At 46.1% G+C, this 71177-nt stretch overlaps 4 protein-coding genes across 5 annotated transcripts in view; 2 read left to right on the top strand and 2 right to left on the bottom strand.

Moving 5' to 3' along the window:
- The window catches only part of LOC118787154 (osteopetrosis-associated transmembrane protein 1-like), a 4932-nt gene extending 4177 nt beyond the window's left edge, over window positions 1-755 (bottom strand). For both annotated transcript variants that reach the window (XM_036542613.1, XM_036542614.1), the window contains exon 1: window positions 313-755. In XM_036542613.1, the coding sequence (XP_036398506.1) occupies window positions 313-693 (381 nt within the window). In that variant the 5' untranslated portion in view covers window positions 694-755. The remainder of the gene's footprint in view (window positions 1-312) is intronic.
- Window positions 756-1647: 892 nt separating this feature from the next.
- On the bottom strand, window positions 1648-7419 carry LOC118786815 (sorting nexin-3-like). Its single transcript, XM_036542150.1, has 4 exons — window positions 7191-7419; window positions 4917-5012; window positions 3828-3952; window positions 1648-2631 (listed from the first exon to the last, which is right to left on the bottom strand). Exons 1-4 carry the CDS (start codon window positions 7350-7352, stop codon window positions 2526-2528), a joined length of 489 nt encoding a protein of 162 aa, XP_036398043.1. The 5' UTR covers window positions 7353-7419; the 3' UTR covers window positions 1648-2525.
- Window positions 7420-9659: 2240 nt separating this feature from the next.
- afg1la (AFG1 like ATPase a) lies at window positions 9660-18831 on the top strand. Its single transcript, XM_036542161.1, has 13 exons — window positions 9660-9690; window positions 11164-11384; window positions 11861-11912; window positions 12548-12604; window positions 13239-13369; window positions 13787-13886; window positions 14137-14195; window positions 14598-14680; window positions 15318-15388; window positions 15575-15675; window positions 16113-16253; window positions 17046-17159; window positions 17596-18831. The coding sequence occupies exons 1-13, from the start codon at window positions 9660-9662 to the stop codon at window positions 17722-17724; spliced, it is 1290 nt and encodes a 429-aa protein (XP_036398054.1). The 3' UTR covers window positions 17725-18831.
- A 3580-nt stretch (window positions 18832-22411) lies between these two features.
- foxo3a (forkhead box O3A) lies at window positions 22412-50818 on the top strand. Its single transcript, XM_036542500.1, has 3 exons — window positions 22412-23993; window positions 46810-48106; window positions 48993-50818. The coding sequence occupies exons 1-2, from the start codon at window positions 23394-23396 to the stop codon at window positions 48085-48087; spliced, it is 1878 nt and encodes a 625-aa protein (XP_036398393.1). The 5' UTR covers window positions 22412-23393; the 3' UTR covers window positions 48088-48106; window positions 48993-50818.
- The last annotated feature ends 20359 nt before the right edge of the window (window positions 50819-71177 follow it).

Below are 71177 nucleotides of genomic sequence, written 5' to 3'. Positions count from 1 at the left end.
AGCAGAAGTTTGCACATAGATCACAAGACATATCATATGACTGACGGGTAGTCCGCCAGCAAGCCCAATTAACGTCGATGCGTTAGCCATCAAGCTAGCTACAGTAACTACAGACTGGAGTTAACTTGGAATATCTGACAATACACTGGAGCGTCCAAAAAGCGACAGAGAGAAAACTACCCAACGTTATACAACCAATAATCTGAATTAACATCACCTTTAACAGTCATAAGATGTCGACTTCATTTGCTTGCTAACGTTGCACACTCCTGCCACGCTGCCTAGAGCCTATCATTTTGAATGGTTTCATACCTGTTCGGATGATATGTTGGAATAGATGTCCTGCAAGTTGTTGAACTCGACGTGACAGTTCTGACAGATCTTGACAGGGCGCGCGGACGGGACGAGGCAGTTCACGTACGATACATATCGCTGGCCGAAGATGTGGAGCAGCTCTCGGCAGTAATCGCCGACTTCCAGATCTTCAGGGAAAGCCGACAGCAGCAGGCTGGGGAAGTACGAGCTCTGCGCCTGGCGCGGCAAGGAATGCAAAACATTGCTTTCGCTCCCTGGGACGCCGTTTCCGCTCACCTCTGGCTCCGGAGACGCGACGTTAGGCCCAGAGGTGGAAGCATGACCAGTATCCAAAATCGTAAGAGTTAAAAGAAATCCGGGGATACTTAATAACATCATTGTTTTCTCTCTGCCTCTGGTCTGCTGCCCTTCGCTCAGGCGACAGTGTGGTTTAGTAACTGCGCTTCCTGTTTTCTCCCACAAGATCATGTGACGATCGAGCCCCTGGCGTGTTCACAGGCATCAGTTGAGGCAAGGCGCTGCGCAGAAGCAAATGTGCTCTGACGTAAACAACCGCGCACAAGTAGACTTCTCCATGTTTTCAGGCGGCTCATTTCTGCGCTAGCAGTGCGTGGTATTTGCGCAGCGTCGTAAGGAAATTCAAACTGTGTGAACTCAGTGTGATTTGAGGGCATGGCAGCCGCAGTGAAAATTCTTAACCACAAACAAGGATAAGCATGTGTTGTCTGGGATGTCTGACCATGGTGGCTTTAAAGCTGACACACAAATGCTTGTCAATGATTGGCTCAAAAGTGTAAACTGCAGAGACCAATCAGAAAAGAGTGTGTGATGTGCGCCAAGAGAAAAGCGACACAAATTTTGTCTGAGCGCACCGGATTTGACAGCGGTAGATAGGATGGCCATGCAGCAAGTATACTGGATATTTCAACACTGAGTTTTTTAATTCTTGGTATAACGAACACTGCATTCATTCTATGTGTCTAGTGATGCAGTATGTCCACTTCATCTGAAAGCTTAATAGTTGACAGGTACTCCCTATATGTTAGCAAAGCTAAACAGCATCTACTGTAGAAACATCGTATTATAGGCTTAGTGGGGTGTATGAACGGATGCGAGTGTGTGGGACCTCCCCCATCAGCTGGATGGACTTGCATGTACAGTTGGAGAAGCAGCTGTCCCAAAGTCGTAGATTGTTTGTGTTAAGGGTGGTTATCAGTGAATTTGTACAAATGTTATTTTCACATCTCTTTAGTATGTTGTTGCTATTCTTTTTTTCTTCTTATTATTATTGGCTGTCTATATGTATGTTATCTGGTATCTGGTTGCATGATACGTGACAGTTGGGCATCATCTGCATAGCAATGAATACTTGCTCCATGTCTGCATAATCCAATATATTAAGACAGATAACTGCAAAAAGCCATTTCAAACACAGCATATTACACCATGGAAGTATTACATGTCAAGACTCAATATAATAACATATGACAAACAAGATAAAATGAATATATATTTACATACATGTCATCATTCACCACACATTTCGCTCTGTATATACAGTCAGAAGCAAATGCCTTTTTCACATTAGAGACACTGATCTGCCATCAGTCTGCCTGAGGGAAAACAAAACGCCGCCAGCCTTCTGTCATGCATACAAGTTTGTTCCACTTTTTTTATTTGAAAAACCTTTAAAGAAAACAAAATGGCACAACAGTGTACAAATTCTCTAAAAATGACATAGAAATTCTCTTATTGCCTCAGTGTTTCCTCAATAGAAATTCATTTACAGGCTTCAAGTGCTGGTAGATTGCACACACAAATACACACCTTTAAGTGAACAACAGCTGTGAGGACAGCCAAATGGGAGAATGAGTGAGACGCTTGTGTGTGTGTCATTTAAGCATGGTAGTGTAATTTGAGATTTGTTCAAAGTTTGTATCTTCAAACATGTATAGAAAAATGCTTTACTGGTAAAGACAACATACTGTAGCACACCGAGCTTGTGCCATTTCAAGATTATATGTTGTTAGCAATACTGTGACTGTTTCAGAGTTCACTCTAATTAAGAGTTAAAATAGAAGCACTGTGTATTCATAAAACAGAAAAATAAAGAACTCTGATCTGTGTTTCAAGTGTGAAGCTTAAAATAGGTCACTCTGTACTTTGGGATACACATACTCAGGACATAATCAAAACAACTTTCACAGAATTCAGGCTTGTCTAACTTTGGAGGGTGTGTAATTTTTGTCCACAGTTTCATCTTGCAAGAACATGTGCAGACAGCGTTCGTTTTGGGCCAAGGGATGTCCTGCCACTCTGGAAGAGAAGAACCACAGTAAGCCAATGCCGCGAGACTGATGACATCACAATCAAACCCAAAATCTACTGACATCACAATCAATGAGCCACCTTCAGAAGGCCAGTGACATCACAATCAATGAGCCACCTTCAGAAGACCAGTGACATTACCATCAATGAGCCACCTTCAGAAGGCCAGTGACATTACAATCAATGAGCCACCTTCAGAAGGCCAGTGACATCACAATCAATGAGCCACCTTCAGAAGACCAGTGATATCACAATAAATCAGCGAAACACCACACTATCTCTGACATCACAGTCAGGCAATACCACAGGACCACTATCATCACAATTCGTCAACAAACCCAAGCAAGACCACTGAGGTCATAATAAGTCACCAACACACAATGATATCACACAAAATGATATGCAAGACACTTCCCGTAGCATTTCTGGTTAGCAATCAAAACACCAGCAGCTCACTGACAGTTAAACAGTTATGTCTAAAAAATCTTTGTGGCATGCTGCGATCCACTTCCAGAGAGAGCAGGGCTATTTTTGAAAAGAGAGCTACTCCATACACTTGATTTCCACCTGCCAGTTTGCCCTATCTGCTCTCTTAAATCAGAGGTAATGTCACAATAACAGCTCATTCCTATCAAGAGTCCCCTCCCAATGATGGGGGCAATCAACAATTTGCTGGTAGCTGCCAATCCCTGCATCTCTTTCTGTAGAATGAGCAGCACACTTTCTGAGTAAATGGCACTTTAGGTTCAGGCCCACTTTAGGTTCAGGTTAACAGAGCCCAACACTCAGCATCTTACATAAGACTGCTCAATTATATCATTCCTGCAGGAAAAGGAGTGTCGTGTTTGGTCATAACTACACCAGGAGCACATAACATACTGCATGTAAATGTATAGTATATTAAAGGATACAGTCCATAACAGCTACTGAATCTTCTGGTTTTATTTGGCCACACTTCTTGTGCTGTCTTTAATGGAGGTTGTCTGAATCACTTTCAAAGCACTTACACTGGGACTAAAGCCTTTACATGCCATGGACGTTAAATGTTTTTGGACATTCATCTACTTGATGGAAGTCATTATTGGGAGTTAGAAACATCAGTGTAACAGGATCATCAAGACTGATGCAGTGAAGGTGCACTAGCCTTGCTTTAAACGCAATGTCCTGCAGGTGGCGCAACGCACTTGTTTATGAACTGCTCCAGGCCTTGCCGCCGCTCTTCGATGAAGGAATCCTCGAATATCCCGTCGTCTCCACGGAAAGGAAGCTGGCGGAGCAAGGCCTTCCCAGGGAGAGGGGGAACTACGACCTGGGGGGGGGGGGGGGGGGGGGGGCACAAATCTCAGTCCTTATGACACTCAGATGTGCTTGAGGCCCAGCTCCCAGGTAGTGACCCCTGAATCCCCACTGCTGAACTTTTTTTGACGTACTGAAAGTTCTTTTTGTGGTGCCTTGTGCAACTGTGTTCACAGAACAGCCTCCCTCAGAGTATTCATACAAACACCTATCTCCACACAAGCAACCTAAACCTGGGTGCCCTGTATCAGCTGACTTTTTCAAAAAATATTTAACTGACATATCAAATAAAAACTTCGACCTAAAGTCTCATAACCCACAGAAATTCGACTGTGTCATATTCAGTCTGCAGCAGAAACAGCAGCCGTTTATGAACTCCCCACATAACTTTGGCTTAATAGTATTTTCCCAGATTTTACTGACAGTGCACAAGGTAACACAACACTTTTTTAACATGACAAAAAAATTAAACAATGAAGATTCAGGGTGCAATACCTGAAATATTTCAGTCCACATGTGTATTTTACTACAGTCATACAAAGACACATCTATTCACATCTATTTTATCTCAGACTCACCATGGTCTAATATTTCTTATTTATGTAGTATAATGGTAATTTTGTAATTTTTTAAACTTCCTTCAGGAACATTTAATGGGAGCAATCAGTTACTAGTTAAACAATACACAATCTCCTACAATTCACCTACGCAATTTTTTTTTTTAGTTTCCTCAGGAAATTCCAGTTCATGAATAGTTTCTCTGATTAATTAGGAAATGTTCATTTCAAACTGTAAACAAGCTTTAACTATCTGAAATTGAAGCCCAGGGAAAGCATTTGGTTGGATGTACACAGAGAACACCAAGTCGATTGTTTATATCCGTTTGGCACGTCCAACCAAACACATTCCTTGGATTGCGTTTTCTCAGTGATTACATCCGCACTCACGAGATGGCGACCACGGCGTCCCACACTCACTTTGCTCTCCCTCTCCAGCTCGCTCCTCAGCCACTCAAAGTCGCTGTACCGCCGGATGACCCGCGACTCCTTCAGCTTGAAGACGGGGAGGTTGGTCTGAAACGCACACAGAGGCGGCTTTGAGAAGGGGCGGGCCCGGGGACAGGACAGAGGGCAGCAGGAGACAAATGCACCCCGCGCTTAATCGATTGCTCTAGGGCTCTGAGTTCCAGCAGAGGGCGGCTATTTCACTCAACAAAGGCAACAAACTAGGACAGTTACTCAACAAGTTTTTTTTTTCCCCCCCTTCATCCCACTTAGAGCATTCTGGAAACTGAGAAATCAGAACTGCTGAGACTGGCAGAATTGTGAGGATTTCAGTGACTCAGTGCTCCAAGGAATGCCGAGATGTTCCAAGGAAGCGATCGTCACGGTGAGCTCTGCGGAACACGGCACTGAGAATCGCTGTGATGTCATTCATCTGCGAGTGGTACCGCCGTGTGTGTCAGGAGCCAGGCGCTGAAGGGTGTGTCCGTGAGGGCAGTGTGCCAGGGGGACTCCATCCTGGCAGCCTCATCCTGTCCCTTTGGGCAGGAGTCACCCCCCCCCCCCCCCCCCCGAACACACACACCCTGCACACACGAGCTTAGCAGGCGGCCACTAAGGCACGTGTTGTTGCGGATGGGAAGTGAAGTCCACAGTTTGTGGAGCGCAGTTGTGTGCACTCTGGACTTCAGCTCCCATGAGCACCTCTGTGGAGCACTGAGAAGCATGTCCCCACTGAACCCCAACCCCCCCCAGGATGCCTGTCTCAGCACTGACAGGAAACTTCTGGAGACAAATCAGCAAAAACACATACCTTCCTACAGCATACTGCAATATCTCGGCCACAGTGATCACCTCAAAAAATTAAACTTCTAGTTCTGTAAAAATTAACACTTTTTTCCTTTCATCCTTACAAAAAAAAAAAAAAATCGGGAAAAGAGGGGTCAATGACACAGCTGATAAGATCCACCCCTGTCTGTCCATAGCTCCATTAATGAGCTATTTTGCAAGACAGAACTGGAAGCAGGCTATGAAACTGGAAAAGAGAGTGTGTGTGTGTGTGTGTGTGTGTGTGTGTGTGTGTGGGCGAGGGGGGCCTCTTTCGTTTTAGAGAAAAGGAAAACAACCTTGGCTTTGGAAAGCAGTTCTGGTTCTTCATTTAATGGCTTACTGTAACCACAATGAAAGCTTTATTCCCCCAAGAAGTTCACCTAATGTTCCATGTGTTTGCTCCACACTACTTTTATGTTTTCAGTAGATATGCTATGTTCTTTCAAGGGCAACTTACACTGCATACATTTTTACAAATTATTTACTTTAACTGCCAGATATTCAGAGAACCAGTTGAGCTCAGGAGCTGAACTCAGGGCAACCCTGGCAGTTCCCCACCTGGGATTTGTATCAGTAAGCTTCTGGTTACAAGTCCAGTTACACAATCACAATGTCACATTATGACATGATGGTACTGTTTGATTGACAGATGGTACAGTAATTGGTTATGACGGCAACTATGCGTTTTACAAGCAGAGGAAAGATTATTATATTATATTAATATTAATACATTATATTTTTGTGTGTATGTGTGTACCCCTTGATTAATATTCCGATACTATTTAATTATTCTGTTTTACCCATCATACATGTCTATATAACACAAACCTTCATAACTATCACATCCTACGGAACTATCTTAACAAGTTATGCTAAATATTTTGAATTTTGTTAGCAGGGTAGTGAGTGTTCATACTATCTTGCATGACGTAAAAGACAAATGGAAATTTAAAACGGTGCTATACATGTCATGTTACTAATATTCCTTTTCAATGGGTGTACCTAAGCCTGTCGCGTAACCACAACAGCCTGTTGACTAAACATCGCGCTATACTGCAATAACCCTGATCACATCGCTGCCAAGATGTCTAGATATATCGCGAAATCATTTTCGTATGACTCAAGCTTACGGTCACGACTCGAGTGCAGGTGGAACGACAGCCCTGGCAGCTAACTTAGCAAGACAGTTCAATTTCAGTAATTCACCATTTGATCGTGCCCGGATATCAATGAAAGGTGTTGCAAGATACCATTCTTCTATAACACACATTGTTAATGGTGGACTATAAAGGAATTTAACTAGCTTGCTGCTAACCGCTAGACCTTCTCCCTATACAGCGCTACCTAGATAGCGCTATTTCACCCTCTCGTATAGCTGCTGAAGGCCGGGTTCACTGCCGAGGTTCTGGTCTTACTCACCTTCAGCCTGATCTCATAGGTGGTAAACCTCCCCCTGCCCACGCCGACCGTCTGCGGGTTACTAATGTCGATTTCTAAAAAATTACTCGGGGGCCCATAGGCGTCATTTAAATTTTGAGGCTTGGTAAACAACCTCCTTGTGTCGGCTATGGCCTCGGTCATGTCTCGCTTCTCTCCTTCTCGCCTCCGCGATCGCCACAGATACTGCGCCTACGAGAGTGTTTTCGCATCAGCTTTCAGAGGGGAATGACCGTCACGTGGTTTGACGGGGGGGGGTCGTCATCACCAGGGTTGCCAGTATGACCACCAAAACACCAAGCTAACATGATTGCGATCGGACAGTCGAAAATGGTGACGTTACACTGCTTCAAATACCCAACATCTGAGCAATGTTTGCTTTACAAAAGGCAAATCAAAATCCATACATTCCACTGGCGTCTGGAAGGAAACTAATTGCTGAAAAAACACAGATATGCTTATCCAAATTTCTGCTATCATTGTTTCTGCTCAAATTTCCCAGTAAAAAAGCGTGTTAATTTTACTAGAGGAACACACACAGCTTTGGGTGCACTGAGGTGATTCTCGTGGTGCTGTTGATGTTCGGTGTTGAAACCGGAACCTCTCAGGTACAAAAAGCAGAAACGATGATTACAGAGCCAGATTAAAGGTCAACACCACAGCAGTTTCTTTCGGCCAAAAATCATTAAACATCTAGCTGGCCTCTCACGACACACTGGTCACTATGGAAACAAATACTGTATATAACTTACTGAGTATCCAAGGAGTCAGTATAACGTCAGCGATAATTCAGTAAAATTGAATAACCATTCCAACTTGGCAACCCTGCTGCAGGCGCAGGGACCAATCAGTCGTTAGAATGCATGACCCATAGCTGTGAGTACAGGGCTGTAGTGCTTTTCTGGGGTGCAGTTGAGGGCACATGGGTGCAGCAGCATTGCTCGACTGGTGCGGGAAAGTTTTTTTTTCTTCCTCACATTCAAGTTTGAAGCGGCTTCCTCAGCCACCATAGTGACGGTATTAAAGGTTCCACCGATGGTTTGGGATGATGCCTCGTTGTTCGAGAAATGCAATGCTCTCAGTGTAGTAATTTAACTTTCTGATACAAAACTATTTAAATTAAATGCCGCTGCACACTCGTTCGTTTATTTTTTTTAATGTAGTAAATTTTAACAAGGGGGTAAAGGAATTCAGATTCTGATGATGGCTTTTCGAAGAGATTTTCATATTCAGATTTGTAAACTTGCTTGTCAAATCAATCAGGCTATTGTATGAGGACTGAAACGGTCTTTCACAGTTGAATAAAAGCATCTAAGAAAGAGAATGATGGCTTTGATTACTTCTGCCCAAAAGGAATCCAGGATTTTACACTGACGTAGCCTACCATGAAGTTGTGGTTGCCAGTTTAATATTACAGTTAAAGTCATCTGCATTTTTACGCAAACAACATGAATGAAAGTCCGTGTTTTCAGAAAATGCGAAATTATTGAATGTGCTTAAACTACTTTTGTCTTCTAACGCATCTTAGACGGTTGTTAATATGGACAGATTTGATCGGAGTAGCGTCCGTGAATTAATTTTTTGTCATTAATTTAACGTCATTAAGTTATCTTCGTTCAGGATGACCTATAATCCATCTTTCCAAGACCGGTACAAAAATTCACAGAAATGCTACTTCATTCTTTCAGATTTTTATTTATTTATTTGTTGGCGAATCACAAAACACTGTATTTTCAAATTCTAATTAAATCCAATAAACCGATAAATTGACAGTGTGGTGTTTCCATGGTAACCATGACGAGATTATTCGATAATTCAAAGATTAACGCTTGTATGACCATGTGGTTATGGAGAAAATCTGACCCGCCGATGTGGTAAAACCTCTACCACTATAGTTTATCATCGCAGTCTGTACCATTCAAGCATTTAGCCCTAGTTAGGTACTACGACGATTCTTCTACACACGAGTGACAGTTTTTTTTTTTTTCCTGAGAGAATAACATCTCGTAGCACAATCTCTGTTTTTATTCTGTTTCCGATCAGCTGAACTGCAGCTGACTTTTGCATACACCCTGTTTACGCATTACTGGGGGTGACGGGAGATGTAGTCCGTTGTGGAAAAAGAATTCACATTTTAGAAGAATTTAGCGACATTTATTTTACTTACTTCTATATAGCCCCACTTATGGCTCACCAAGAGTGATCTGAACCATATGTAGACCTATGTGCGTACCATACGTATATGTGTGCACTTTCCTCTGTTTTGGCTAAATATTTTAGACATGATGCATACATAATTCATAATTCAAATGAATTTGCTATCTTTAAGAAATTAATTACACACTGAGAACTTATTGTGAAAGAGAGACTGCTCTTTAAAAAAATTCCGTGATTTGATTGTGTTTTGTTGTTGCTATCTGGCTAATAAAGTTGCACGCTTTTTGAAACAAAATGGCGACGTACAGGTCACCCTTGGTTCTGGGTACAATTCGACTTCTAGTACAAGATCATTTTATCTCTCCAAAGAAAATTTCATGCACAGCTGTCCGTTTAAGAAGAGGTGAGATTTTTCGTGTGAGTCAAATATTAATTTTTAGCAAGTTCATATTAGCTTGCTTTGTGAAACTCAGAGGAAATGATCCTAGCTAGCTACCAGGATCATATTGGAAGCTTAAACTGTTAGTTAAAATGTCTCGTAGTCTCTCTCCCTGTGTGCATAGTTGGTTGTCATTTGTGTATACAAGCGAATAAAACGAGAAAGACATATAATGTCCTTTACGGTAAAAAAAAAAAAAAAAAAACCGTTCCAAATGTGTCAACGGTCAACAACATCGCAACAAAACTGGTTGGAATGCATATGAAAGCAGTGTGCGTGCTCTCACAACTTTTATTTTTGACAGATAAATATTATTGGAAAACCGCGAGTTGTAATAGGACCCTTCACCATCTGACATTTAATTTTGACTGTCTGAGCGATCTGAAAAAAAAAAACCTTGTTGAATTGATGTGTCAAACCTGGAAAGTCAGTACCGCACTAGTCAGACGGTCCCTTAGTCCTTAGTTAATGACAGTGTGTTAAGTTTTTAGTCAATATGTGCTGTTTTAAGAAAACAGAAATTTGTGATTATTATGTATTGGGCTTGGAGTGTGTATGTCTTATCCTCTGAAGCACCACCGAGATTTTTGTTCGGGGAAAAAAAAGTGTCGGCTTTCGGTGGGTTCTTTGGGATAGTCCATTCTGGACTATCAGGAATATCAGTAATGTTCACGGTGGGATTTGAGTGTTTGCCCCTTTAGAAAGTGCTGACTCAGGACCAGCAGTGCTCATAGTGAACAAACAGTGGGCAAACAGTGACTCAGCCTTTTCGGGCTAAGGGAGAGAGCCAATGAGAAAGCGTCAGCTCTACTGCGAATGGATCTAATCAATACAAAACAATGCACACTTTTTAAAGAGAATGTAATATCGTCTTAAAGGGCAGGTACAGCATTTTCCTCTTAAATGAGGAATCAGCTTCCATGAGAAGTGATACCATGAGATATCTGCTTGTTAAATGCATTTAACCCACAGGTCTGACTTTCATTTTTCTTTATATAAAAAGTGTATTCCCTTAATCTTTGGATTGAAAACTGTCAATAAATTAAAATTTGAATGGTACCTTTAAATTCTCATCATGTACCATAATGTTGGTAAATCCTTGGGAAATTAAATGGACGTAACCGCATTGCATAGTCTTTTTTGTTCTTTCCTTCCTTCTCTCTTTCTCTCATGTATCACGTTATTTTGGACTGGCCAGTTGTACACTAGGCTTGTCTGTCTGCACTGTCTGTATGCTGTATGCTGCTCTGATGGTAGTATTGTAGCTAGTTAACGGGTTGTGTTGGTAGCCCGCTAATATTACTGTGAACTAGTTGGCTTATTAATGAAATACTGAAAGATGTTACCGTTTTGCTGTAGGCTACGCCGGAAGCGCAGCCACCGCGATTTCTCCCATCGCTGAAAGCAAGCTGGATGATGGCGGCTGTGCTTTCAGCGGACCCCTGGAACACTACAACAGTCTCATCCAAGACGGGACACTGCGGGAAGACCTGCATCAGAAAGCAGTGCTCCAGCGCTTGGATCAGATGCAGAAAGACATGAACGCTTACGCCAACAGACCCACGTCTTTGCTGTCAAAGGTGAGAGCTCTTCCGGGAGGACACACTAAACGTAGTGGGTGGATATTACATTTTTGCACAGTATTGTCATTAAGCAGCCACTTTTATCCAGAGCAACTGATAAAGTGGCATGAATAGTTGTCACTTTGTTAAAACTTTGCCACAGACTGTTTCAGCATCTTTCACTCTGACAACTGTTATTCGTTCTAACAGTTCTTGTTAAGCGCTTTCTGTGTGGTTTTCATGGAGACATTCTAGTTTGAAGACAGCTACATGTAAAGACTTAATATGTGCTCACAGTCATTGCTCATGGCTTGTATTACAACACATATCATGTTTACTTTACAGAGGGCTTTTTTCTCACTAATAATGATTTTAATTGCTAGATCTAACCTGTCATTTCAGACTTGTGTATATATTATTCTGTTTTGAACTGAGAAGCCAGAAGGCAAATTTGAAAAATCGGTGTTTATCAATGTTTTGTGTTTCTTTTGCAGTTTTTCTCCAAACCCAAGCCCCCAAAAGGCTTCTATATCTATGGAGACGTTGGTAAGAATGGGTGATTAATCATGGTGTTGCTGGCCAATATGATAATCAGCACCTATCTTTAAGTGTCTTCTTTCCTCTTTTCTACGGTAAACTGTAGCTGATCTCTAGAAAAAAGGAATTCTTGTTAATTGTTTTATTGTCTGTAAATTCTCAGTACTGTTTTTGTTCCAAAATAATATTAAAAACTCTACCATGTCAAGTTACACTCACAGTTTGAATTGATTAACATCACCCATTCAGACAGCAGCTCATTCAGCACAACTCTCTGGGTCATTAACACTTTGGTTGAGCTTAATTACTTTAAAGAGTTCCCTGAAGGCATTAGCAACAATGTTTGTTATCTTAGCACCTTTTCAAAATGAGATTTTGCTTGTGATATTTTAACTTTACTTTCTGTCACTTCTGAATTCCAAACCCCCAAAATGCTAAATGCTAGGTAAACTGCAAAAAATATATTGCTTCTGTATTAAAAATAAAGGCCAAACTTTATTGCCCTTAATTCAGGCATTTAAAAAGGTTAGCAGAAAGTGATCGGTGTGTTAATTTGTGAGATTATATCAAACCTTAATGCATTTTTTATTATTTCTCAGGCACAGGAAAAACAATGGTAATGGACATGTTTTACTCACATGTAGAGACTGACAGGAAGAAGAGGGTCCACTTTCACGGGTTCATGTTAGATGTACACAAAAGTAAGTTTACTCTGAACACTGTCTTATTCTGTCTATCCTCTCTCCCTCCCTCCCTCTCTCTTTCTCTCTCTCTCTCATCCTCTCTCTTCCACCCTCTCTCTGAATAAAATGATCTTAGTGTCATATCAAAGGAAGAACGCCATTTGCCTCCCGCAGATGTAAATTATCGTCACGTAGACAGTGTTCCTCCAGATAAGAATGAGAAAAGTTCATAGTTCAGTAACAGATCAGATATGGCAGCTTGTTGTGGTGTAGGAATCCCAGCCAGGATTTGTAAGTGTGTGATGTCTGAGTCAATGCCAAAATGCAAAAGTGGATGAGAGGTCAAGACTCATTAGAGGGTTATTGGAGGTCAGGGAGGGGGGTCGGCAGGAGGTCTTCCAGGGGACTGGAGCAAAGGTCCCAGACCAGCAAGGGCATCACTACCTGCATCTTGTACAGTATAGTCAAACGTGCACCCATAATCTCTAATCTCAATCTCAGGATTTCAGACCCATAATCTAGTGGAAGGAGTGGCCGAAACAACTAAACCACTTCACTACTCATTGAAATAGAAGAGGATTAGGCATTAAGTAATCTGAATGCCTTAAATGATCTTGACTCCTAAAGATCAGTATGTGCCATTCTAATGCAGGAATACACCGCCTTAAACAAAGCCTGCCGAAGCGGAGGGCGGGCAAGATGGCCAAATCCTACGACCCGATTGCGCCCGTCGCCGTGGAGATCAGCGAGGAGACCTGCCTCCTGTGCTTTGATGAGTTTCAGGTGAGGGGGAAGAGTTTACAGTTCATAACCGAGCCACAGGGCTGCAAAACGGTAACCTCAGTTTGCCACCACGGGCTCACTATCGGCCAGTGCTGGGGCTGGGCTCGAACCCAGGCCTGAAGGCTCAGAGCCAGCACCTTAACTAGCTGAGCCACAGGGGGAGCCTCCTGCCAGACAGCAGTGTGGTGTAGTGTCAGGGAGCAGAACTCGTGACTGAAAGGTTGCCAGTTTGATTACCTGCTGGGGCAGTGCTGATGTACCCTTGGGCAGGGTACTTAACCCACAATTGCCTCAGTAAATATCCAGCTATATAAATGGATAAAATTGTAACGTGTGCAAGCTGCTCTGGATAAGAGCGTCTGATAAATGACAGCAATGCAATGTAGCGTAACACTGACCGCGCCTTTCTCCACGCAGGTCACAGACATCGCCGATGCCATGATCCTGAAGCAGCTCTTCGAGAACCTCTTCCTCAACGGGGTGGTGATGGTGGCCACATCCAACCGGCCGCCAGAAGGTGAGACGCACGCCGTGAGGAGGTCTGCGTAGACCCTCAGAGGCCCTCTGTGCTGGGGGCGTCGGTCCCGCCGTCGCGGTTCGGGAACAGAATGAGTTTCTCATGCTGCCGAACTTTGAATCGGTTTTTAAAATTCCATTTCTCTCTCACGTCCTGCTGGTCAATGGAGGCTTTATCTGCAGGGGGTCAGGGGGCAAGCGAGATCGTTAAGGCTAAAGGGCAAAGTTAAAGCCTGCTTCCTCTGTTTCAGATCTCTACAAAAATGGGTTGCAGAGGTCTAACTTCGTGCCGTTCATTGCCGTGCTGAAGGTAAAAGGACAGTCGCCTTTCATGCATTTTCCCCTCCATGATCACAGCTGTCTGTCATCATGACTGCCATGGCTCTTAGACTGATCAGACACAGTTAAACAGGAAGTCATGGAGGAAGAGCAGTTATCAGACAGGGCCTGAGTTTTAATGTGCTGCACCCCTTTGCCCATGAATACGTGCTGGTAATTGCTTTATGCAGCTTGTTGACTCTAGTCCCAAAGCTGCTGTTTGGATAACAAGCAGAATAGTCAGCTAATTTAGGATATTTTATTGAAATATAATAATTTTAAGTAATACACTGAAACAGTTAATAATAATGGTAAAAGCTGCGCATTGCAAGTGGGTATAAAAGAGGTAACAGTGAAGTGACATTAGGTGACATCCTGCTGCGTTTGATTGCAGGAATATTGCGAAACTCTGCAGCTGGACTCTGGCATCGATTACCGCAAGAGAGACCTGCCCTCGGCTGGAAAACTCTACTACCTGTAAGAGACAGATCCTGCTTTGAATGGGTGGCTGTGTGGGCCGGGATGCAGAGTGCGGAGGTGTGGAAGCAAGACCGCTTCATGTGTCCTAGCGGCACAGCGGTCTTTAACGCACCTCCTGCACAGTGTCTGGTAACAGCTAATTCAGGCTGGGGCACAGGCCTCTGTTCACTGCAGCCACTCTTTGTCTTTATGTGGAAGAAAGGAGAAAGACAGGACTTGGACAAAATAATCACTGAAAATCTTTTATTTAATTATTACCCTGTATTTCCTGCATGGTTGAGTCATTGAAGTGGAGGAGGATTGGGGGGGCGTGGAATAAAATATAATAACGAAGCCAAAGCAAAATAAAGTGATAAAATGTTAGTGCAGTTTCTGTCGTACTCTGCATGTGTCTGCGAGGAAGGATTTTCGTGGCGTTTCTGTCTTCTGAGAGACAGCTTGGGCCTTAGCACCTCAGATGTGCACCTGTACTTAAGGATAAACATGAGTAGAAAGAATTGAACAGGCTGGCTAAGTCACCCAGCCCCTTGCAGGCAGGCGGGTGGCTCTGTTAGCCCCAGCGGCTGGTGGATGGTGCCTTCAGGGGCTGCTCAGTGGTTTCATTATTGTTTTTCTCGCTGTGTTCCTGCTGCAGCACTAGTGAAGAGAACGTGGAGGCCGTGCTGGATAAGATGTTTGACGAGCTGGCACTCAAGCAGAATGACAGTACGTAAGTCCGTCTCTTCAAAGACGCCCTACATGGGGTGCCGGTGTGGCGCACTGACCGAGGGGCTGGACTCGCGTGCCAGAACTCCCTGGGTCAGTTCTCAGGTGCGCTTTCACTCGTGGCATTCCTGCTGAAACGCTCCGGTAAAGGCTCCAGCGCATTAAGGGTTAATGTGTCCCCCTCAGTCACCCGGCCCAGGATCCTGAAGGTGCAGGGCAGAAAGCTGATCCTGAGCAAAGCCTGCGGGACCATCGCGGACTGCACCTTCGAGGAGCTGTGTGACCGGGTACGGCGCATTTCCGCTCTCTCTCCTTCTGCTTCTCTCTTTCTCTGCCTTCCAGTTTTTCTGCTTCTCTGCCTTTCAGTTTTTCTTCTCCCTCTCCCCCCATCTCTGTCTGTCTCTGTGTCTCTCTCTTTAAAAATACTTAAACATGGTTATATTTATATACATGTAGCCATATCTTATGAGCTGCACATTAACGAAACATGGCAAAACGGCAAAAAATGCAAACAACTCTCTCTCTCTCTGTCTGTCTCTTTCTCTCTGTCCCCCTCCATTCTCTCCTCCCTCTCTCTCCTTCATTGTGGTGTCACTGAGGTGCTTGGTGGTGTTTTTGTGCGGTGCTGTGGGAGTGAGGGCTTGTGGGACAGTGCTGTGTCAGGGGCAGAGAGGGGGTGGGGCCAATGAGGGCATGGCGAGTGAGGGCGTGCCTCTCGTTTCAGCCGCTGGGCGCCAGCGATTACCTGGAGATCTCGCGGCTGTTCGACACAGTTTTCATCCGGCACATTCCGCTGCTGACGCTCGCCAAGAAGACGCAGGCCCGGCGCTTCATCACCCTCATCGACGCCCTCTACGACCACAAGGTGAGTCGCCATGGTTACGTAGATCCGGGGCTAACAGCGTGACGTCACGGCAGCTTTAATTATTACAGGGCAGTCTTTGTCTTTTGAATGACTGAGTTTCTCCAAAGGGTAAGCATCATTTTCACATCAAGTAGAAAGGTTTCTTTAATACTCGCACTTCATTTATTCTGAAAAAGAGCGCTTTCTCATTACCAGTTTAAGCATGAATTTCAGCTATAAATAAGACCGGAGATAAACAACATGTACCTGCGATGTACAGAAGATTGAGTGTAAACTGCAGCTGCTAAAAGTGACCTCTTTCACCTGAGGAAACTGAACTGCAGTTTTTGCCTGAAGATAACAACCAGACACCAATTTTATGTTAAAGCAGGTTTGACATTATAACCCTGAAAAGTGCACAGATGCCTTGGAGGTGGTTCCAAAGACAGAGCAGCATGCACATGAAACTCAAGAAAAATGGCAGTTTTTCTTTTGCATATTACAGATGAATGTTTCAATTTATTTTACATTTTCAAGGGTCATTTGCATGCACAAATAGTGTTCCAACACAAACCTTTCACACTAAATTTACACGGCGACTGAGGTGTGTGCCTGCTTTGTGCCGTGTGTGAGAGTGTGTGAGAGTGTGTGAGAGTGTGTGAGAGTGTGTGAGAGTGTGTGAGAGTGTGTGAGAGTGTGTGAGAGTGTGTGAGTGTGTGTGAGTGTGTGTGTGTGTTCTCTGTGCTGTGTCGTCTGTGCCGTGCCGTGCCGGGCGCGAGGTGGACAGGGTCACAGGTCTCTCCCTGGTTGCAGGTGCGAGTGGTGATTCTGGCCGAGACGCCGCTGGAGAGCATCTTTGTCCAGGACGAGCACGGCCATGACGACGAGCATCACCGGATCCTCATGGATGACCTGGGTCTAAAACGGGTAAGAAATCCCAGCTCTGAGTGCACTGTGTCAGCGCACAGCCTGAATCGTTACTCAAAGGGCATTGCAGTTATATGCAGGGGTTTTATGGATATATATGTGTGTCTTCAGGTGCATCTGATTTTTAATTCAGAAGAAACGTAAAAGATTTTTGATCATAATCGGTATAAATAAACCCTCTCTATTAGCCCTTGTTTTAGGAAAACAATGCAACCAGTGCTTGACAGTAATCAATTAATGCATGGTGGCATTTCAATGATTTAGCTTTTTAAAACGTTACATTCTAAGGGTCAGAGGTGAACTGCGGGTCTCACTGCATTGTTAGCCACCAGTGAGTTCTCATTCCCACTGCTGGACTGGACCAGGGCTAATGACAGCACTCAGGTTTGGTACAGCCGTTGATTTTGATTGGTCCATGGCTGTTTGACGGGCGCAGGATTCAGCCAGTGAGCTGGCCATCTTCAGTGGGGAGGAGGAGGTGTTCGCCTTCCAGAGGACGGTGTCCCGCCTGTCGGAGATGCAGACGGAAAAGTACTGGACAGAAGGGGACAGGAGCGCCTCATGACCCGGCAACCACCGCCGCCCGCCACGCCTCCGAACCAGCTCCAGGAAACTAAGCGCAGTGGGACACAGTGTTTAATCAATGCACAATATTTATTATTAATATTATTATTTTTATGGGATCTTTGCTCTGGCACTTTATGGACTTACAGGGCCTTTTTAAAGTACCACGCTCATTGCCACATCTCTCTGAGTCCCGGAGTTTTAACATGGGAAACTGTGGTGTGAGGTGGGGTTTAGTGTTCATATTGTAACTGAGAGAAACATGCTCTATTTTTATAATGGCTCTCGAGGGATGGTGCTTGAAATGTTGCCTGAACACCAGATTTTGGGTGGTGTAACGGTAAGGTGTTTTTTTGTTCGTGTGTGTGTTTGTCAGTGCAGATGTTGGAGAACTAGAGTTCCTGCTCTTTTAACTCGTATATGACACTCAACTCCACAGCCCTCTGGTAAATGACTCTAAATCCATAATGACTCTCTGGATATCAAGTAATGGGAACTGGCACACAGAAAAGATTGATTAAAAATATAAATATAGGGTGCCTAAAATGTTAAATTGCTTTAGAAATTTATGGTAGGCATCATCTGGACTCGGGACCCACTGGGGATCCACACTCAGTTGCTGGAGAGCAGAGTATCAGTATCCGGCCAGTAGTATCAGGACCAACTCATTAATTAGCAATGTACCATAGTGCAGCACAGTAGAACATTTCTTGGCATGGGACATCGATACAGTGTTCTGGTGCGATTTATTATTTGGAACAATGTGGTAAATGTCAAACAGATTTACTGTATGTACTAATTATATAATTTAGAGCAGAAATGGGGGCAAAAACTTCCCCAGCGTCAGCCCTCTAGCAGCTGAGTTTGACGCCCACAGTTTAATTAATGAGGGTCCAAAACACAATCTGGTCGTGTTGAACATTTGGCCATAATGCAGTATTGCCTCTTTGTACAGATTTGCTTGTATGTTGCTGCATAGAAATGCTTTAAAAATGATGAATTCATCTCAGATTGAAGGTTTGTCAGATACAGTACAAAATACTGGTATTTTAAAGTACTGTGCTCTGTACAGTTCTGTAAAATTGTGACAATTTTATGTTGCACATCAAAAACTTTCCAGTGTAATTAATTGGCCTGTAACTAATTTATTAAGTATATATTAATGGAATGTGATCCATATTGAATATATGCCATCGTAATCATCTTACCTTTCTATTTACATCAAAGCCCTCTGTAAAAGTTTGAATCACATCTTATTAAAATCTGAACAGCTCCTCTGCAATTTTTGCAGAGGCCAATTTCAGTTTTTTCCTGGTGACTCTTCCAAAACCACATCCCTGCTAATTGTACATGTCAGTGTTGTTGGAAATGCATGTTCCTGTTTGAACAGAGAATACAGGAACATTAAAGCTGTCATCTTCAGCTGATCTTCCTCCAAGTTTATTCCTGGAAGACAGAGGGAGGGTGTCTTACTGTATGTACTTAATACTGTATGGACTTAATTTAAGTGTGATCAAGGGGGCATTGATGGACAGTCAAGTAGTCATCTGTAGATAAATTCTGCCAGCTGCAGATAATGAAAGAAGTTTGAATTGGATTACAATTTTTTACAGTTCAAAACTCCTCCTGAAACTTTCTTCATTTCCAGTATTGTCCACAAGAGGGCACAACTTCCCCACATTTCACTACCCTTCAGCTCCTAATTGGGTAGTCAATTTTCTAAGGTTTTTTTCCTTTGCTGATGAACTCATGGGGTCTTCCCATTAGGCATGTGTTTCATTCAAAACAATATGAAAATTATATACCAAAATTAAAAGGAACATGGATGCCTCCAGAAATGTATTAAACATGCATTTGAATACTGAACCTATTATACCGTTTATTGATACATCAGCAAAACTTTAAGCCCTTGGTAATTGGCACACAATGAGTGTGCGTGTGTGTCTGTATATATATATATGTATATGTATGTATATATATATATATATATATATATATATATATGTATATATATATATATATATATATATATATATATATATATATATATATATATATATATATATGTATATGTGTTCAGGTCTGTGTTAATGAACACAAAGATGTAAGCCTGAAACTCTGGTTATGGTGTGGGCATTGGCATGCTCACACCAGGGGTGTTTCTGTAGTTCCCTTACACACACAACCAAACATGAACCTCCAAAGAGTCAGTAATGTTGGCTGGGTCAGACTGTGTATCTACAAGGCAGATAAATTATTCACAGAACATTCTTGCTGACACTTGTTCTCAGTAATCTCACAATACAAGGGAAAGTAGGGAAGTTTTTTTTGTTTTAACTGATAATCCACAAGTGCTGAGGAAGCCCATGGCGTGTCACAATGGAGTGGTTTGAATCCCCAACCCATTCTGAGTTGAGCAGCTCTGTGATTGGTCACTTGACATCACCTTATGCTTTCAAAATGGCTACCTTACTAGGTGAGTGAGTGAAATAGAGTGTGTACTGTTATTCTTACTGTGGGAGATGATCCTATGAATATTCAGCCAGTGTGTAAGGAACTCTAATGCTGACAGAAGCACTTTCAGATATTGGACAAAGTGTTTCTCCTGGAAAGAAAGTAATAAATCAAAGTCTGAAATACAAAATGTAAGCGTTTATACATGTATGTAAATAATTCAGGTTAGTAAGCTGGTGCTGCAACCCGACCAATTCCAGCACCCTTCTGCTAATCAAAGGAGGCGGATGCAATGTGATGATGCTAAAGGTGCCATGCTAATGCTAAAATGGTAAATCCATTCTATAGGCAAGAATGCTGTGAGGTATGAGTTTGGAACGTTACATTTCAGCTGCAGATACAATTATCCAGAGCAGCTTACATAGCCTGCAGTTAATATACGTATATTATCCATTTATGCAGCTGGATATTTACAGTTTGGGTTAAGCACATTGCCCAAGGGTACCAGAGCAGTGATCCACCAGGGAATCAAACTGGCAACCTCTGGGCTCTGCCCCATACCACCCGACTGCCACTGGCACCCGTTCTTATGTGAGTGCATATTAGAGTGCATCGGTTCAGTGTTCCCAGAAGAGCAATGCACCCGAGAGAGACCTAATTTTGTGATTGCTATGTGTCAGTAATCCCCCTGTAATTTCCGTTATAATTTGACATATTTAGAGAGGATTAACATAAGCAGTGTTACTCCTTCCCTTACCTTGGGAATAACATGAACAGAGTCAGTCCCGTTTGATCTGCCCTTTGGTTGCATTTCAAGATTTATTATAGGGACAGGATCGACTGGAGAGATTTCTAATTAAAGCAGGGTAATGATGTAATGTAGTCTAGTATTAGAATGACAGTTGTTTGGTTATTACTGATCAGTCCATCTGTACATTTTCAAAACAAAGTCCCAGTTCAGAATAATTAATTTATCTCAATGCATTTCACCATCCAGCACATTCTAATTGCCAGTGAAATTACGATCGTCGTCATCATCCACATTTGGGTCCAGTCCATAGTGTAGCTTTCCAAAGATTTGCAAATGGCCATGAAACTCACAATTCCCCCAATGGAGTGTTTTTCTTTCTTTCTTGTCGAACAAAGGCCCCTAAGTCACATGGTTTTTACAGCGCGAAGTCCAGGGTGGGGGCCGACAGAATCGTCACTCGAAGGATGGAGCGTGTGGACGGATTCCTCCCGTCTCGATTCACAAATGGAATGACGTCATTTGTTTGAGATCGTCGATAGGGCCTGATGGGGGTGTGGTTTGCCTGCGCTGCTGCGTTTGATTGACAGCACACAGAAAAACAAAAGGGAAGGCAAATTACGAGCAGTGCTTTTAAAAAAAAGACCCATGGCACTTATTAGTAAATACATAAACACTGACAAATTACTGTTGAATATTGGGACATGCAAATATCTACCATTCTGGATATTGGTGGATGGTGTAGATAGCCCTTTGTGTGATCAACTGTTAACTCATACTGTTAACAGTTATCTGTTAAGCAATTGATATGATCACACATATATTTGTGATCTGAGTGCCAGCACTGTGCACTGTCGTTGCTGAAAGTGACGGTGCTGCATCACTCTCCTGGAGCAGAATTAGGTCGGTCATGTGGCTTAGGGGTTAGCGAAGCGGGCATTTAATCAGAAGGCTCACGAAGGTGACCTTACTTTCATCTCCTCGATAAAAAAACGCAGGCATAGAAATTGACAATATGTAAAATGTGTGCAGTGTCAGCCTCAAAAGAAAAGAGCACTCTTTCCGCATGCGAATAACGCAGCTACATAAACCGAAATATTTCAAAGTCAAAATAAAAGCAGAAAAAATGAGTTTCGTGGTGACCAAGTCGTTCAAGTCTCTAAGTATATTTTACAAAACAAAGACCCTACTATAAAAAAAGAAAATGTAATCAGTCAACAAAGACAAAACGAGCAGTATTCTTGTGGAGCCCTGAAGTGCTTGTTGAGATGTCATACAGTGAAACTCCGCCTTTTCGGAAAGAGATCCAAGGGACAACAGTAAGCGTTAAATTAGCTGCGTTGTTATCTGCGAGCACCACAGTACACACCGCTATGAGTGTTACCAGACGTCAGTCTTAACTTGGCCTGTAACAACACTGTACATTTGGACGTTGTCGCTTTAAAAGGCAATCCCCTCCGCGGAATCAAGGGGCAGGTCCTGCGTTTCTGGAGGTGGGCTGAGCCTTAATTCTGTGCTGTATAAGTTTGCGCCTGCTGCAGGTCCGCGGAGCAGCAAATTGGGAATACAGTAATCATAATTTAGGAGAGTGTGTAAAGCAGGTGGTACGACGTACCGCCAGCCAGCGATGGAGGCGACGTTTTGTCGCCGTCTTCTCTCCGCGCTCCGAACGGCAATGAGGTGATGGCAGCCCTCCGCTGTGCTAGCTAGCTAGATCCATTACTGACGATCGGTGTCTCTCGACCGTGCGCGTATCAAAGGGACTTGGAAGGAAATTGTCAAGATGGCACCAGCTATAGAAATGGGAACGGGCGAGCACTCGTTTTTTCCGATGGGATTTTGAAGGTTGGAGCAGCCTGGTGGATTATCGCGAACGGGGACGGGGGGGATGTTAGCTGTTCCCGCTGAGGCATTTCTGCGTTTGGACGCTTTCTCTCTCGGTATGCGCTGCCACATCGCAAGCTAGCTGTCGACGGGTGCATTGCAGCAGAGCTGGTGGAATCGCACGCTATTCTAAGAACTGAATGTACTCAACGATGGGCAAATACCGTAATACCGTATTACGGGTACCAGATGCGATTGGTTTGTTGAAACATAAACTGCATAACGAGGAGCTTGTCGTAAACGGCCAACCAGGAATAGACGTAGCTAATCCATTTGTATTGCGATTAGCTACAGTAGGTTAAGTACGTTGCGCGTGGAGTGTAATACTAACTTGAAATACATGTTCAATGTGCAGAAATGCAGTCAGCCCGTTGTGCATAAATAGCTAGCGTTCGGGTAATTTTAATATTAGTGCTGTGCATTAATATTAAAGCTCTCATGCATTGCATTCTGACCGTAACTCAGAATTTAAGGCTGCTCAATAGATATAACTTGTTTTGCTGGGGAAGGAAATAAAAACATATTAATGGAATACAGCTTTGACAGTTAACTGACAAGGTTGCTATTTGTTAGTTATTCGTTGGATGAAGAGGGTCGTTGCTGGGACGAACGAGAGTTCTGTGAACATGGAAGAGGCACCGTCACCTGACCCTCTCTCTTCGCTGGGTGTGGAAATAGACCCAGATTTTGAGCCGCAGAAAAGGCCACGATCTTGCACCTGGCCTTTGCCTCGACCGGAGTCCAGTGCGGGAAAGCCCGGATCCTCCGACGCTGCGATCATCCCCGAGGAAGGAGACGACGGGGATGACACTGCCCCTTGTGTCCCCAGCGACGCCAACGGCATAGCGAGCTACACCTCCATTACGGAGGAGGACGGAAGCAGCCCCAATGCCATCCCCGTGGAAGGAGTTACCGCTGCGTCCGCCGTCCCGCACAAATCCGGATCTCCGCTCTCCTCGCTCTCTCCGTCCGCGGCTGGCGGCGGCCAGGGGTCCCAGCAGCCGAGAAAGTCGTCCTCTCGCCGGAATGCTTGGGGTAACCTCTCGTATGCCGACCTTATCACCAAAGCCATTGAGAGCTCGCCTGAAAAAAGACTTACCTTGTCCCAGATCTACGACTGGATGGTCAGATGTGTGCCGTACTTCAAGGATAAAGGCGACAGCAATAGTTCAGCGGGGTGGAAGGTAAGCCAATAAACTTCCGTCGTCTGTTAAAACAAAAACAGTAAGCTAACAGTGGTCACGCATTTACGTGCGTATGTTTCGCACAGTTCAGCAAGGAAAAGCGCAAAATGTACAAACTGTCGCGGTGATGCGCTTGCTTAGTTAAATATTATTCGTGTGAACTTTACTGAACCAGTTTCCACGGACTTTCACTGCGCATGTTTGTAAACACTTATTTACCACCAAAAAGTAACTGCACGGTGTGAAGGCAATGTCTGTTCCAACGCTTAAAGCAGTTTACGAATGACGAAAGCGGAGGAATGATGCACTTAATGTCTTTAAATAACTCACATTGGACACACAAGCTGTTAACAAACGGACAGACCTTAATCGTAAGAGGAGCTCTACCTTTGACGTGGAAGTATCTTGATACATATTTTTCGCGTATAATGCCACGTTACTTAATAGTTAAGCCATTTAAAGCTACTATGTCAATAACGAATGAAGTTTCGTTGCGTGTTCATGCAATATCTTTCAAACATGCATCTAACGCAGTGCATCTCTTTGTTGCCAAGTTATTTCATGTGTCCAGTTTAATATGCCAGATGACTGTAATTTGCTAATGATTTACACACATTTGATATTTACCCATCTATCCCTGTTATTCTGTATTGTTAGTGTATATATTTTGCTGTTAGAAATAGACCATTGACTTTATAAGTGTACCCCTCTGGTCATGAATAAGCAGTCATAGAAATAGTAATGTCCCTCAATGGCTGACTTTGTAGGGGCTCCCCATAAGTAAGAACAGTGTGTAAATTTTGCCTCTAGGTGGTGAAAAGGCATTAAAGTTGTGAGTCTAAAAAACAGAAAGAATGCAAAAATGACATACAGTCAACATGAAATAGATACACTTCTACAACCCTGTAAAGTCTATGTGTGTGTGTGTGTGTGTGTGTGTGTGTGTGTGTGTGTGTGTGTGTGTGTGTATGTGTGTGTGCTTGCAGATGCATTTGTGTGTGTATCTGTACATGTGTCCCCCATGCATCTATGCATGCGTGCATGCTTGAGAGTGTTTGTATTTGTGTGCATGTGGTGTGTGTTTGTGTGTGTATGTTTGAGGGTATTTGCATGTGTCTCCATATGACATGCATGTGTGTGTGCATCTGTCTTCTCTGTGTGCACCTTTGTGTGTGTGTGTGTGCGCGCGCGCGCATTGCTCCACTTTCTGTGGATCCTGGCATGTGGAAGCAGACAAGCACGTTTCAGGTAAAACTACAAAGTGGTCTTTCTAACCTCTCTGAAGCCTAACCAGAACTATATAACTGCATACAAACCCATAGCCATCCTGGTATCAATGGCCAGGTCATTGGCTAGTATTTTATTATTTTTGAAATATGAAACATACATTTGGTATTTTGACATCATGGCATGAGTTGAAATGCAGATTCATTCCAGATGTTATTTAGAGATGTTATCTTTCATTCTCAAATAAAGGTTTGCCTGAGTCTTTCTTTCCTGCTCTGGGCTGCACAGACTATGATCTTTTGATAACTACAGTAAGCAGATCTTGTGTTTACATGCATTAAAGATGAAAGTACTCTGAAGTGCCAGGTCGGTGGGGCTGATGACTCTGAAAAAAAATCCAGCCGGTCGAAGATTTGCCTCTCGTCTATCTCCATATCTCCGCATTATGTAGGCGTATGATTCAGTGTCATATTCCTGCAGTGTTACACAGTGTCATATGATGTCAGTGTCATTTAGCGTCTCTTTAGACAGGACAGGTTATTTGATCATTAACTTACATAAAATCAATCAATTACTTTGATTAGCTGTCAAATGCTTCTTATTTCACCAGAAAATAGAACGGTCCGGTTGTGTTCTTCCTGGTTGGTATTTCTGAAGGACGACATCTGAGGCAGGGACTAAACAAAAGATCATTCATTAATGGTATTCATATTATTCATTTCTCTTCCAGAAAGTGCAAGTGAACTCTCTGCTGTGAATAACTGTTTGCACAGGAAAAAGTAGAGTTTAATACAGGTTTTTTTTTCTTTTTTTGTTTCTTCTTTTTGTTGTTTTTATTTGGGGGAAGGGGGGTATGGGTAGGGTTTGATTATTTGAATATGCAATGATGTGAGCCATAGATTATTTGAATATCAAATTATTCAAAAAGCGCATCCCTAATATGTGCCATTTCAGACAGTCAGGGTGAGTCATTTTATCGTGCAGAGGTGTCGCTCCCAAATTGGCCCTTTGGTAACGTGATGAAGGCAGCTCTGATCACTGATAGCTGGGTCACGTAGATCCATGAACCCCCTCAATTCTGATCATTGGTGTGGTGGTGGGCGGGGCTGGGAGTCACATGGATAAAGCAGGGTTTTTCTGATTGGATGAGGGGGGTGAGTCGTGTGTGGAGTCTGTGTGATAAAGGCCGAGTCGGGCAGCTTCAGAGCCCAGATAACAGGCAGAGAACCGGGGCTCCCCTGATAAACCGGCACTTCGATCATCCCTGCCCCATGTTGGCTGACGTAGTTTTCATTTTGTCATGCAGCAGCAGATGGCTTCGCTTTGGGTTAGCTCAGGACATTTACCTGCGCTCCTCACTTTGGGCTGGGGGCTTGCTGTGTGTCTCTGCGGGTAGAAAGTCGAATTTTATTTCTTGGTCCTCTGTGCTGCTCCTCATGATGGTAGAAGTTCCCTGAAACTGTGGAGTACTTAGCTGAGTGGAACCTGTGTATGAGTGCAGCATTTAATATTTTCTGACTTGGCTTTTGAGTTAAGTGCACATTGGCTCATATATTATAGTCTGTTTACAAGACACTACGCCTCAAATTTTTTCTTTGAGTATATACACAGCCCTGATTTTTTTTTTTTTTTGCACAACCATACACTGGACATACACCCATAAAATGCAGATTTCTATTGAAAAGATAGAGGAACTGTGTGGTTTATATTTGATGAACTCTAGGGGTTGAGAACAGCCTGTCGAATTTGCATAAATACTGTACAATGACATCATTTTTCAAGATAACAGCAACCGCTGTAACAGATATGGCCGTAATGCTATAGCTTTGTTGTGACCGACACCAGCATCTCCAATCAGCTATAGTGTTACGTTACACCGGCTTCTTACAGAGAGTAGTATTGATCGGGAATCTCTGAGGCATCGTTAGCCAGGACATCAGCTGTGTGTGTGTGTGTGTGTGTGTGTGTGTGTGTGTGTGTGTGTGTGTGTGTGGCTGCACAGCCAGGCGATATTGCGGTGTGGCAGTTAGGAAGCTGGGATAGTAACTGGGGTTTGCGGGTTTGAATTCCAGGTGCCGTGCTGCTGGTACACCCTAGAATAGCCAGTTAGCCTACTTTGCTCCGCTAGGTATTCAGCTGGGCAAATGGGTTTGTGTGTAAAAGGTCGCGTGCAGTACTGTAGGTACTGTAAGCTACCGCGGGTGGGCGGGTCTGTGGATCCCCGCCGGCCACGTCGCTCGGGGTTTATGGGAGCGTGAAATCGCTCCAGCGCTGCCGGGCATTCTTCCACGCGACGTTCCTCGATCCCAGGGCGGTCCGCTCGTCCGTCTGCGGCCTTGTTTTCCGACAGTCTGCCCCTGGAAACCGGCGCCGTTTGCTGCCTGCGTGCGAACCCTGGGTAGCCGGAAAGCCCACGTGTGCCACGGGCGGGGCCAGGCAATCAGAGGCCACTCTCTGGCTCTGCTGCTGAAACACGGTTACTGTAGATTTGAGCCTGTGCTGTATTCCTGACGACACATGTGCTGGTGCGGGGAGACCCTCCTATTCGCTGCTGACAAACCATGAAACACACACATTTCATTACGTTACATTTTTGGCATTTAGTAGACACTGTTATGCAGAGTGACTTACATCATTTGCAGTTTATTTATTTAACAATTTTTATCCATTTATACAGCTGGATATTTTACTGAGGCAATTGTGGGTTCATTACCTTGCCCAAGGGTACAGCAGCAGTGCCCCAGCGGGGAATCAAACCAGCAACCTTTCGGTTACGAGTCCTGCTCCTTAACCACTATGCTTACGGTCTATATTTACAGTCCGCTGTATATGTACAGTCAGTTGTTAGACTCACTTCTTCTGTGGTGTTTATGTGTCTGTGTCAGTATCTGTGTGCAGGTCCTGTGTCCTGTTCTTGCTCACGTACGGTGCACCTAAGACATCACTCCGTTTGCGTGCAGAGCTTGCATTCCCACTATCCACAGGAGTCCCGGTGACACAGCCTGGGCTTGGGTTCCTTCCTGTTCCTGCGGCATGCGGCGTGGGATCACTATATCATGTGTTTATCTGATTGCTGACGCCCTCTTTTGCCCCGACTTATCCGTCTGTGTCCCCCTCCATCCATGTGTGTGTAACTCAACTGCCGCTGTCAGTGTACATAAATGCGGTAAGTTTCCCTGGTGGAACACATCAGTTACAGTACAGTAGATAGAGCACGTAGTGTTTGTTGTCACAGGGTGTTTTATAGCATTTGGGCTAATGCCCTGCTTTTGAATCATCAGTCCCACCACCTTGGTTTCGACATGAGCTCAATCACGCTAAGTCTGCGGGACAATGAAGACATGTGGTTTAGCCGGGGCAGCATCGTGTCGCTTGTTTGCTTAACAGCACAGTTTGCTTTGCGTCTTTTATCCATGGGGACAGTCTGCGGTTCACACACTGTCAGCCACTACCTGTACAACAGGGCGTTTCCCCTGAATCGCTTTCAGGTTAAGCAGGTCGGTCAGCCTGCTCAAGGCTGTGACCGCAGTGCCTTGTCCTGGATTTGAACCCGCAGCCTTTAGGCTTCGAGTCCAGCTGCCTTCAAAATAGAAGGAGAGGGGAAATGGACACTGTGGTGTGACCCCCCCCCCCCCCCCCCCTTCCTGCTTGTGGCACAGGACCATGTCCAGGGGGGGCTTTCCTGGCTGATCGCAGAGCTCAAAGCGATAGGGGGTGCAGGGGGCTTAGAGCAAGAGGAAGGGGTCCGGCATTGTGCAGCAGCCTCTGGGGAAGGTCCTTTTCTTCCGCAGCCAGAGCTCCGGGTGAGGTAAGGTGAGGTGAGGACACACCGCTGCCCCTCTCAGGCAGAAAGGTGGGGGGGTGGGGAGAGGGAAAACAACAGGGCCGTATGTGCAGGGTCTGCGAGGCCTGCAGGCTCCGGCACACGTGAGCGTTTTGTATCCCTGGTCCCGGGACCCGCTGTGTCCCCCGGTCTTCCTGCATGCTGAGCTGTCTCTGCGCTCAGCTGACTCTGACTCTGAACACTTACCCTCGTTTGACACTTCCACAGGCTGGGAAGGAAATGTAGTGCTGGAGCTGTGTTTGTGTTGTATTAAAATATAAAGATACTTATGGTTTTCAGCATTATTTATGTTGATAACTAGTCCTTAAACACACCACAGGAAGGGGTAGGTTGGTTTTTTCTGCAACATTTCAATTCATTTACATTTTATTAAAGAGGAAAAAGCATTTAATAGTTTATTTAAAATCATTGACAAAGCCTCTTGATCAGTGAAATTTGGTTGCCTCAGGTAACTGGGCAGCCGTCAGTGTTGACATTTACATTTACATTAATTCATTTGGCAGATGCATTTATCCAAAGTGACTTACAAGTGAGGCAGAGTGCAACACAAGCAAAACGCCGTATAAGGAGTGAACAATATCAGTGAAGTCTGCTCTACTGAACTACTGAACACTCTTAATCCATACAGTGGAATGCCCTTCCTTTTTACCCATGGGCACACAGGAAAAGGAAATCCCTTTACTCTAACTTCACCGTTAACACAGGCACATCTCTATCAAAGGGCCCATTGCATTGCCAAGCGATGTCAAATCCACATCAGCATTCAATTAATTAACGGAGAGCTCAGTTAGAGCAAATGGCAGCAAACACAGCAGGTCCCAGTGGGACCAGGATGTAGAATCGCTGAGCCAGAGCAAGGCTTTAGCTTTTAGAACGGGCCTTGGGTGTGACACCAGTATGTAAAACCAGCATGCAAATGTCTCTGCTTTTAGGCTGGGGAAGACAAAATAACAGTCTGTGCCTAGCAACTCATTTCTAGCTGCAGAGCTCATGTCTGGGTGAAAAACATGTCTCTTGGCTGCTGCCAGAAGTCATTTGCTGTGCGGTGCAGAGGTGATGTGATGCTTAGTTCCTGTTTCTGCTGCACCCCCAGGCACCCGTAAGGCTGTGCTGCTCTCAGCCAGGTCTCAGCGCTCTGTCTGTCAGTGTTTCCCCGTAGACTGCAGGTCTCAGTGTTCCGTGTTGCAGTGTGTTGCCGTAGTGACTACAGGCCTCAGTGTTCTGTCACAATGTGTTGCTATAGTGACTGCAGGTTTCAGTGTTCTGTATCAATGTGTTGCTGTAGTGACCGCAGGTCTGAGTGTTCCGTGTTGCAGTGTGTTGCCGTAGTGACTGCAGGTGTCAGTGTTCTGTATCAGTGTGTTTCTTTAATAACTGTGGCCTGATCTTGGCAGTTCTACCACCATCCACTTACCCAGCATGCATCTGTGCATCTGCGGCGGTCTGTGTGAGTTACACACCCTCACCATAATGGTGTTGCCTCGCACCGGGTGTCAGGGATTAGTCTGGCCGGGAAAAGCAGCTCATCCAGAGCCACAGCTGATGAAAGTCTGGGCTTTGCTGGCTTTACATAAAAAACGCTCAACTCAGGAAAATAGGTTTGTAATCCCACGTGGCCCTGCGCTGAAAGAGTCCTGCGGTCTGTGGGAATCTGAGAGGTGTTTTCCTCACCACTCCCCCCAGGGCAAACAAGAGCAGTAAGGCCAAAAACGAAAACCCGAAACTCTGGACCTGACCACAAAAGGATTTGGTAGCACTGTGCCAGGGGGACCCCAGTGCTCAGCATTGTACTGCAGCAATTGTGAACCCACACAGAGGAGAATAAGGGACACTCAGGTTCCTGGGCATTAGGGCCCCTGCATTCACTCCAGGGAAGAGCTCCATGTTGGGGATCTCACTGCAGCAAACTTTAATATGGTCCCATTAAACCAATAGGTGTTGCTTACACATCTGGAGACACTAGGCGCAAATCTCTATGGCAGCCTTGTCCTAGAGACTCTGTAGTCCTGTGACATCTTCGCTACTTGGGTCCACAATCCAATTCAGTTACTGTCTTGGTAAGGATTGGATCCAGGATTGGGGTTGGTTTTGGGATTAGGGTTTTGGACAGACCTGCTTGTATACAGGATTGGATCCAAGATTGGGGTTGGTTTTGGGATTAGGGTTTTGGACAGACCTGCTTGTATACAGCCGGGCCCTCCTACAATACACATGTGGTCATGTCTCAGTCAACAGATGCCTTATTTGGGTTCAGATCAGGAGTGGCCTATTACTGAACTACATAAACATAACTATGAAGCCTCACTCACTCCTAAAGAGATTTGAATCCTGTTTTGAGACAGAATGCATTAATACAGCTGCTTCCTTGTACCTAACCTGGAAGCTGGTAAAGTGAAACAGTAATTTGCAAGGTAAGATGGCAGATCACACATGGAGCAAGCATATTTGTGAAAGGAGAGTGTATTTCACGGGCATTTCTTCCTCCCTCAAGGTTAAGATAGCTATCGACGCCTGCGGTGAGTGCCCTGACAGCTTCGGCCCCAGTGGGGCCAGGGTATCGGTTATTGTACCGTGGGTGACATCATCAAAATGCTGACAGGCTTTTAGTCTGATTAATTTACAGCTGGGAATGTCACTCCCCTGGACGCAGGCCACAGCTCTGTCTCTGCGAAGCTCTTCATGGAAACGGATGGCCCCGGGCGATGCCGGCCATTACGGCTCGGGGCGCTTCGAATCGGCCTTCGGCTGCTTAAATATAGGTCAGTGTGTCTTTGTGTTTCAGAGGGAACTTGGCAACTGTGAGCGCAGCGGAAGTGGGCCAGGCTCTGACGCCCGGCAGCCCCCGCTACACGCAGCACGAGCAGCTGAGTGCCGTTGTCCCACAGTGGGAGGGAGAGACGGCAGCGCCTGCGTCCAGTTAATCAAACCAGGCCTCTCTGTGTTTCCATAGCAGGGATTCATCTGAATCGTCTAAATGGCTCAGTTTGTTTTATTACCCTTGTGTTGATTTTTATAGGTGTGTGTTTTTCACGTTTGGTGCAGTGGTTAATATGGAGGGCGAAGGCATGGTTGGATTTTTATGATTAGAAGTCTGAGTGACAGTATAGCATAGTGGTAAACAGCAGGACTTGTAGCCGAAAGGTTGCTGGTTCCGTTCCCCGCTGGGGCACTTAACCCACAATTGCCTTCGTAAATATCCTGCTGTATAAATGGCTAACATGTAAAAACTTTAACACATGTAAGTTAAAAGCGTCTCCTAAATGCAAATAATGTAAAGCCTGTGTGTTGTGATCTTTACTTGCACGTCTGTGCATGGGCTGTAAGGGTCCTCTTTTCCCCTGCCCGTGCGAAGGGCTTGCTTCAGCACCGTGGTGCTGGCAGTCACAGCCTGGACTGCACTCCCCTCACTGCACCTGGTGGTTGCTGAGAGCTGCATTCAAGGTGGCTGCTGCCATTGGCCCCCATCCTCTCCACCCCTGTTTTCTGATTGGCCGCTGACTGCAGCACGGGAATCAATCAGCTGGCTGGGGGGCGCATGTAGGTCAGTGTGCAGCAGTGTGGGAGCGGATCTCTGTGAACTGGCTTTGTGTGAACTGGCTGCGCTTCAGCTCCTAGCAACAGCTCCAGGAGGGGCCAGGGCAGGATGGGGGTGGGGGGTGCAGAGGCTTGCGTTTGTATTGGACCCTATATCTACTGCTCTGGGAAGCACCGGCGCTCTCTGTCATTTCTGAGCACAGACACCCTTTGAATCATTCATGACCTTTGCAGTCGTGTTGAGATGTTGAGATAGCTCACGCCCAGGCTGGATAGTGATGTGGTTTTTGCTAAAAGCTTCGCTGGAGAGTTTGTACGAAGCCCCGGCTCCGGTGCAAGAGGTGACAGAATAGAGGGTTACTGTCTGCACCACAACAACAGACTCGCTCCAGGCTGTGTGCTGTAGCTTGTGCAGCTTCTGTAGCAGCTAAACACCCAGAGGGCATTCCTGTCTTATTGTACAGATGCACTGGGTCTGTAAAATGAAGCTCTGTGTGTGTGTGTGTGTGTGTGTGTGTGTGTGTGTGTGTTAACGTGTGTATGTGCATGTCAGTACGTTTTTATGTGCTTGTGAGCACGTGCATGTGTGTTTAAGTGTCTATCCATGTGATTGTGCATGTGTATTTGTGCATTTGTTTTTGTCTAGATATATGTAAGTGTGTATTTGCCTGCTTGATTTTGTATGCACATGTTATTGTGCATGCTTGATTTTGTATGTGCATGTTATTGTGCATGCTTTATTGTATGCATGTATGTTGTGTATGTCTCTGCAGACAGTGTGCATATTGCATGACTGTGTGTGTGTGTGTGTGTGTGTGTGTGTGTGTGTGTGTGTGTGTCTGTGTCTGTGTGCGTGTCTGCACGCGTTTGCACATGTATGTGTGTGTGTCTGTGTGGGTGTCTGCGTGCGTTTGCACATGCATGTGTGTGTGTGTGTGTGTCTGTGTGCGTGTCTGCGCGCGTTTGCACGTGTGTGTGTGTGTGTGTGTGTGTGTGTGTGAGAATGTGTCACTCTCTGTGTGGAAAGGCCTCGGGTCACTGGCTGTCACGGTGAAGCTCTTTGGCTTTTGATTTTTAGAATGATGACTTCGGTTTTCCCAATCCCAGCATCCCGCTGGTGCTGCAGCTTCCTGGCAGTTTGGAACAGGGCCACACGGTCAGAGCAACAGCAACCGCAACCGAACACGGTCACATCTGCACTCACATAATGCACCCCCGTGCCCGAATCGCATGACACCTCCGAGCCAATAAAACAACTAAAAGCTAATTTTTGAAAAAGCAGATGTTTGGTGGTGCAGTGGCTAATTTCGAACCACAGACATCTTTTTGACGTTTCTGTGCCGTGTGGCATGATCACTACTGCGTTATCTTAGCGGTGTGCGCAACAGCACTTTTGTAAGGGTAAGGCTGTCAGGAATGCAGGGCATCAGCATCAAACAGGCTGAATGGAAGCAGACTCATGAATGTTAGACCTTTTTCCTCATTAGTAAAACTCCCATAGTGGTTTTGCTGCCTAAAATCAGTTGCAAAATAGTTTGCCTGTTTTCTGACCTGCCATTTATTCAGAAGTAATAAAACAAAGATTGATGGTGATTTTATGTCCTCTTTAAGAGAGGCATGTCATCCAAAATCAGCCTGGGAGTAAAGAGCCTTCGAGACTCTTTCATGTTAAGATTAATATTAATCCATTTTGTTGGAAGGGCACCAGGGTTCATAGTAACCGGCCACAATCCCGTGCAAATCCACTAATCCGTATATGATGTGCACGGGCTGGGTGGAGTCACGGAGGGTGAGTCGGCGAGACAGTGCCGGTGAGTGCCCTCTGCGTCGGCTTTTGGTGGCACGTTCACTGAGGACGTGCGTCGGCTCAGGGACGCGGCTCTCAGCCAATGACGTGAAAGTTGACAGGAGTCAGAGCACCTGCTGTTTTAAAAGGCAGAGAATGAAATGTCAGGTTTAGATTTTTTTTTTTTTTTTTGGTGATGGTAGTACGCCTTTCACCAGGAGGCTGGTGTTGCTGAGACAGCGGTGGCGTCCTAACCTCCAGCGGCTCTGGCGACCGCAGGGCCCCGCCCGCACCGCGTTTACAGGGCTGTGGGCGTGGCCATGGAACACCTTTACAGCAGGGTGAAGCCCGTGTTGCTCAGGGATGCCATCGTGAGGGAAGAAGGAGGCAAAACGTGAGCGCAGAGTCTTTCTGTCTGTGTCTCGGCTGTCCTCTGTCGTCATGGTAAAAGGGTAACCTCGAAGGGATAGCAGAGTGGCATAGTGGTAAAGGAGCAGCACTGTGTTTCCATAGCAGGAATTCATCTGAATAGTCTAAATGGCTCAGTTTGTTTTATTACCCTTGTGTTGATTTTTATAGGTGTGTGTTTTTCACGTTTGGTGCAGTGGTTAATATGGAGGGGGAAGGAATGGTTTGATTTTTATGATTAGAAATCTCAGCGGCAGTATAGCATAGTATAGCATAGCATAGCACAGTATAGCATAGTGGTTCCCCGCTGGGGCACTGCTGCTGTACCCTTGAGCAAGGTACTTAACCCACAATAATAGCCTTAGTAATGGCTAACATGTAAAAAAAAAAAAATGTAGTCCTTTGTAAGTCGCTCTGGAAAAGAGCATCTGCTAAATGCCAGTAATGTAATGTAAGGAGGATCTGAGACCTTGCCTCTGCATGCAGGGAAACGGCAGCAGTGTGACCTCTGAGGGGTCGGGGGTCACGGGCAGTGGAGCACACCGCTGCGGCCCTGTGCGGCTCAGCTCTCTGAGCGGCGTCCCGCTGACGGCCGCCGCTCGGGAACGAGGTCGCGTGGGGTGAATGTAAATCACAGCGAGCTCCCTGCTTCCTCTCCGCACCGCGAGCTCTTGTTCAGCAGATCTCTGCGGAGTCTGCGGCCGGGCAGCAGGGTGGAGGCTGCCGCCAACAGGAAGAGCTGACCTCAGCGCAGCGCTCCGAGGATCGCGGCCCGTCCAGAAGGTCGCGGGTCGTAGAGAGCAGCCGGAGAGCCGGGACAGCGCCGGGATGGCCACGCTCGACGAGAGACGCTGCACACGTGTATAATTACACCATTGCAATTACAGTAATTGTTCTAATTATACACGGTGCCTCATTGGAAGACTAGGGTTTGCTTCACAAAAGCCGGAGGCAAAATGCAATGCATCCAAGCTAGATGTCACACAAGCCTGTCCCTGACTGATAAAGCTGTTCTCAAGTACAGAGGGAGGGGGTTCCGGTTACCCTGCTCTGACACCGTGTGCCCTGAAATATGGCAGAAAGGTCAACAGTCACCTTGCACAGCTGATGTTAAACTTTTGTTTGCACACCATCCTACAGTCATTCTGTTTGGGGAAGTAGGCTGCACATATGTTCCTTGGGCATGTTGTTTTGATAATGCGTTGCCTAGAACATTTACAGGCGTGTGAAATCATAAAGGTTTTCTGTTCTTTCTTTAATGAAGAGCGCAGTAATAAGCCCCCCGGTTTTCAGCTGTTGAGAATGACGCATCGTGGGCCGCAGCCGTTGGTTATGCATACGGCTCCGTTACACGGAAAGGGAGTGAGAGCGGCAGAGACGCATGTGCCTTCACACAACGTCCGTGAGTCATTTCCTGCTCTCCCGTCTCTGCGGAACGTGCCCTCTGGCTTCATCGTTCATAATGCCCCACGGCCGTTTAACTGCGGGGTGGCACTGTCTCAGTAAACCATTCATACATCTGTGTACATATAATACAACATAATATTTAAACAAGCTCTGTGTTATGTGTATGTTAAAACATGCACATATGGCGTGTGTGTGTTTAAATATACTTTTGTTTGCAGAGTAATATTCGATTACTTTCGTATGGCGTCTTTAATCCCTTCCACGTATCTGAAAGGGCTGTGCGGTGGAGGAGGGGTGACTCGCCTCCACTACCAGCCATTTTGTGAGAGATCGGTCACTACACATCTGCTGAGGTGGAGAGAGAATGGATTACTCAGCCAATTAAACTATCATGCGTGATATATATCACAACATATATGTATACATATATTTCACGTTACACGCACGCTCACACACAGTCGCAGCTTAATAATTATGCAGGTCAGCGGAGACCAGGGCGATGGTGGTACAGTTTTGGTCCAGGGTTAGACTAAGGGGGGTTTCCCTGTCCTTAAAGGGGCAATAAACCTGTTCCTTAACTTGGAATGCAGGTGAGGTGCAATAAATAGTCTCTGGAGCAGAGCAATCTCTCCCTGGTTTATCAGTTTCCTCTCATGAAGCGTCTGCATGTGCTGTGAGCTTCAGTTTGGGCTTCTTATTTGAATGTGGAACACATCTTGTGGTGTGTTTTAGACTTCAGATACCATAGATTTGGTCACAAAGCCGCTTAATAAAGACATACAGGCTTTTTAGTTCCCTCTGTAGTGAAGGTGAGAAACAGCAGCTCTTCTATACGTCGGCGGGGGATTACGCTTTAAACCGGCTGCAGGGCGCGTTGGCTGAGTTTGCATTGCAGACTAAAGGTTAGGGCCACATTGCACCTGCGTGTGACTGGGTCACACCCTGCCTTTAAAAATGGCCCCGGGACACCGTGTTCCAGCTCACGGCGCCTCCGTTACTCCAGCGCTTCCGACAGCGAAGGAGGGGTCGGCCCGCCATGCGCCGCAAACCCGAGGCTCCGCCTGCATGTGCGACAGTGCTGCAATGCTGCCAGCTACACGGGTCCAGTTTAAACAAGCAGACTGTAAATAACCTGGAAAGGCAGTAGACAGCTCTACAGCCGAGGTGCTCACTATAGTTTTACTGGTCATCTGTTGTGGTAGGCACAGTGGGGCATAGTAGTAAGGAGCAGGGCTTGTAACTGAAAGGTTGCTGGTTTGTTTCCACACTGAGGCACTGCTGCTTGCTTGGGGAAGGTGCTTAACCCAGAGTTGCTTCAGTAAATATCCAGCTGTATAAATGGATAACATGTAAAAACTGTAACCTGTGTAAGTGGCTCTGGATAAGAGCGTAGACCTGCTGAATGACAATAATGTAATGTGGTGGAGAGTGCCCTTGTGGGCCAGAGGCAAGTCTGCAGATGGTCTCTGTCGTTTTTCTGTTGAAGTTCTGTCCACATCACCATCTCTAAACAGGAAAGGCATGTCTTCCTCACTTCTGTTCTTGGAGTTTTGTTTCCAAGAATTTGGGGGCCTTCTTGAAAAAAAAAAAAGAAAAACAAAACATGGTTTTACAGTCGTCGCATCATCTGTTGTTTTAAAATTTCGCCTTGTTCCTCACGATGACCGCTTTCAGCTCCTTCTATTAACCGCCAGTTATTGCCTACCATCCCTGAACCGGCCCTGAAATTAAGCACATCCAAGAAAAGAAAGTAATTACACATAACTGCTTTCAGGTTCACCGCCTCAATCGGGGATGGCGGCAGTTGTTGGAAGCAGCAGTAGGTGGTTTTTGCACACGGGTTATAGATCTTGGCAGGGGGATGGCGTCTCTGAATGAGACACACGTTTCGACGGCTCTGTCGCTACCCTCAGAGAGAACCGCAGCGCAGATGGTCCCTTCCTGTGGCGTCACACTCTCTCCTGCCCCGTTGGGGGGACTGCGGGAGCCACCCACCCCCCCACCGTGAGGGCAGAGGGGAGCGGGGGCACATGGTTTACCCCTCCGTCAGCACGCTGCATACCTGGCTTTGGGGTTAAGCGTCTCGGAGGATGCTGTGCATGCAGGTTTTCTGGCATGCCGGGCTTGCCTCTAAGGCCTGTGTTTCTTTTTTTGCTTATGTGTGCTTTCTGCGTTGCACTGAAGGGCCATTGTAGCGAAAATAAAACACAGTTATACAGGATGCACAGAAGAGACGGCCTGTAATTACCCTATCCATGTTAAAGTTGCCTCTGTTGCCATACTTGCTCTGTGCTGGTTTTGGAGGGATGCAGAGTCTGCAGGCTTTTGTTCCAGCCTTGTACTTAAACACCTGTTTCAGCCTGTCATTGTCTTTATTGAACCAAGTTAGCCTTCCTTCATTGTTATGAGAGTGTTTTTAAGAACTGGAAAACCCCTGCTGGTCTGCAGCCCTCCTGGACTTGAGTTGAGTAGCCCTGTTCTGCTGTGAAACAGAGAGCTGATTATCTCACCCTGGGTTCTCGCAAGTTACTCCTCACGACCCTGCTGCCTGAATATTGATCATTGTGGTAACTGGCAAAATGGATGCAATTTAAAGTGATTTTCTTGAGGAGAAGCCAGCAAGTGAAGAGCATTGTGAGCGGAGATCGTGTGTAATCCTTAAGGCCGTTGTGTGTGTATGAAGCGAATGTCCGAGCTTCGGTGGAGATGTTTCGTCAGGTTTCCCGAGGAACAGGTTGCTCTCATTGCGTGACACACCGGTACATTGTACAATAAATGTTTTTGTGACTTCTTGGCTCACCTGCCTAAAAATAGTGTGCTGTTGTTTTTAAATAGGTCTCTCTAACTTCAGTATGTGTGTGTGCGCTTTTAATTTTCAGCTGTGTCTTTATAGAGTGTGACCGTAGCGTTTACGCAGTGTAGTAATCTGAATGAAAAGCCTGTTTTTTGGCTGGGAGAGACGTTCTCACCCGATCGGCTCTGCGTTGCTCTCCAGAGGAGAAGTGCAGGACACAGCCCACAGCTGCAGGTGGAGAATGAGGATACTGCTTTTGTATCTGCAGCGAGTACCCGGGAACAGCCCCGCTCTTCGAGTCTTTTCAAAGAACACGCATCACCACTCCAAAACACCCCCCTCAAAAAAAAGATGTGTATGTGTAGTTGTCTGTGAGGTGCAGAAAGATTTTCAAACTAAGATGTTTAAATGTGAAATGAAAATGGTTGTTTAGAGTCTGTGCATTAAACCTACAGCAACATCACTGTGAACTGGAGCGATTACAGCGCTCCCTAATAACAGAGCAATTAGCTGTATCAGGAGGCCAATTACACTGCCCTTAAGTGAAAGATAAGGAAAACACACAAGTGAGTAAAAAAAAAAAATCAATTAGTAAAGCTGTACAGCCAGACATTTCATGAAGCGCACCACTTATGTGGGAACGCGCGGAAGGAACACGCTGTTCTTTGATGTGTAATGTCAGTGTCGGCCATAAGCTAAAGGGGGGAGTGTGGAGAGCCTTCGCTGGAACAGAGGAAGCAGGGCCCGAGGGGGCTGAGGGACTTCCACAGGAACATCTTCTTATTGCAGAAAACCTTTAAGGTTTTAGTAAATGCGAAGCGCTGGGTGCACGTTTGGGCTGTGGCAGCTTTTCCTTAGTGACGTGGTAATTTCCCCCTTTACCTCCTGCTTCTGCCAGTGAGAAGCACTCACTCTCACCTGCACCACAACCTGTGACAGACTTTTCAACTTTACTTTAGATGGGTATATAGTTTACATAATATACCATATTATTTGTATACAGGATAATACTTTACAATGTAAGGGAAGATATAAAGGACAATACATTACACTTTACACACCAGTGTAAATAGACATTCTTAAAAATTGTATGGAGGTGCTTTTAAAGTATACCTTTGTTAATGAATGAAGATAATTGTTATTTGTTTTTATTGTGAAGTTTACATTATGCAATTGTGGCTCCATGTAGTTTTACTCATTATAGATTTCTGTTTTGTCTTTATAGTATTGTATTAACAGTGTCAAACTAATTCTGACATCATGCACACAAGTGTGATCTGAGTCTGAAATCACTGTCAGGGACCCATTGTGTGTCCTTCTGCAGTGTACTTCACGGTGGCCGTGTGCTTTCGTACTGGTCCCCCTGAAGTTTAGTGAAAGAGCAGGACATGCCCTTCCTGACCACACCACGCCTATAATTAACTGGAGCGTTCTCTCTGGACTGCAGCAGGGGGAAAAAAAAGCTAAGCGCGTTTTTAACGGTGCCTCTCTGTATACTTTGCCCTTTTAAATTCCTAGGCAGCGGTGGCTGTCGATTGTGAAATCAGGGTGGAGAACGTTCCTCCTGTTCACAATCAATGAAACGGTGCGTCAGTTAAACAAGAGGAGCTTGACAAATGACTGCGATGTAGCTGGCTGCGTATCGATTCTCTCGAATTTTATGTCCTTGCCAAACTGGAATCAGTCATTATTTATATGCAAATGTTTTTGCTAGCTCTCTGTTAAGTTAGGGGGAGTTCCAGGGCAAACAGGGGTGTTGTGGAGAGTTCCTGCCTGAATTCAGAGAGGGTGTGACAAATTTTGGAATGCCCGAGTTACATTTACTGTCGGAGGGTAATAGATTTATTTTTTCTACACAAATTTTATCAAAAACGAATGTGTGGTGCCATTGTTATTAGACAGGAGTGTCTGGTATGGTGGATACATGCACGGAATAAGCATGCGCTCCGGGTAACCCCTGTTCTCCCTTTAGCGACGTTTGTCCATAAAAGTGGGGGTTTTGACTTTTGAGGGCATCTGGCATCTTTCTGTTCTGAAGACTTGGCAACGCGGTCCCCGCTGCATTGCAGAAAGACGCATTTGGACATGTGGAATGGAATGTCCTGTCGTGCTCTCCAAAACTCACAATGACTGTTTAACGAGTCGAGTTGCCAGTCAGTATGTTTACTTAAAAAAATAATAATTGCCCCTGAGCCAAATCGCCGTCTCGCTCCGAATGTATTGAATCGCAGGTGACACGTCAGCGGGGAGGCTCGCGTATGTGCGCGGTCACTCTGCGCCTGCAGGGCGCGCATTGCGGTGGCGCTTTCTTGGAATCATGCGTTTAGTGCGGTCTTATAAACCCTGGAAAAACGTTTGCTTCTCTCTCAAACTGACCTATTCTAGGCGTGCAGGAAATGCAAACAGCGATTACCCCTGGATGTTGAAACAGAGCTTCGATTTACTGCGGTCATAAAGTTGAGACTCCGCCACCAGAAATCCCCGAAAGCTGAAGCACGAGGAGCAATAATTTATGAAGCATGAAATCACCCCTCAACCCATCGTGTTGCCATTGTGAGAAGCATTGCTGAAAAGGTTGTGATTAGAGGGACATCCTTCAAGTACAAACTAGTCTCCTACCTAAGATGTGACCTTAGGTGAAGGGAAGCATGAATACGAGTTATTTTTTAAGTTGTATCACATATCAGTATTCGGTCTTCCAAGTAAAAAAAAAAAAAAAACAATCCTACAACCATGTTTCAAGCATATCGGAACTTTAATTCGGTTTGAAACACTGTCCTGGTCAGTAATGTCTTTATAGAAGAAAAAAGTCACTTGTCAAAAGGTCGCGTATCCCGACGACGCATGTAAAAAATGACACACGTTAAATTAGCATGTCGGATACGGGTCTCATGATCAGCCTAATGAGAGTAAAGCAGTCAAGTGAAGCGGGCAGCTAACGGTATAGGCCCTATTCACTTTGGCAGTGACACTGAAATGAAGATGACTCTGGCGGGGCATCAACAGAGGTGGCAGCCGCTGAAGTGAACGGCCAGACAATGGCTCCAGACAGCGGCACCTCCGAGAGGCCGTAATTGACGGAAGGTCTCAGGAAAGCGGAGCTAGCTATCCGAGTAGCTCACCCTTTCACCAGAGCTAGGTAGCTATCTCACTAATTACTTTTTAAAGATGATATCGGCGAACGAGCATGTAAAATTAATTGCGTTTTACGTATTGTCACTTAGCCGGCACTCTTCTCCGGGGTGACTTTTATCGCAGAGATTTATAGCAGATACACGATCTTCCTAGGTTAGCTTGCTAAGAACAGGGAATTAGCTGGACAGCTAGCTATGCCCCCAATAGAAAGACCCTTCTCAGCTCCGCACTCAGACCCTGCATCCCAGAGGCAGGGTTTATATAGCTAGCGAGCAAGCTAATTGGAAAAGCAGTCTGCCTAATAGCAACGCAAAATACTTTGGAAAAAGTAGTCCTGATTTTGTGGACACAGTCTAATAAAAGTTTAAGTTAAATCTAACTGCAATTTTCTTCTGTCTAGTTATTGTGTAGTCATTGTGTATTTATTTGACACGTGTCATTTTGCCATGTGAAATTTTTACACGTGGAGATCTCTTGCTCCTCCCTCTCTCTTTCGGCTGTCTGTGTCCTCCCCCCCCCCCCGCCACACACTTTTCTCCATCCCTTTGCACAGGAGCACGCTCAGAGAGACGGTGCCTGCTTCTCAAAGTCAAGGATGCTTCCTTTGTGGGACGGGTCCTTCCAAGTCAGGTCCTTCAGAGGCTAGGCAAGACTCTTTGCTAGCATTCAGAGAACAGTTAATGGAACAGTCTAGCGAGTGTGCAGGTGTGCGTCATTGAAAAGGTCCCGCCTTCAATTCCACGCCACAGACTCTTGTACGTGCGCATAGGATTGTGGGTGCTTTAATGACGCTGAGGATACACGCTATGCATCCTTGAAAATTCTCTGAACAAAGGACTCAGTGCTTGGTAGAATTCGAAGGATCCTCAACATCGGAACAGTCCTTTGGCGGGATTCGATGACGTAGGATCCTTGAAATGCAGCCGTTAAGGATCCTTGACTTTGAGAAGCAGTAAGCGAGGACTGCCGCTGCCCGATCCGTTCTGCATGTGCGTGGATCGGGTAATGACAAGGACATTGAGTTTGCTTTGGCGTAGGCAGGGGTCTGGGGTTTGCTTTGCTCTGTGCTGCCCTGTCAGGCCAGGTGGGGGTAACTGTCTCTGCAGGAGCAAGGAGCAGGTCAGGACAGCACCACGCCAAGCATTTCACTACTCATTACATTATTGTCATTTAGCAGACGCTGTTATCCAGACCAGCTTACACAGAATGCAATTTTTACATGGTATCCATTTATACAGCTGGATATTTTACTTTGGCAATTCTGGGGGGAGTACCTTGCCCTGTTTCTCCTCTGAAAGCTGGATAAATGGCGATGGGTTACAGGACTCGCAGGAGACTGAGCTGCAGCCTCAGAGCGCAGAATCCGACCTGGCCCTGATTGGTCTAAGAGTAATTAGTCATTACGCCCAGTAATGGCAAGGGAAGGCTGCACGCTCGGATGATTCCAGAAATTGCTGCAGAAATGTTGGTGCTATCAATAGATTCCTAGAGCCGTTCTGATCGTGAGGCAGAGTCCTCTCTTCTGGTCTGTTCCACCAGCACAGTGCTGTACAGTTTCTGCTCCCTTTTTTGCTTTCGTATCTATTTTATGGCAAAAACAAACCAAAACGCTGAACTCTGCAATCAGGCATATGGTTATATGTGACTCATGAGAACAGCTACTAAGTCAAGTCAAGGGCCAAGAGAACTTTATTGTCAGTCCATCCATATACAAGTATGCAGTAGAGTTGAAATAACGTTTCCCTGGGACCCATCGGGCTACATTTAGACAGTGCAAGACAAAGACAACATAAAGTGCAATGGGAGCAGTGCAAAAAGGCAGTAAGACAGTAGAAAGACAATAAAAAGTCAATAAATAACAAGACAATAAATAGACAACAAGTAACGGGCAGAAGTGTGCAAGTACCAGTTGCAATTGTAAAAATCACCAACACACAGAAGCAAGTCTGGTGGATGCGATTAGCATGTATACAGTATATTGCTCCATATTCTAGTCCTACACCAGCTGTGGCTTTTAGACCAAGTAGGCATAGCAGGATCCCCTCAGGCTGTCAGTTTCTGCCATCCACCACAAGGGGGAGTATGTCCAGAGCCGAGAGGGCTGGCGTGTGTGTGTTGGTCTTGGGCACCCGCTGAGTGAAGTTGGCCCTGCTGAATGAAGACGGGAGCTTACCGTCCTGGCAGGAGCTGAGCACCAAAACATTGGGGCTCATGGTCATACAATCCTTGTCACCACCCCCCCCCCCCCCCTTCACCCCCCCTCCAAATAAATAAAGTGAGAGGAAGGCAGAGGATTCCTAGCGGCCCTGCTGATGGTGATAAATTGGAAGCACGTGTTCCTCTCGGACAAAAAGAGCTCTGTAGTCCTCGCTGTAGGCTCGCTGCAGCTGGGGTCTCGGTTTTACGGTTTTGGGGGGGGTGAGGTGAGCAGCCTCCAGAGTCCTGCATGGGTGAGGGGGACAGCACAAAGGATGAGGGGGGGTGGCGTGGGGGTGTTGGGGGTGGGGGTTAAGAATCTGTCGGGTAAACGTGAGGAACGGGTTGAGCTGAGAAGAATAACGGCGGCTTTGTCTCGGAGAAGAACGGGGAACAGTGGGGCCCTGGATACAGAGCGGAGAGGGCTGACCTGGCCCAGATAGATGGCCTTTTTTTCCCCCAATGGACTTTAAACATCGCTCTCGTTGGAACTTTTCACACATGTGCACACACATTACAATGTTTACTTGCCCTTATCCGGAGCCACTTACATTCTTGCAGCTACATATTTACTGATGCAGGTTAAGCTCGTTTGGCTCAGTGAGGGGAGTTATGTAAGCAGCCAACGAAAGGCAAACAAGAGCAGTAGCTTGTACTGTACTTGCCATTAACCGAACTGTACTGTTCTGTACTGTAAGGCCAGCTTCTCAGAACTTCCTCCATACCAACACAAACAGGGTGTTAGCAGAGGCTGTAGTTGGCACGATGAAATGGCAGGAGGTGAGCTGCCCTTCTGTGGAGCCCAAATCATAACCCACTCACACAAATGCAGAAGAAACATGGGAACTTAATTACAGCAGACCTGTTCTAATCGGTGGATGCTTCCATTTACTTCACCCCCATAGACCTCAGTTTGCCCTTGCCTTGCCCTTTAATCTGGACCAACCTCCTGTTCAGACTAACTTCACATTACATATATATACATTGGTGTTTAGCAGACGCTCTTATCCAGAGCGACTTGCATCAGTTACAATTTTTTTTTACAATGTTATCCATTTACACAGCTGTATATTTACTGAGGCAATTGTGGGTTCCCAAAGGTACAGCAGCAGTGCCACAGCAGGGAATCAAACTGGCAACCTTTCAGTTACGAGGCCTGCTCCTTAACCACTGTGCTATACTGCTGTCATAATCTCCTTAGACATGTTGGAGTATCTCAGTATATACCAGCGTAGATGTACCAATAGAACAAAGTGTTATATCATTTCTGTTAAGGTGAGCTCTGTTAGGAATTGAAATATTGGTCCCAGAATAAGTGTAAAGTAGTCTGTTTTAGCAGGTATTACTGAAATATTGAATTAGGAAACAGGTGTTGTTTTACCACAGATGGTGGCATTTGTACTATGCCAACCCAAAGCAGATTTAATTTTGTTTAAATCGCTGACTGCTGAAATCCCTGATGATTACTAGATCCAGTGTCTGAGGGGAGTGAAAGCAGATGATACTGATGCATCTGAAATGTGAAAAATAGAGCTGTTATAATCGGTGTAGGATGCACACACTATCCATTCACTGTAAGCCTGTGCTGTGGCTCCACAGAGAGCCAGCCTCCATACCAAGGCTGAAGCAGGATAGCTAGGCAACAGCAGTGAGCAGCAGCAAGCCCCCATGGAGCACACACACCTTCCAGCCTCTCCTGTTTGGCCAACAGACGTCAGGTTGCTTTTCATGATGTTGCCGTGCATTCAGAGCACGTTTGTGACGTGTTTGGATTTGCGATGGCATCCCGGGTTGCGTTCTGTCGTAAACGCGTCCTCCTGCACCCAACGCAGGGCAGCGCGCTGCCGTCGCATTCGTTTAGAGTCGCATTTTAAGACGGTCACGCACTGACCTGTGGTTTCCACAGCAAATGAAGTTTGGTGACTCAGAGCCCTGCTCTGCTCCTCGCAGAGATCTCAGAATAACGCGTTCCGCTGCGGGTCTGAAAGGAGTATCTAATGATTGCTGGGTGTCCTTTTTCTCTGAATGCTTCAGAACTGGAATAAAACATGAAGTGGCACAGGAGGGAATAAAAAGGGAAGCACAATGACACTGACAATGATGCTGCACAGACTCGGCTCTCTGAAAAATCAGCTTTCGTTTATCTTACAATCATCCTTCTTTGAAAAGTTTGAAATTAATTTGAAAACGGTCACATTCACTTCCTTATTGTCATAACTATTAGATTATAATTTGATCTGTATTTATTGCACAATGTAATATGAATTCAGAAGTGCAATGACTTTGTCCACACATTACCATTGACTTCTTTTTCCAGGGAGATTCATAAGACAGTGTTTAAATAATAAAAATCAAGCCCTGTATGTTGTTCTGATATCTTTTTCATGTCTCCATAAGCATCAGATGTTTTTGTAGCTGTAGTTGCTGTTAGTCGCCTTCCTCTCCGGTGTTAGCGCTGACGTCGTCACCTGTCTTCTGTCCACAGAACTCCATCCGCCACAACCTGTCGCTGCACAGCCGCTTCGTACGGGTGCAGAACGAGGGCACGGGGAAGAGCTCCTGGTGGATGATCAACCCCGAGGGGGGCAAAGGGGGCAAAGCGCCGCGGCGACGGGCCGTCTCCATGGACAACAGCAGCAAGTACGCCAAGAGCCGGGGGCGGGCCGCCAAGAAGAAGGCCGCGCTGCAAGCTGCCCAAGAGGAGGGGCTGGAGAGCCCGTCGGGCGCGGCGAAATGGCCGGGGAGTCCCACGTCCCGCAGCAGCGATGAGCTGGACGCCTGGACCGACTTCCGCTCCCGCACCAACTCCAGCGCCAGCACTCTGAGCGGCCGCCTCTCCCCCATCCTGGCCAACCCGGAGCTGGACGGCGTTCCCGACGACGACGACCCGCCCCTCTCCCCCATGCTGTATTCCAGCCCCAGTGGGACGTCACCCTCGGTGGGCGGGGCTGGCCCCCCAGAGCTGCCCCGCCTGGCCGACCTGGCCGGCACCATGAACCTCAACGACGGGCTGTCCGACGACCTCCTGGACGACCTGCTGGACGACGTGGGGCTCACCCCCCCGCGGGACGTGTCGCCGGGCGGCGGCGGGGGCGGGGACGGCGCCCAGCGTGGCTACGCCGCCTCCATCTTCGGTCCGCCCTCGCTGGCGGGGCTCCGCCCGTCCCCGATGCAGACCATCCAGGAGAACCGGCAGGCCTCGTTCTCCTGCGGCTCCCGCTTCGGCGCTCAGACCCTGCAGGACCTGCTCGGCGCCGCCCCCCGCAGCCACGGCGACGTCATGATGACGCAGTCCGACCCACTGATGTCGCAGGCCAGCGCCGCCGTGTCCTCCCAGAACTCCCGGCGCAGCGCCATGCTGTCCAGCCAGGGTGGGCCCGCCGGCAAGGCCGCCCCTCTCCGCCACCAGCCCCAGAACCGAAACCCCTCGCCGGCCGCCTGGCGGACCGGCCTGAGCTCCATCGAGACGGGCGACCTGGACTCCGGCCGGCAGCAGCTGCGGTCTCCCGGCAACGCCTCTATGCAGCTGGGATCTTCCTCCTTCTCCTCCCAGGACCGTCTCCCCGGCGACCTGGACCTGGACATGTTCACCAGCAGCCTGGACTGCGACGTGGACTCCATCGTGCGCTCGGAGCTGATGGACGCTGACGGGCTGGACCTGAGCTTCGACTCGCTCATCTCCTCTCAGAACACCGTCTCCCTCGGCATGGGCAGCTTCACCAGCACCAAGCAGGCCTCCTCCCAGAGCTGGGTGCCGGGCTGAGGGGCCACGAGTCAGGGAGGTAAGAGTGGTCTCTCACTCAGGGTCTCTCTGTGTCTCTGTGCTTTACTCAGGGTCTCTCTGTGTCCCTGTCCTTTACACAAAGACACAGTGTCCTGCTCCTGTAATTGTCAGTGCTACTAGTGTCGCTTTCCTTTTCCGTAGCATTATTTGGCAGGGTTGAAATGTCGCAGGCAATCTCAGGGCCCATTGATTTATGGGTGTGACTGAAAATGAACATCAGTGTGACCGTGCTGAACCAGGTCTGCTGTATGAGGAGGTGTCTCATATCATGCGAGAATGGTTAAACGTCCCAGTCCACACCAGACAAGGTCACAAGGGCGTGCAAACTTTTGCACAACGTGTGTGCCTTTGAACCACAAACATGTTGGCCAAGGCGAGTGACAATACAGTTGACTTTGGCTCTCTGCGGCTGGTGGAAATACGGACGGGACATTGCCACTGATCAGGAGAAGCAGTGTGACAGTCCCATTTAGCTGAGGACCCAGCCTTCAGACCCACCTGTTCTCTTTTTGTAATACAAACTGAATCACTACACACATTATCTGAGCTTCTTTTCTTTTAATTACTTGTGTCTTAAGGATGATTTAAGGGTGACTTATGCGACTTATATTGGCCACATAATCAACACTTAAACAAGCTGTATGTTTGGGTTAAGCACCTTGCTCAAGAGTACCACAGAAGTGCCCCACCAGGGATGCGACCCGACAACCTTCTGGTTTACAGACACAATCTAACCACTTATCTGGTTCTCTATTCCTGTTTTTCTGTCTGACACCAATAAAAATCTTGGGCGTGGGGATTTCTCTTTCCTTCTCTCTCCCCCTCTCTCTCTCTCTCTCCCCCTCTCTCTCTCTCTCTCTCCCTCTCTCTCTCTCTCTCTTCAGGTTCTCACAATGCTGCACAACCCAACACGATGTCCTTTGCCAAACCAGCCGTCAGCACGAGGTGGATCGCAGGCCGCTAACAGAGCTGCATCCACAGAACCTTTCCATCGTTTCTACACGACCAAGAGGCACCGACAGACCAATCCGCTCAACTCAGCTTTTTATGAACTTCCTGGCAAAAAAGAAAAACAAAAAAAAAAAAACATCTGAATTATGCAATCTTTGAACATATGTTACGAAAACCATGCCTGATATCAAAAAAGATGGGGTTGAAAACCTTCGAGTGTAATGTAGCCCTTCACAGTAGAGTAGTTTTTATGAATACAGTGTGATGTAGTATTATCTAAACAGTGGTATATGGGATATTTCAGTCTTCACTTGATCCTATTTTTCTCAGTGTTTTTAATATTTAAAGCCCCACCCCCGATTACTTTAAACTCAAGAAGTTTGAAGGCCATGGGTTAATTCCAGAACGGGGATTGTCCGCATTTTTAGTGCTTTTGATTTTGTTCTTAAATCTCCCAGTCCCCTTTTTAATATTATATCCGATAAGAACCTTTAGTAATGCGTATAGGAGAGACCATAAACATTGGTGTGTGTGTAAGTCTCAAAGGTTTTGTGCATTAAACATATTGACGGACATGAGTCAGCTGTTCGGGGCTCCGCTGTATTAAAGATGTTTGCAGAACCTGGTCTAGCATTACGTCGAGTGATAAGTAAAGTGTTCAGTCCATCTCTGCTGGCTCTCCAGCGGAAAATTAGGAGTCTGGGATCAACTGCGATTAGTTATTACATTGTGTTTAGACATTTTGTTTGAGATAATGATAAGCTATCGTATATTGCCAAACTACTTGAATATGTCAGAGAAGCTGACAGCCAAAAAAAGGATAAAAACACAAAAAAAAGCTATAAAAAGGGAAAAGGGGTTAAGTGGAACCTGCTGGTGAGATAGCAAGTTAAGGGACCAGATCACTATTCAGGCCACGAAGGCCAAAGTCATACAGCAGGTGGGAACAAGACTTTGTGGTTGTCGACATTTATTTTTCTTTGTAAGAAATGCAGACATGACACTTTGATCTATGCTCCTCTACAGGAAGAGGATAGAGTCACCTTTCGGATTATTTTTTCACCGGATTCCTCATATGCACAACTCTTGGAAATGCTGCGCTTGATACTTTGTTTTCATTAGTTTTTTTTTCTTGTTTTTAATTTTTTTTCATACTTAGCACTCTACTTCTGCTTTTTAGCGCATATGTAGTGTATGTGTTTCTGCGTACAAAGCGACTGCATTGTGTAGAATATATGCATATGCACAAATACTGTATGTCCATATATGCTCATGCTGTACTTAGTCTTCATTGGGTCATGATGCTAAGTATGAAGACCAGCTGCATTGGGGATGTAAAGAGAACGCTCCGAAGTTCGCTAGATGCTGTAGGTTTCCTGTTATCTGTGATGGTGTAATGTACTCTGCTCATTTTGATGTGTAGCCTGAATCAGAGATGTGCATGGCTGGGTAGGTGATTGCACCTATTGGCGCAAGGCATGAAACCCCCCCACACCCCTTCCCCCAACACACACGCACACACACACACACACACACAACAATGACAAGAACATCAATTTAATATACAGCATTTTACAACCATGGTTTTCACAAAACTGTACAGAGGTTTTCCAGAGGGAATCAAAGAAAAAACCCCAAGGTCCAGTCAGGGAAAAACAATAATATCTATTTAATATAGAGCATTTTACAACCAACGTTGTCACAAAGTGTTGTACAGAGGTTTTCCAGAGAGAATCAAAAATCAGAAAAAAACAAGAGCCAATCAAAACTAAAAACGATTCCCTGACCCCTTTGCGAAGAGGTGATTGAGTGAAACTCCTGGAAAAAATTTCAATTAAAAAATAAATAGTCACACACACACACTTTCATGCATTCTGGGTGTGTGGTCTTGAGTACTAACCCTTGAACTTAAAACTTCTCTGTGTCCACCCTCTAGACCCCCTTCCAAACACACAAACAGAACAGGAACACACCGCACACGGTCACCGTCCCCGTAAACACAGACGCGTGTGGCAGTGACCAGAGGGAGACCGCACGCCACGTCACCGTTAGAGAAACGCTGTTAACCTCCTGAGTCCCCTCTCTCCACGCCGTTCCCACGGCAACGCTCACAGAAGGCGTCCGCACGGAGAAATGCGCAGAACCGCGAACACGACAGCTACAACAACAACGAGGTGCTCAAAGCGTTTCCATCCATGGTGCTAGCTCGTGTGGTAAAAACACGATTACAGCGGAGAGAGAGAGAGGGAGCTCAGGTCCCGAGCCAGCGCGCTTGCCTTAAATAAGTCCTGAGTTCTGGACATCTGCTGGCCATCTCCAGAGAGGGAGACACACACAGGTGTGCTGACAGGTGAATAAAACCAGCCTCTGAGAGGGCCGAGTGGGTGTGACCGCTGTGTAAGAGCTCAGAGAGTTTCTGTGGGGAGGGGCAGGTTTGGAAGCAGCAGAAGGGAGAGAGGTTTTTGTTTCTCCCAGGGGCGTGTGTGCGGATCAGAGCCTCCGCAGCCAGGTCCTGTGGGACAGAGGGGGTGTGGGTGGAGAGGAACGGAGTGACCCCACCCCCCCACAGGTCTCCCAACTTTATCTCAGCCAGGGGTTGCAAGCTTAATTCCTGGAGGGACGGTGTATGTGACCAGTTACCGTAACTTAATTGGTCCAGTGAGTCAACGAGCACATTTACACCAATCCATATCCCAAAATACACTGCAGGAAAATATTTTGGTTCAGGGCACATGCTGGATCTTCAACTGTTAATGTGTTGTTTTGACACAGTGTGCCAAATGGAGGAAACAGTTGGGCTAATGAGGCAGTTTGGAGGGTACACACCAGCCCTGACACCTCTGCTCTGGAGCCGGTCCTCTGTAAACCGAGAGGTAGATTAATATCATGGCCTACCCCCCCCACACACCCCAGGAGCCTTTTTCAGCCCAAAGGGAAACCAGTGCAATATCTTTCAAGAGGAGATGCTGGCATAGTTACGCCACTGAACAGGAGTTCAACACCTGCCCTCTTTGTTGTCATTTAATCGGAGCTGTAAGTTCCTACGGAGAGTCACTCTCCTAATAAACACTGATGTCAGGAATCCAAAAAAAAACAGGAACACGTTATCTTTGAGGGCACCCAGCAGTGCTCTCTGAAAAATGGTCTACAGCTTACTTTGAAATGAGCACTTAACATGCATATCTAACTGAAGCTTGGAATACATCGTAAATTTTCTGGGGAAAAAAACTAAAAGTCACGGTATTTGCAGACGAACCTTGGTGTGGCCAACCATACCCTCTTCCTGGGTTGTGTTTTCTCACAGAACAGGCCACGGTGCATTTTAAGACCTTCATCCCGAAACTCCCCCCCCCCGCTCCCCTCACGGTCTCCTGCACTAGCTGCTTCTCTACTTGATGTTAGTTGGCATTTCTCTGTGTGGTCCGATTTTAATTGTTATCTAGTTTGTAAAAGAAATGGTGTGCATGTAAATAAAGGTCGGTGAAGCTCCTTGGTTTGTCCAGGCCTCGTCTTTCAGATCTGTTTTGTTGTTTCTGTTTTGGGGTTTTTTCCCGTTTTTTTGAAATTGGTATGTTGTATTATATTGTATTGTATAATTATGGCAAAGCACACTGAAAAAGCTGCATGTAGTACAGTATTTCACTGTATTTGGCTGTAAATGGAATACTGTGTCATGTGATGTTAGCAGTCACCGCTATCACAAATACATTGTCAACAAACACACACACAAAGGCAGACCTTTGTTTGGGAGTCGCACCATAGTCCAGAAACTCTGAATAGTACTGACTGTGAGTGTGGCATGCTATGTTCACGTTCATAATAAGAAGATCCTATGCTAATTGGTCTGTGAACTGACATTACGCCTGCTTGGGTTTTATCCACTGAATAATTTACTCTTCCTCTTAAAAGCATTAGCTGCCTCTGCCATTTCCAAACTAAGCACCTCCCCCTTTGAAATGGGCTGTCAGGCTACTGCAAATATCTCTATGTCTTTGAATTCAACGTCTACAGCATCTAGCTCTTGTCAACATTTGGGAGGGCAACATTTGGCTCGTCAATATGACATCATTACTCTGAAGAGACAAAGCGATTGTCAATGATATAATCTGAGTCATACCTCCGGAACCTGCACCTCTGTCCAAAGGACTGTTGGGAGGAACCTCCACAGACTGTGACTGGCTCTCTGATCCAGCTGACCCAGGTGTGGCAGATATGGATCAGACAGAACAAAACCCCCGGCCCAAAGTTCAGCTGCAGACGGCCCCAGTAACAGGTGGGTGGATGTGGCCGCAGTGCCACGTCTGTGCTGCTGATCTGTCCTCCCAAACCCTCCATGCTTTCACACCTGCTCTCTCCACCTCCAGGCTCCACTGAGAGTGAGTCTCAGGGCAGGCCCGGCACCAGGAGAAAACAGAGGGGTAAGACTGCAATCCACAGGGGGGCACAAAAAGTCATAAATACTATGTAGACATCGGGATATAAGGTGATAACTGGGGGTGCAGGGAGGTCCGTTTGGGCGTGCAATGCACCACTAAGCATCACCGTAGCACCGGGCCTGTTCCTGGGGCCTTTCCTCTCCATCTCTGCACAAAGCTGTATAATAGCATTAGACGGATGTTCACTAAAAAAGCACAGATGATTTGAAGCTTTTATCACCAGACTGGGACTTTAGTAATTTGTATATTAAAGTTTGTCAATAACATTTTTTCTTTACCGAGTCACAGAAAAATTTGCACATTGAAGCTACATGCTATTCAAATCAGAATGCCCAGAAATCCAAAAGATTTTTAAGAAAAAAGGGGGGAAAAAAAACATTTCCTCACAGAAAAAGCTTCCATCCCTAGTGAGTTTTCAAGGACAATCTGAGGACTCTCTGTCCTCGAGAGCTGGCAGCACAGTTCATGAAGAAGAGGCACATAAATGAGACCGAATGTCATGCAGAACATATGGGTGTGGACTCGTATCGGATGTTTAATCAAACTGAACTCAGTAATCAGCGGGTTTGAGTCATCAAGAGATATTTAGATTTGGGCGATTTCCTCAGAGGAGGAACTACGAATTACTGCGTCAGCTCTCTTCCACTGACACCAGAGGATGGAAAAAAATGTTACATGGGAAAAATAGCATCTCCAAAACACATCATTATTAAAGAAGTGAAATACACTGGTGTGATGGAGGGGGTGTGTCTTAAAAAAACCCATGTAGCTAAAAACGATGTGCAGCTCACCATACAAGCATCATTGAACTTATTTGCATATGGAGCGGGAAATTATTTGTAAGTTTCCTGGAAGGAGTACAAATGTATTTTGAGTTTTAACCTAAGGGAACAGGTTTGACTGGATGTGCCAAATATTAAAATATATATATGACTGGTTTAGAATTGCTTAGTTGATCCAACCAAGCAGTTTCCCTGAGTTTTATTTTCCCATGGGACAATCTTAAGTGCCTTTTAATGTATATTGAAAAAACAATTCAAATATTGTAGTAGATGAGGTATCATAGAGTGGCATATGCTGTATAAAATCCAAAAATGTAAGGAATCTTTAAATATGCGTAACATGTAAAATGTTACACACATAAAAATATATGTAAAAGGGACTACATACACTGCACATTAGAAAATATATAAAACATTGTTATATGTATGAAATTCAATGTAAATATTGAAGATTATATTACAAAGTTGTATTTATGCATATTATTCAGTTGCATTCAGGAAAGGGACGACAATTGGTATATTTTTATGTTTGTTGTATTTTTTTTCACGCACAATAAACCATACACTACTGTATTCTGTGTTACTTTATCGAAAGGGCAGTTTCTTTGGTGAAAAACAAACAGCCCCAGCAGCTGGCCCCCCGGTGCACCGAGGGTGAGCCTGAACATGCTTCATGACTAGATGTGAATCTTCACTGTTACCATGGGAACTTCAGTCTTTGGCACTGCATTCTCTCACATCCCACAATGCATTGCTTCAGTGTTGGTAGAGCTGTAACACTTGTGCTCCCCCTGAGCGGATCCACCAAAGGAGTTGTGCTCGATTACCATAACAGGTAGCACAGCCACCAACCAATCCCCATAACGATGACAGCTAGGGCTCCCTCTAGCAGTAGTTTATCATCTGCAGTTAGATGGCTGTGCACTGCTGTTCTTCTGCCCTAGAGCTCTCATCAGCTGTGCATTAAATCAATTATTATTTTGCATATTTTTGTGTAAAGGAGTCTATGAAGTTCTCAGTTACAGTTGCTTGAAAAGCACCACCTCTGTGTATTTTTTTTTCAGTACACCCCCTAGCATTTGATCAGTCAAAGTGCATCCTTTATAGTGCATTATTCATCTGCACAGTAGGCATTGGATTCAGGTCAGTTCACCCATGGTTTAACCACCAAAGCAGTAGCAGGTTAAGCACTTTATTCCTGAGCACTTTGCTCAAGGGTACAACATTCGTCATCCAGGAATCAAACCCACAGCAAAACCCTTTCTGGCTGAGCTGAGTTCCTTAATCTCTAAACCCCGCTGCTGTACCCGACCCTGGCTCTGGTGACTCTCCTGCATCTCCTGTGGCTGGCTGCATTTGGCCTGTCATGACTCTAAAATGTGAAAAACCAGGAAAATCCATCTTATTCCCTTGCTTCTCATTGGTTGGAGGGAATGCACTGCATGTTTCATTTTAAAATGTATTTGATTGTTTGGCAGATGGAAGTGCTACCTCACTATCGTGCGTGGATATTACTGGTTATTCCATGGATATTGGAAAGACTCAGCTGGATGAGGGAGGTGTGGCTGAAAGAATCTCTGATGAGTTGTGCTTCCATTTCTTGTCTTTACCTCGTGAGTGACAGATATTTTTTCTGTGGCTTTTTTTGTCAGGTGCAGTATAACATTGATACTGATTTGCAGCGTGTTTTATTCAATGAAGGAATGGACCAAATCAAACTGTAGCTTTGCTATTTGTGGTAGCGTTAGTGATCTTGTTTTTATGCGTGTGTGTGTGTGTGTGTGTGTGGGGGGGGGGGGTGTTGAGGAGTACACACAGACAAAGCACATGATCCAAAGTTGATCCTGTTCCAGTCTGCAATCATGGCTGTCACTTGTAAACTGCATTTATTTTTTCAGAATTTGCAGATGGTGCTAAGCTGAGTAATTAGGCAAGAGATGGTAGCAGCGAATAACCTTCATCTGGAACAGGGATCCAATCACTGCGCAGAATGGAGAACTTTCATCTGGAACAGGGATCCAATCACTGCGCAGAATGGAGAACTGTCATCTGGAACAGGGATCCAATCACTGCGCAGAATGGAGAACTTTCATCTGGAACAGGGATCCAATCACTGCGCAGCACAGAAACACTGTGTGCCTTCAGTAAGCCACCCCAGCAGCGGTTGCCAAGGTGTGTGTGCGTGTGTGTGAGTGTGTGTGTGTGTGTGTGTGTGTGTGTGTGTGTGTGTGAGAGTGTGTGTGTGTGTCTGTGTGTGTGAGAGTGTGTGTGTGTGTGTGTGTGTGTCTGTGTGTGTGAGAGTGTGTGTGAGAGTGTGTGTGTGTGTGTGTGTGTGTGTGTGTGTGTGTGTGTGTGTGTGTGGGTTCCTCTGGATGTGTCCGGAGCTCTGAGGACAGGGTAAAATGCCTCCTTTCTCCTGCCAGGACCCTACAGCTGCTTCAGAGCTGCCATTTCCAGAGCGGCTCCTCTCGGCTGCTTTCACAGCTCTCCCTGTGACTCCCACGTCATCATTAAACGAGAGTGTGTGGAGTGGGAGTGGAAAGTGTCATCGTCTCCCTGTAAATAGAAAAGGCATCTCGCCTGCCCCCTTTCAGAGAGCGGGGACTCACTGAAGCTGGCTGTATTGCCCTGCGCTCTCAGCTAATGACAGAATCATAACTCACTCTCTGAAGATGAATGGGGAGAGACAGTAAGTGTGAACTCAAGAGCGGTTTGAAAATCAATGGGAGAGACGGCAGGACCTGCGCTTGGAGAGGCTTATTTTACTAAAACTTCATCTTCATCGATAATGAGCCGTTCTCCTGCAGAACACAGTATTAGCTGAGGCTGAGTCACATGGAGCTCTGAGCAGCAGAGCGTCAGTCTGGGCCCAGCGAGGCGCCCGATAACCCTGCACACAGCTCACCTCTCAGTGTGTCAGAGCAGCGCGGCTTTCCATCATTCCGACTGAATGAGAGAGGGTGACAGAGGGTGACAGAGAGACAGAGGGGACAGAGATGGTCCTCCTAACCCTAACCCTAACCCTAACCCTGCATGGAGCTCACCTGTCCATGTGTCTTTCACCAGAAACTTTTTCAGCTCTGGAGAGAGAAAAATAGAGTGAGACAGAGAGAGAGAGAGAGAGAGAGAGAGAGAGAGAGAGAGAGTGACAGAAAGAAAGGAAGGACAGAGACAGTGAGGCATGTTTCACTTTGAGCTTGCATTAGTCACCAAATATCAAGGTTGCATTGATCCGCTCGGCTCCGCGTTTCAGCCAGCAGTACTATAAGAGATCTCAGTACACAAAGGTAGCCATCTTGGGTCAATGCGCAGCCCCGTTTTCCTTTACGCTTTCCAGGTGAAATGTTCTCAGCTCCTCTCTGCCAGAATGAGCAGGCTAATGCTTACTGACCAGGCGCTGGAGAGGCAGCTGGTTGCAAATCATTTTTATCTCATCAACAGCAACCTTGTTTTGATGGCCAGGTGCGATCGCGTGCTCTCGGGCTCCGAGCCCCAGATGATGATAACAATTCCTGCGTGCAGCATCCACTCCTCTTGTAAATCGCCCAGTAATAAATTTTACGAATGCAAGATCGTAATCTGGAAGCTTCTTTCCACCGAACAACGCTCTGTGTTGGGTTGAATGAAGCTCAGAACTGGCTGATCAGATTCTGCAGTGGGCCCCAGGAGAGCCACACCGCCTCCGTTTCTCTCTCTCCGGGGCTGAAAAAGTTTCTGGTGAAAGATGGAAAGCCGCGCTGCTCTGACACACTGAGAGGTGAGCTGTGTGCAGGGTTATCGGGCGCCTCGCTGGGCCCAGACTGACGCTCTGCTGCTCAGAGCTCCATGTGACTCAGCCTCAGCTAATACTGTGTTCTGCAGGAGAACGGCTCATTATCGATGAAGATGAAGTTTTAGTAAAATAAGCCTCTCCAAGCGCAGGTCCCGCCGTCTCTCCCATTGATTTTCAAACCGCTCTTGAGTTCACACTTACTGTCTCTCCCCATTCATCTTCAGAGAGTGAGTTATGATTCTGTCATTAGCTGAGAGCGCAGGGCAATACAGCCAGCTTCAGTGAGTCCCCACTCTCTGAAAGGGGGCAGGCGAGATGCCTTTTCTATTTACAGGGAGACGATGACACTTTCCACTCCCACTCCACACACTCTCGTTTAATGATGACGTGGGAGTCACAGGGAGAGCTGTGAAAGCAGCCGAGAGGAGCCGCTCTGGAAATGGCAGCTCTGAAGCAGCTGTAGGGTCCTGGCAGGAGAAAGGAGGCATTTTACCCTGTCCTCAGAGCTCCGGACACATCCAGAGGAACCCACACACACACACACACACACACACACACACACACACACACACACACACGCACACACATACACATATACACACACAGACTCACAGATGTACACACACATGTGCGCACACACACATACCCATATACACACGTGCACACACACGCACACACGAGGCTGAGTATGTATGCATGCTTGTGTTATGTGCATGTTTGAGTATGTGAATATTTGTGTCATTTCTTCAGTACCTTGAATGGATACACCTATGTTCTGTTGTGCTGGAAGTCGCTCTGGATAACAGCGTCTTCTAAATGCATGTAATGTAATGTAACCCATAAACACTGGGCCCATGAGTTTTAGCTTCCAGGCTGGACCTTTTCAAAGCAGCTTTCTGTCATGTGAGGATGGGTGTTCAACGTACTGTCTCTGTGTCTCTCTGTGCTCAGTACTGAGCCCAACACTCACAAAATACCCCACCACTTGCTCCACGCCTCACTCCTAAACGCTGGTGCAGGTGAGGGAGGGCACCTGTGCGCTTTCTGGCTCTGCGGGGACCGGACCGGGCAATGGAATGTCTGGGGCGCACCCGGCATGTGACGCAACCCCCACTAAATCAGATTATTTACTGCGTGTCCAGGGACTGCCCACCAAGAACACGGTTGCCACGGAGACGGAACCACCTTGAAAAGGGAGTGCTGACAGAGTCCGGTGCCTTTGGAACAGGTTGAACCCGCCAGCCGAACGTGAGCGCGAGTGCGTGGGTTACTAGGCGAAAATAACGCGGCGAGCGTGGCGGTGTGTTACTACTGTGTGCCTCCACATTACTTGCGCTTTGAATCAAAATGCATTTTTTGCCAAATGTGCTCCTTTTGCCATTGAATCAGTCCGTGTCTGTAAGGGAGGACAGCCCTCAACATGAGTGCCAACTGTAACAGCTATCTTGCCCCCTCCCCTTAGTGACAATGAAACGACAGCAACCATCTTCCTGCTCTCATTGGTGGGAAGACCCTTGGTGATGCCTGCTCATTGGACAGGGCAAAACGGTGCTCTGCTCCAATCAGGGCTGCTGTATCCATGAGAATCAAGCGTGCTGAGCTATTTAAATCCAATCAGAAAGGCACAAGATTTAAAAAACTTCCGCCTATAAATATTTTACCGAATTTTTTTTGAAGGAATTGGGCTGAAAGGTTAGTATTCTGAAGCCTGGCACACCATGTATCTCACCGAGCCGTGATCACTGTGAAAGTGGCTCTCGGCACAACTGGCGCTCTCCCAGTTTCCTGTGTAGGACTGCGCTGGTGCTTTCTGCTAATCGCTCAGTCAGGAAGAGCTTCCTGTAAATACGAATGAAGCCGTCTTTGCAGCCCAAACGCCAGTCTGTTCCGCTGAGCCTCTTCCCCTCTCAGGCGCCGTGGCACAGCGCAGCTGGCAGTGAACCCGTGAACCCCCGCTCTGTCCCGCACCTGCGTCAGAGACCCGGCGCCAGCGCATGCCGGAGAGAGCAGCTGAACAGACCGAATTAATAAGACCTGGGCCCAGGGCCGTCCCCCGTCCCCTCTACCCCCTCCGCTTTAGCGAGCGACGTCAGATTTTCACAAACTCGTTCACCGAATCCAAACCACCCCTTTTTTAAATAACCCCATGCCCCCCCCAGGGCACAGAATTTGGTCACAGAATGAGATTTGGGTTTTGTATTTGTTTTTTAACGATTAGTTGAACTTGGGACTATTTTTCCATTTTGCCTGTTTTTGTTTTTAAGGCAGATATGCAAGTATGATGTCAGCGGGGATGAATATTTCACCGGGCTGGTCTTGGCGTGACGCGGCTCAGGGGAGGACAGGCAGGAAAGGAGGAATGGCTGATGGGAAGGGGGAGAGGAGCAGGCCGCTAGCATGACATACTGGCCTGTCAAAATCTGCAGAACATATATCACATATATGGAAAAATATACTGCACATTTTTATTGCCATGTCATATGTGCACATTTATGGATATTCTGTCAAAATGCAATTTTCTAAAAATGTATGTCAATGTATAAGTACAATACTTATGTATTTATATTATATATATATATATATATATATATATATATATATATATATATTTTTATCGTAAATTTACAGTGGTAATGACTGACACATCGACACCACTTTATTGTTTTTATTGTTTTTTTATTGTAGATTTAATTTGTATACACTGACTTGCAGCTGACCCATGAAAACTGCAATATGCTGTTGTGATGCAGTGCCCCACGAGGTTCCCTCACAGGAAAAATAAAGTCATGGTTACTGGATTGTAACCACAGAATAACATTGTAACTTGCGCATAACCTGAGTAAGTAACACCAGTGGGGTTAGAATGAAAGGAGGGGCATAGTCTGCAATGAAAGTGAGTACAGTATGGAAATGTCCTTTATTCAGATGGAGGGAATGGACTGTATATTTCACAAGGGGAGTCAGACAACTCTGAAAATCATTGCCTATGCAATCAGTCATAGGAGCACATTACATTACATTACATTATTGGCATTTATCAGACACTCTTATCCAGAGTGACTTACATAGGTTACAATTTCACATGTTATCCATTTACACAGCTGGATACTTGCTGAGGCAATGCTGGGGTACAGCAGCAGTGCCTCAGAGAGGAATTGAACCTGCAACCATTTGTTTACAAGCCCTGCTCCTTACCACTATGCCATACTGCTGCTGTCGTTAGGCATGGCAAACTATCAGCCTTTCAGTAATGATGACCGGTGCTTAGCTACTGATGCCTATTAGCCATCCTAAATGTACGCTTGGGGCTGTTTTATGAAAAATGATCCATAGGCTACATTACGCCTCAACGATGGCGTAATCCGGAGAGAGGTACTCAAGCTACTCTGCTTTGGGGTGTATTCAGCTCTGCAAATGGATAACCGTCTGAATCTCTCCAAAGAAAATAATTACTGTAATGCAGCAAGCACAGGCCAACGTGACAGGCGTCTTTAGCAGCAAATCATTTTGTGTGTGCTGTAATCTGTGTTCCTGCACCGGCTCCCGGCGGACTCCTGCACACGCTTCCCTCGGCTCGCCGTGCCAGAACCCTTTCAGTGACTGAGGGTGCGGCACTTCATCACCAACAGCCCAGTGCAGGACAGCACGGGCGTGAAGGATGGCTCCTTCTCACGGTACAGTACGGAGTTTGACTTTAACGTACAGACGGGGGATTTGTCATGATGACACCCGTACCTAGGCCCCAGCGTCGGCCGTGAGTATTTCAGAGAAACTGTTTCTTTTCTCACACCGATAACAAAGGACAGGAAAGATGCATTTCAACAGGATCCTGTTTGTGTAGATCTATACTTTTGATGTTTACAAAAATGCTGACGTTATTTGATTCATGAGGAAAAACCTTGATTTGCAAGGAGAAGGAGTCTGAGAAATAAAGAGGGGGAGTAAGAAAAAGAGAACAGTAACAAAGATATTTTCCCCTGTAGCAGGTCTTCGCTTGAGTTTTCTGTTTTCATTCAATGAACTTGTGACAGGGAACTGAATATTGACCTCCAACATTTGTCTACCCTTTCTGTGAATAATTCAGTTTCTAGCCTGTGTTCAGGAATGTAACCCTCACTTACATCATTTCATCTATGAGAGAATCAGAGTAGATTCCTGATGCTCCAGTTTATGATGGTCTTATCAGGAATGCAGGGACCACCACTTTACACTGACCTTTCTTTTTCTAATGCTGCATCCACAACAGAACTTTCAAGCAAAGTTATGTTCCAAACTGTCTACCTTTAGCTTGTTCAATGACAGGCGAAAACACAGGGAAATTGTTTGTTTGGACATCTGTGGCACAACCAAACATTGTCCCTGTAGTTCACTTTCAAACATTTCAAACAAACAACTTTTTTTGCCAAAATACATGCATCACAGCATCACATAGATCCATATGTTAAATAATAAACGTGAGGAAAAACACTGATTTTGCTTCCACAGAACATGCCCAGGTGTCTGTTCAGGGCTTTTTTCCTGTGTTGAGACCAAGAAATGTTAAGACCTGCCGATGGCATTTCTCTCAAAAGACAGAGGGGGTTTCCTTTTGTCTTGGCCAGATTCCCAATCTGGTGCTGTAAGTCTGGGCACTTAATCATTCTCAGGTTTAGCGGGCTGAATAAATCCCTCCCTCTGCCTCTTTGGCTGACGTGTGGTGAGAGATCTGGTGCAAAATGGCCATGCATCACCCAGGTGGGGGCTATGGCACTGGTATGACTCATCTCAGCCAGTAATGCTACTGTGCTATGATGCACAAGCCATGCATCGATGACAGCACACCTTCTTAACTGACTGATTTCAGGTATTTTAACTCTTAAAAGTCATTTAAATATGTTATGCCTAGCATTAACTTTGCTATTACATCATCTCCCAGATTAGAGCTTTGTATGCTTAACCCGTTAGAAGTCAATATTGTGCAACTGCATTGTGCAAAGGAAGCTGCACAAGCAGGTGTATTTGCTCTGGGCCATTTTAACCTGACAGCGGCTGCACTGGCCCTGACATCAGTAAATGATGTTAATCTTCTCTTTTGTGTTGCTGTGTCACACGTAACATGACATGGGAGATCAGAGATCAGATCAGAGACACACAGAACAAAACAGATTGTTTCTTAAATATGAAAAACGGGAGTGCAACAAGAAAATTCTTTTGGTGCTGTTTGGATAAACAACAAGAAATGTAACTGATGATTTATACAAAATATCTCCAGTTCTAAATCAGGTGATTATAAATTCTCTCACACAGACAACACTTTTCTGTTGGATTGCTGTGGGCAATGGAAGACTTGAGTAACACAGGCAACAAACAAGGCAATTTACCTCTGACCCAACAAGAAGGCATTTCTAGTTGCCAATTACTAGATGAGACTGAGCCTGCACAGTATTTGGAAACGTAGTAGAAATTATTTGATGAATCTAAGCAAAAACATAATTAAAAACCTTCCACTTTCTTTCTTCCATTTAAGAGGTGACATCTTGTGGCGCAGATACACACATCTTCATTTGCACAACCAGTACTACTCGGAACTTACATATTTCAACAGTGACATCTTGTGGTGCAAAAATAAAACATCCTATTACGGTTAGCACTGTAAAAATAAAGGCAAAGGCTGTACAACTCACGTAGGATGTATAACTCACTCAGCTCAGAACTATCTTACCGACACTATCTTATTTTGCTATCTCTCTGTGCACTGCCTTAGTCCTACAGCACTGGTGGAACACGAAAGGCCAACCCCATAATGCACTCAGTGTGACACACAAACACCTCAGGCTGGGACTGGGGCATTTGGTCATCTTGGACTGCCCTTTTTTTCTGCTCATGACAGTTTTATCTGGACCAGCAGTTCCCAGAACACAGAAAGATCTGGAGACATGGAGCTGAACAGGAGGGCACAAGAATGTACCTGTCTCACCTCACTCACCTTGTCTCTGTTAGTGGACCACCTGCAGGTTTCCACCTTTTTCCTCCCTTGATGGATGGTGTTCCTCACCTTTGTCAGCTCTGGCTTGCTACCTAGAGGCAGGTAAGGTTGTTCCTCAGAGGGCTGACTCTATTTGCAGTATCAGGACTCGTTGACTGGAAGATTTCACACAGACTTCCTCCTCTGGCCGTGTTCCCATCAAAGAATAATCAAAGAACAATTCACAGTTACCTGGCTACTGGTTCGAATTCTTGTCATAATAGCACTATTGATGATATCTGGTGATTGTTTATTAATTAATTTATTTACGTATTTATTTGTTATCCCGTGTACAGACACAGCCATTCAGCAACATGGAATCTTTATTGTTTACGTCATTATTATAGGGCTAATATTGAAAATAAAAATGCTGTTCATATACTTTTTTATTATATGATCAGATTGTATCTGAAGGATCCCTCATTAACTGTCTTCAATTCAGAGATTACCTACAAATCCTACTACCTAACTACAAATTTGATTGTATATTTAACATTGAACAAATTCTAACATTATATTTCTACATCAAATAAAACTATACATTTTGAGCAAAAACTTGGTATATCAAACATCCCAATCAAATATAAAGCAGTTAAAACAATGTACGTTTGTTTGTCAGTGTTTTTTAATTTAAATTATGTTATTTATGGTTATCACATTTCATTCATCGGTAGCCGTCTCTGCCATTTCAGACAAACAGAACTATGCCTGCATGCTGTGGTTTTCTGTCTTATTCCACCGCTTTTTGTTTCTCGAACTGATTTATTTGATTGTACCAAATGATTGTGCGTGTTTTGTAATCGTAATTGTAATAATAACAACATGATATTATTACAAGTCAGCAACAATAATGATAAAAACACATGTCTCTCGTGTGATATCAATGTTAATATCCGTGTTGCTACAACTGTCTTAATTTCTGCGAATTTATGTTTTTGTGCTAATCGTTTTGCATGACGGCAAAATCTTACCATCCACCGGCTACCTGGCACGAAAAGCGAGCCCTCGGCGGTGGCAAGACGTGTTAGTTGCTTCCTTATTGAGGAAATGATATAATTCCCAGTGGCTCTTGGGAACGCAAAGAATTGGACAGTGATTTACCACGGAGCACATTTGTTTGGCGTGCGTCCGGTCTCCATAGTTACCTCCATGGTTATTGCACGCTTGCGTCTAAAAAAAATCAGAGACTTAACTGCATCAAACTAAACTGCATTTGCCCCAAGTGCGAATGAGATACACGGTAAGAACAATTCACGCAGTTAAGTGCATCTAAATTACGATTTTCCGTTCCCAAGTCATTTAGAATGACGCTTGCGTTTAGTACGAAGTATTCCTAAAGGGCGTGCTGCTGGAGTACGTAATCAAATGCTCTGTCTAAGTCTGTAAAAGTCTGTTGCGGGCATTGTGTTTTTCAAACTGTTATTGTTTGACGGGTAATTACTCATTTTATCTATCTATATGTAGAGACGGATGCTTCTAGACGCATATCATTCCCCTGTTTCTCACAGCAGTTATATCTCTGCCACGCGGTTTCTTGCGCTTGTTGCAGCGCCGGTCATGGCCGAGTTGTACAGGATGTGCTCCACAGAGAAGCTGCAGCAGATGGAGAAAGAGCTGGCAACCCAGCTCTCTGCTCTCCGTACAGAGATAGAGGAGAATGGTGTCCTAGGAGGAACTCCCTCAAAGTCCTACAGGTAGAACCTAAACACTGCGGGAAAAGCCTGTTGTAAACTGACGGTTTGGTTTGACACTATTGTGCTGTTAATTTTCCAGGTGGTTTTTAATTCACCTGGTCTTTTCTCTGCTGCAGCTCTGTCCCCATCCCTAAAGACGTCTCCTACTTCCGCATGGAGAGAGAGCAGGTCCTGAGGATGGGACTACAGGTGAGACAGGGGACGTCAATCACACCTGCACAAGGTAACCAACAGGGGAGGAGCTTCATCACTGGACATCACTGACTGATGTAGGCCTCTGTAGTAGAGAGTCCTACATGCTACAACTGATGGTAAGCCAGGACGTTCCACTCCTGGTCTTGGAGTGAGGGATTTAGTGAGGCACTTAGCCAACAGATGACCAACAGCTCCACCTGTTATCGAGACCCGAGTCCGATCAAAAGCCAGAGACCTGTGGAAGTCCAGCAGACAGCATTGCATTAAGGTGTGTGTTTGATGCTGACTCGTGGCCCCTCCTGCTGCAGGTGTCGGGGGTGTGGCCCCTGGTGTCCCAGGCGGAGGTGATGGAGAGGGAGCTGGAGAGCTGTCGGAGCAGGGAGTACACCCCGGACAGCCTGCCCCTACTGCTCCACCAGGTGACCCACCTGCAGGGGGGCGGGGTCACAGACAGGGAGATCCTCCCGGTGGGAGGGGCTTGGGGGGTAATTAGGGTATAACTTTAATCAAGTGAGCCACCCAGGTCAAACACACCCCCCAGATGATTAAATTATAGGTCAATACATGAAAATGTATGAGAGCGTAATATAAATGAGTTGCAGTAATTTTTGTTGATATGGAAGTAGGCTGTTTCTCTGCTGTCATGTTTTTACTGCTGGTATACCTGCAGTGAGTCTCTACATTCAGTCAGCATAGCCTGCAGTAAAGTGCTACTCCACTAGGACACCTCATCCCTCTTGCTGTAGAAACTCATTTTTGAGAGGACTTGCACGAAGTGGCAACTGTATGGTATTACTTTGCAAATACGCTGGCACTAGAGTAGATGTCAGGATGATAGTTTTATGTTGAATGGGAAAGGCTGGTGGCTCCTGTGTTGAACATGATGGCTTTGTCAGTTCTACATAGATCGTTGCTCACAGCTGGCACAGTGCAAGTACCTCCACATGCTGAGATGGAGACGGTTTTCCCGACACACAGGTGTCATTGAGAAGCTCTACCCTTTTTATAAGGTAAGGCCTGGCTAGGGAGAGATTTACCCTGTAAAAAATGGTTGAGTCTTTTGTGATGACGATGATGATGTCACACAGACATATTGCTGACCTGCCGTGATGATTCCAGAGACAGGTGGTTCATCTGTAATGATGTCACAAAGATACATAGCTCACTTGTGATGTTGATGTGGCACAGACATGTAGCTTTCTGCTGATGACGACATCACAGAGACAGGCGGTTCATCTCTGTTGGTGATGTCACAGAGACACGTGGTTCACTTGTGGTGGTGATGTCACAGAGACAGTTAGCTAACCTGTGATGGTGATGTCACAGAGACAGGCGGTTCATCTCTGTTGGTGATGTCACAGAGACAGGTGGCTCACCTCATGGGTGAGTATGAGGACGCAGTGGAGCGGGCGCGCCGGCTGGCTGTGTCCCGGGAGAAGGCGCTGACAGGCAGAGGGAACCCCATCAATGCTGTCACCCAGGAGGACGTGGTCATCTACCTGCAGTGGCTGGTGTGCCACCTGCACTCAGTGAAGACCATCCACGGCTTCCTGAGGGTGAGGCTTACAGCCATGCTGCAGTAGTCTGGGTGACAGTCCTGTCCCTGGAGAGTCACAGTGTCTGCAGGGCTACTCTACTCTCGTCCTGGAGGGTCACAGTGTCTGCATTTTGTGATGTCATACCAGTTACAGTGAGTGATGTCATGTCTTTGGTAAGAGATGCACTGAGAGATGTCATGTCTCTGGTAGGAGCTACAGTACTTGCCAGCATGTGAGAGGGTTGGGGGTGATTCCTCAGGGTCTTGTGTACTGGGAGAATCCCCCAAACTGAGGGATTCCAGTCTCCGGGTCCCGGGACCACCTAATACAGCTTCATCTAGACCGTGCAGCTCCACCAGCACAGGTGAGGCCAGTCTGCAGGTAGCTCAGCAGGTAACAATGTGCTAACTCTATGCACATCAGCAGCAGATAAAATTAATATACACTTTTAGTTATTCCAAAATATAACAAACAAACCATGTGTATTTTCCCTTAGCAGTGGGAAGGTAACATGCATGCATTTTTTATGTCTTCTGATTTTTGTCGAAGGAGTATCCTCTGCCAAATCCTCTCTTCAGGATGGACCTTCCACTAATAGTGACACGATATGGCCGGGTTTGGAAGGTATGAACAAACAAGAGGCCACAGAGGATTGTGGATTTCCTGCCAGACGTTCATCACTGATGCCGTTTTACCCATAGGGCTTTTCGGAGGGGTCACAGGAGTCCCCAAACACACAGTGAAGCGGGAGGAGTTTGGCCCCCAGCTGCAGCATCTCCTGTCCCAGTTCAGCATCCAGTACAGCACCCAGGACATGACGAGCCCCGCGGCCGAGATGGAGCTCCTCGGCATGGTAACCGCACACTATCAGTCACCACGGTAACATCATGCTCGCGGACGCCACGGTAACATCACACTCCCGGTCTCCATGGTAGCACGAGGCTCACAGTCACCAGGTTACTGCAACACTCCATCCCATCAGGGATCATGGTATCATTAAGCTTGTAGCGTTAACTTCATACCCATGGTCACTATAATAGCACCTATTGAGAAACACAAATCGCCTAAGGACTTTCCATATTCGCAAGGATCACAAACACACATTACATTATGGATGTGAATGTGAAAGCGTGTGTCACATTACAAGATATACAAGATTACATTACATTGATAAAACCCTTCGTACAGAGGCAGTAGAGAAAAGTCACTTTCAGAACGTACATGCACGTGTAAATGATAAGAAACGTATGAGTCTGAGCAGAGCAGAATTTAATGATGGGTAATCCTTTCTTTCCTTCACTGTGAGGTGTCCCGCGAGTTCAGGGCTGCCTTCAGGAAACAGGAAGTGATGAAGCACTTCCCGGCGTACGGTGGCTCGGAGGCGGCGGAGACCCACTGGGGGAGGAAGAGTGCAAACATGGCGCTGAGGAAGGAGGCCAACTGGATCCCCTTCATACGGGTGCGGAGTGAGAGAGAACTGGGGGCAGAGAGAGAGAGAGCTGGGGGGCAGAGAGAGAGAGAGCTGGGGGGCGGAGAGAGGGAGAGCTGGGGGCGGAGAGAGAGAGAGCTGGGGGCGGAGAGAGAGAGAGCTGGGGGTGGAGAGAGAGAGAGCTGGGGTGGAGAGAGAGAGAGAGATGGGGGTGGAGAGAGAGAGAGAGAGCTGGGGGCGGAGAGAGAGAGAGCTGGGGGTGGGGCTTAGTGTGAGACCTGGGGGCAGAGTTTAGAGCAAGTGCTGGGAGAACAGCTGAAACCTGGGGGGTTTCAATGGAAATGAGCTTTAAGACTATAAGATAGAAACAGAAAATAAAAGATACAGAAGATAGCAGATAGGCGACTATTTATAGACAGAATATAGATGACTACTTAGAAGATGGTGCATGGCTGACAATAATATGAGAAACTCTATTAGTTGCCCCATTGGCACCTATTCTCTCCAGTTACAGTATGAGCTTGCAGACCCTGCAGCCGTGCATGACTCTATGCGCCCATCTCAGAGCGGGTGTGTGCATTAGCTGTGTCTGTTTTAGCTGCGTCTGTGTATCGGTGTCTGTGGGAAACAGGTGACCCCCAGGCTTGACCCCTGGCAGCAGAAACGTGTGACACACCTGCAGCAGCACCAGCAGGTGGACGAGCTCCTCCACATGCAGTGCGGGCTTCTACAGGTGGGTCACGCGGTCACGTCTCACCTGTGCCCCTCTGCAGAGGTCCTGAAATATGAACGCTCCTCACCACTGTAGCGTTGCCTCACGCGGCCCTTCAGTTTGGCCAGTCTCATACTGCCCCCTGGCTGTCAGGGCTGGAATGGCAGAATAGCTTGTGCCTCAGTGGTTGCATTACATTATATTGTTTTCATTTAGCAGATGCTCTTATCCACTTACATAGCTTACAGTTTTATCAGTTTATACAGCTGGAGATTTACTGGAGGCAATTCTGGATTAAATACCTTGCCTGAGGGTACAACAGCAGTGCCCCTGTGGGGAATCAAACCAGCAACCTTTCAGTTACAAGCCTTGCTTCTTTCCACGATGCCACACTGCAGTCTACTGTGTTAGTTGTCACTGCATTTCTGACCCCCTCATTCGGCAGCCGCTCTCTGACAGTGGCAGCGCTCTGACTCTGCTGAATGGTTGTTGCTCTGTGACGATATCTGCCCTTTGACCCCTCTGACTGCAGCCTTTGCCGCCTGCAGGTGTCAGATCCTCTCAGAGTGATGCAGACGCTGCAGGAGTACGCTGCCCACGTGGCCAACACCGGGATGGACCAGCCCCCCTCTGTGACATCACACCTCACCGCGCAGAGCTCCGCCCACATTTGGAGGAGAATATACAGCCCCACAGATCAGTCTCAGGTACCGGGGGAGTCTGTGAAGCACAGGTGGAACCACTGAACTCTAAACTCATGGGTTCAGGGGGTCACACTGTCGCCTTCATTGTGAGTAAGAGTCCAGTGTCCCACACAGGAATCAAGCCTGGAGGGAGCTGGGGAAGCGGTGAAGGGCAAACCCAAAAGAGGAAGCACTGCCGTGAAGACGACTCAGGACAGGTGAGCTTCAGCAAGAGGAGCAGCACAGAGTATTCCAGCCAGAATGTGGGACTTTGTGAATATGTATAATGTTTTTATGAGGAGACAATCACAACACGAGGTATTATAGATTCCACAGTACTGTTAGTGCTTATTTATTGCGAAGTGGATGTTGTTGTCTGGGACGACTTGTGTACCCGGCAGGTTTATGAACCATTTTTGCATCTTTATGAAGCATTTTTTTATCCATATATCTTCAGAAGTAGTTCAGTCGTGAAGCACGTTGTTGAGGGGTGCAGTGCAAAGGGGTTTCACCCAGGGTTTGAACCTGCAACCTCCGGTGATAAGTTGCCAGTTCCTGTTGTGTGTCTGTTGCCACAGTTACAGCTACACGGACAGCCTGCGGAGGCTGGGTCTGGATGACGGACAGGAGGGGGCCGGTAACGGCTCCGTCACGGCCAGGGGAGCCTACCTGTCTCACCTGTACCTGCGTCACCTCCGGATCAGGCAGCTGCAGGTGAGGATCCTGGTCCTGCCATAATTTACTCAGCTGGGAGCTGCTATTACATGTGTTCACCTGCAGGGGGCAGACATGCCTGCTGTGCTGTAGACCATATGTGATCTTCTTTTTCTTCCTCTTCCTTGTTATAATTATTGCATATTATTCGTGTGTACC

The sequence above is a fragment of the Megalops cyprinoides genome, chromosome 12, assembly GCF_013368585.1.
Source record: "Megalops cyprinoides isolate fMegCyp1 chromosome 12, fMegCyp1.pri, whole genome shotgun sequence".
Classification (NCBI taxonomy): Eukaryota; Metazoa; Chordata; class Actinopteri; order Elopiformes; family Megalopidae; genus Megalops; species Megalops cyprinoides.
Note: the sequence above shows the minus strand (reverse complement) of the source record. Positions and strands in the feature narration are given on the sequence as shown.

Coding starts and splice junctions, on each gene's coding strand:
- foxo3a (XM_036542500.1), top strand. CDS start 23,394: ATGAAGAGGGTCGTTGCTGGGACGAACGAGAGTTCTGTGAACATGGAA. Junction 23,994..46,809: donor ATAGTTCAGCGGGGTGGAAG/GTAAGCCAATAA, acceptor TTCTGTCCACAG/AACTCCATCCGCCACAACCT.
- LOC118786815 (XM_036542150.1), bottom strand. CDS start 7,352: ATGACCGAGGCCATAGCCGACACAAGGAGGTTGTTTACCAAGCCTCAA. Junction 5,013..7,190: donor CCTATGAGATCAGGCTGAAG/GTGAGTAAGACC, acceptor TGTGCGTTTCAG/ACCAACCTCCCCGTCTTCAA. Junction 3,953..4,916: donor AGCTGGAGAGGGAGAGCAAA/GTGAGTGTGGGA, acceptor CCCCCCCCCCAG/GTCGTAGTTCCCCCTCTCCC.
- afg1la (XM_036542161.1), top strand. CDS start 9,660: ATGGCGACGTACAGGTCACCCTTGGTTCTGG. Junction 9,691..11,163: donor CAGGTCACCCTTGGTTCTGG/GTACAATTCGAC, acceptor GTTTTGCTGTAG/GCTACGCCGGAAGCGCAGCC. Junction 16,254..17,045: donor ACGCCCTCTACGACCACAAG/GTGAGTCGCCAT, acceptor CCCTGGTTGCAG/GTGCGAGTGGTGATTCTGGC.